The following is a 71,714-nucleotide window of genomic DNA, read 5'->3' as shown; positions in this document are numbered from 1 at the left end:
TATCTCTAGAATGGAAGCTAGGTCGCTAGGTGGAGTGACATCACTGACTCCCTGAGCGGTCTTGCTGCTGTCTTTCACGTGACTTCTGAAAATTTAGGTTTTCATTCTGTATACGCAGAGTCTCCCCGCAAAGGCTCGCATGTTGGAGGCTAGCTCTCCCAGGAAGTATCCAGAGGGGTCTCTTGGGAAGTAACCAAATCATGAAGGTGCTAACCTTATCCATAGGCTGACGATGAGTTATTCTGTGTAGTCCAGGCTATCCCGGAACTCACTCTGTAGACCAGGCTGGCCTCGAACTCACAGAGATTCACCTGCCTCTGCCTCCCCGAGTGCTGGGACTGAAGGTATGCGCCACCATGCCCAGTTCCCAGGGGTACATCACGTCCCCAGGTGCTCCCGCCTCTCTAGGGTTCTGTTCCCTGGCTCCTGTGACAGTCTCTTCCACCATCTTGCTTCTGCCATCCATGGGACCCTGAAAGCAGTGGCACAGCAACATGGGGTGAGCCCTCTGAAAGCGTAGCCCCAAATCAAACTTCCCCTCTCCTCTTTCATTTGTGTCAAAGGTTTTGTTGCAGTGAAAAACTGACCCCTGACACAGAGTGGCCGCAGGAGTTGATGGGGGTGGTGACCTGCTGCCTTTGGTCAAAGTCTCATGGAAAACAGACACTATGTCTTTGCTCCAGGCATTAAAAGAGCTGGGTGTCCATCCTCAGAGCAAGCAAGAAGAATCTAAAAGTGACTATTTATCATCAACATCACCATCATCATCATGACCACCACCACCACCACCATCATCATCACCATCACCATCACCACCATCATCATCACCATCATCCCCATCACCATCACCACCACCACCACCACCACCACCATCATCATCACCATCATCATCATCATCACCACCATCATCCCCATCACCACCATCATCCCCATCACCATCACCACCACCATCACCACCACCACCACCATCATCACCACCACCACCACCACCATCATCACCACCACCACCATCATCATCATCACCATCATCACCACCACCACCATCATCATCACCACCATCATCATCCCCATCACCACCATCATCACTATCATCATCGACTAACCAGACTGAATCTGTGGGGCAAACTCCATCCTGGCGCACTCAGGGCAAGAAACCCGGCCAACCCCATCGGCTCTCTGGAGCCACTTTCTTTCTTTTTCTTCCCTCTTCCCCCTTTTCTTTTTCCTTTTTGACAGGGGGCCTTACTAGCTCTGGCTGTCCTGGAACTCACTCTGTAGACCGGGCTGGGCTCGAACTCAGAGATCCGCCTGCTCCTGCCTCCTGAGTGCTGGAACCAAAGGTGTGCACGACCACACCAGGCTAAAGTCACATTTTTTTTCTTTTTTAAAGATTTATTTATTTTATGTATGTGAGTTACACTGTAGCTGTCTTCAGACACACCAGAAGAGGGCATCAGATCTCATTACAGATGGTTGTGAGCCACCATGTGGTTGCTGGGAATTGAACTCAGGACCTCTGGAAGAGCAGCCAGTGCTCTTAACCACTGAGCCATCTCTCCAGCCAACCTCCATTTTCTTTTAAAAAACAAATTATTGTGGGCTGGAGAGATGGTTCAGTGTTTAAGGATCCAGGCTTAATTTCAAGTACCCACATGTCAGCTCACAATATGTCTGTATGTATAGACATACATGCAGGCAAAACACCAATGCATATAGATAAAAACTGGAACTGGAGTTACAGACTATTGCGAGCCACCATGTAGATGCTGGAAATCAAACCCAGGTTCTCTGCAAGAGCTCTAACCACCGAGCTATCTCTCCAGCCCCTCTAGAGTTACTTGTTGAGAACAAGTGAACTGTAAATCCGGGGGCCAGTGGGTGGCGGTTCTGCAATGGGGTCCAGAGCCTGGCATCTGTTTGGCAAACACTCTAACACCAAGCTGCCTCTCTAGCCTTTTCTTTTCTTTTTTTTTTTTTAATTTGGACAGGGTTTCTCTGTGCAGCCCTGGCTGTCCTGGAACTTGATCTGTAGACCAGACTGTCCTCAAACTCAAAAGATCCACCTGCCTCTGCCTCCCAGGCGCTGGGAGTAAAGACCGATGATGTCACCACACCGTGCTGGCCTCTTTTCTTCTTAGGCCTTTATTTTAATTTTGAGACAAAGTCTTGCTACATTTCCCAGGCTGGCCTCAAAATGATGTATGTAGCCCAGATAAACCTTGATTTCCAGTCTCGTCTCTGAAGCAGCTGGGATTCCAGGTCTGGGCCACCAGGTCAGGTTTTCAACAGCGATTTTGGCGGACAGCTGGAGGCTATCAGGAACCTATCAGGTTCCAGCTGAAGACAGTCACCTCTGCAGGGGAGGTGGTCCTTGGGAAATCCATTCAGAGAAGGAGCAGGAGGCAGAGAAAGATCAGCAGCAGCAACCCCGCAGCTGCCCAGGTCGTCCCCTCAGATGGGTATGTCAACTGAAGATGGCAGAAGACTCTGTCTCTCCATGTCGCCAGCCTACTGACCAGAATGCAGCTGAAACCTTTGGACAGACTCCTGGAAGGGTGCAAGGAGACAGGCCCGCGGGTAGGAGAGACTGACTGGGTTAGACCTGAGCACCCTCAGTCACAGCACACAGGGAGCCAGGCCATCAAGCAGGTAAACACTAGGTTACCCAGAAAAGGCTCACTGACTTCAGCTCTGAGTTCCGACTCATCAGGTGTACCAGAGGTGAGGGGGAAACGCAGTCTGAGGAGGCAAGGCTGTGATGGCAGTCTGACTCGGATATGACAGCTGCCTGGAGGTGCGGGACAGGGGTTTAAAATAATCGTGATGGATAAGGGAAGGGATCTACGAGAGGATGTGGAGTGGGTGGGCGTTGGAAGCAGGGAGGTGCAGTTCACAAAAGGGATCTGAACAAAATCTAAGGAGGCTTTGCGTCATCTCACAAGCTTGGGGTGGCTTTGGTGAGACCGTAATCACAACAGACCCTGTGTGGTGAAGAGCGGAAGCGTCCAAGGTGTGTCAGCAGACGCTGTGGCAGAAGGAGGGGCAGAGGGCAAATGAGGCAGAGAGACAACAGAGGACCCAGGACAAAGGGGTGAGTTCTGAAGAGACAGCAGGGCAGCGTGGGAGTATCAGGAACATCAGGGGACAGAAGATGGATCGAGCTAAGACACGGTCAGTGCCAGGCAGGGCATCACCCATCTGTGATCCCGGCACCTGGGAGGCAGAGGCAGGAGGATCAGGAATTGAGAGCCAACCTGGCTTCCACAAGGTATTTGAAGAGAGCCTGGTTGTAAGAACATAAAAATGAGAATGGGGCTGAGGTGGGGAGGCCTGGGGACTTAGCTCAGTTGGTCAGGGGCTTCTCTAGCATGCAAGAAACCCCGGGTTCCATCTCAGTACCACACAAGTCAGCTGTGGTGGTGCATGGCTGAGCTCCTAGCACTGGAGTGTCGAGGCAGGAGGCACAGGAGTTGAAGGTGGTTGGTGGCTATAAGTTGTTTGAGACAGGCCCTGGCTACACGAGCCCAAGGGGAGGAAGGAAGGAAGGAAGGAAGGATGGAAGGAAGGAAGGAAGGAAGGGAGGAAAGGAGGGAGGGAGGGAGGGAGGGAGGGAGGGAGGGAGGGAGGAAGGATGAGCAAGGGCCCGAGTGATGACAAAAATGATGGTTGAAAATTCTCAAAAATTAATGGCAGACAGCAAAGCAGAAACCTTGCAGAAGATGCCTTTAATTCCAGCCCTTGGTAGGCAGAGGCAGGTGGATCTCTATGAATTCAGGGCCGACCACATCTACATAGCTAGTTCCAGGCCAGCCAGGGTTACATAAAGAGAACCTGTCTCAAACAAACCAAAAGGGAGGAAAAGAGATAGAGGCCAAGTAGGGGCTACGGGGATAAGGGCGTGACATGAGTGACTGTATACAGGTCACTTCTGAGTACTGTTCAGCGTGGTTATGATTCTGAGCAGGGAGGCAAGCAGAGCCCTCCTTGACAACAGAGTGGGATGCTTACCTTGTTGCCTTGGCAACGCTGATGAAACTGATTCCAAGCACTCACCTATGTGGGAGAGACTTGCTTCCAACTGGAACAGCTAACTCAGTAGTTAAGCCAGGTCTAAGCAGGTTCCTCACGCAGTGAGGTAATGAAGGGTGGTTTGTTTTTCCAGTCTCCAGGACTGAGCACAGCTCCTGGAAGGCGGCTGCAGCTCAGAAATGCTAACTGTGGCTTCAGTCACACCAAAGGCCACGGTGAGTTCCTCTCCCCAAGGCCTTGCCTCTGGCGTCTCACCGGTCATGGGATTCAGTGATGAATTTAGGGTGCAGTTTTGCTAATGCAGGTGTATGGATTCTCCACAAAGTATTAGGGGATCCAAGTATTGGTGTAGTGCAAGAAGGATGGACGATGCGTGCAAGCATTGCGAAGTTCATTCTAGGAATGCAAGGCTGGTTTAACCCTTGAAAACCAATCTCATTAATATTCAAGTATCCCAGTGCAAAAGGAGAGACCGTGTGATGATCTCTAGATGCAGTGTGGGGTTGCGGGGGGAGACATTTGAGAAAGTTGGCAAAGGTTTATGATGAAACCCTTGGCAGACTAGAGACATCAGGAGCTTCTTATCTGATGAAAGGTATGTGCAGGCAACACACAGCTGGCATAATTAATGGTGAGTTATTGAAAGCAGTCCTCTGAGATCACGCACAAGCACAGGCTGCCCACTCTCACCACTCTTATCGACCACATACTGGAGGGCTTGGCTGGTGTAGCCAGTGAGAGGGGGCGGGTGGGGTACAGACAGATGGAGAACCAGTGTGACTGTGACTGTGGGAAAGTCAAGTGTGCAGGGCTGTTAGGATTAAGACATGATATTGGGGGCACTTAACAGTAGAGTGCTGGTCTACCTCATCCAAAGTCGGGGTCCAGTCCTTAAGACTGCTAGGAAGAAAAAAAAAAGGAGGGTGGGAGAAAGCATTAAAAAATGAATTTAGGGGGCTGGAGAGTTGGCTCAGTGGTTAAGAGCACTAGCTGCTCTTCCAGAGGTCCTGAGTTCAATTCCCAGCAACCACATGGTGGCTCACAACCTTCTGTAATGGGATCTGATGCCCTCTTCTGGTGTGTCTGAAGACAGCAACAGTGTGCTCATATACATAACATAAATCTTTTTTTTTTTTTTAAAGAAGTGAATTTAGCTGAGCAGTGGTGGTACATGTCTTTGATCCCAGAACTCTCAGGAGGCAGAGGCAGGGGGATCTCTGAATTCAAGGCCAGCCTGGTCTACAGAGCTAGTTCTAGGATAGCCAGGGTCGTGCAGAGAAACCCTGTCTTTAAAAAACAAAACGAACCCCAACTAGCTATCCAAACAAAAGTGAATTTGATGAGGAGGCTGAGGCAAGTGGGTCCCTTCGTTTGTGGTGACCCTGTTCTACGTGGGTTCAGCACAGCCAGGGCTACATCAAAAACCCTGTCTTCAAGTAACAAAGCAAAACAATAACAACAACAAAAAAACAAATTTGAGGGCTGCTGCCCTGCTGCAAAGGTGGCAGGCTGATGTCACTAGAAAGCCCAGTGCAGAACGGCAGCCTTCCGTTATCCATGAGGCTTTGAGTTTTCTCAGTGTGTGGGTTCCCGGACCCCACACCCTACCCCTGCAGAATGTCAGGCAGCCTTGGTGAGATTTCAGGTTCAGTTTCTTTGCTCTGGATAAGAACCCATTCTTATAAGTACCTGAGATTTCTGGGATGTCTCCCCATGCTAATGAGGCATCTCAGTACCTTAGTTTTGTCACCCTGGATATTCCTACCCCCTTCCCCAAAATTATATAATCCTTCATTCACCCCAGGTAAAGTTGATCTGTCTCCCTGAAGCTGGTCCTAGCACTCACAGGCCATCTGAAACCCTGTTTGTCAACCCTGCTCCCTTCCTCCTCCTTGTGGGCCGGTGCCCAAGGACCCCTAGGAGAAAGGAAACCCACAGAGGACTTAAGTGTGATCCCCAGAATAAATATTAATGAAGAGGAAGGGTGGGAGGAGGGAGAGGAGGGGAAGCCACTGTTAGGTCAGTAAGCACAGTAGCACACTTTTGTAACCCCGGCCCTAGAGAGGCATAGACAGACAGACCCTGAGGGTTCCCTGGCCAACTAGTCAAGCCACTTGGCAAGTTCCAGGGCAGGGAGAGAGAGTCAAGAGAAACAATCATTAAAAAGGCGGCTGGTGGACCGGTGAAATCTCAGCGGGTCAAGACATTTGCTGCCTGGACTGACAACCTGAGTTCAGTCTCTGGAGCCCTGGGGTGGAAGGGGAGAACCCACTCCTGTAAGGTGTCCTCTGGCACCACGAAGGCCTTTCTTGACACGTGTGCCCCCTCCAACTAATAAATACAAGTAAAGAAGGTGGGGAGTGCCTAAGGAACAACACCCGAACTGTTAAATTTATAGATAGATAGACGTGAAAATTAGATATAATACGGCTGTACCATAAAGCACTATAATTAAAGACAGAATAAAAGAAGGGGCCATCTGCTCATGGGAGGAAAAGTCAGTGTCCAGCAGCTCCTTCCCAAACTGAGTTACAGGTTAGCAAATCCAATATAATCCCAGCAAGTTTTATTTTTTAAAAAGATTAAAGATTTATTTTTATTTTACACGTGCTTGCTGTATGTGTGGGCGTTATGTATGTCTGTATGTGTGTATGGTTTGCTTTGCTCCGCCTCTCCATTCTTCGCTAACGACACGCATGGATTGGTTCGCCTTGCATTTCGTTGCTGAGTCCCACTTGTGACGACGCCACAGAGAGAAACTTGCCGGAGAACTGCTCATGAGGTTCCTCTGGCTTCTTGCTGTTTCTGAGAGTCTCGAGGTTTCTTCAGGATTGAACTACAGCTGCTGGTTCATGCGTGCGTGGTGTCCTTGTGTCCTAATAACTTTTCTCTTCGACCTCTGGCGGGTCATGGGCAGGAGGAGTGGCCGTGTGCTTATTAAAATAGGTGGTAGGAATTTATGCCTACCTGGTTCAGTATGTGAAATGCTTGTTCTGCAAGGGTGAAAACATGAGTTGTGAACCCTAATGCCCACATAAAAGTTGGCCACACCTAGGGAGACCCTACTGGACATGGTAATAAACTGCACCTCAAGTTCTTGTCTTTGTACCCATAACTCAGTGCATCTCTCAACCCTCATCAGAGAAGCCTCCTGGGGTAGCAGATACTGACTAAAACAGAAGCCAACCAGTCAACATGCAGGAAGCAAGAGACTGGAGTGCTCAGCTCTAAACAGGAAGTCTGAATCACAGCATCTTCTCTAGACTGAGGGGCTGTGGTGGATGAGCGAGTTTGATGATTGTGAAAGCCAGAACATTAAACAATGTTTCCTGGACTTGGCAGTGCAGCTACACACACGAACTCAATGGCTAGGACCAACAGAAATCCCAGCGTGGGTGGAGGAGGGGCTAAAAAATCCTGCGATCATCTGAGGGTCATTGGCACTTGAAGGCTGTAGGGGGACATGGTGGTTTGAATAAGAATGGCTCCCATAGGCCAGTGGCGATGGAGAATCCTAGCACTTGGCTGCAGTCTGGTCTACAGAGTAAGTTCTAGGACACAGCCCGGGCTGCAGAGAGAAACCCTGTCTCAAGAAGCAAACAAAACAAAAAAGAAACAAAGAAATAAAGCAAGCACACAAGCAAGCAAGAAAGAAAGGGAAAGAAAAGAAAGAAAGAATGGCTCCCATAGGCTCAAATATTTGAATGATTGTTTGGTCATTAGGGAGCGGCACTTTAGGAGGTGTGGCTTTGTTGGAGGACGTGTGTCACTGGAGGTGGGTTTTGGAATTTCAGATGCTCAAGCCAGGCCCAGTGTCACTCTCTCTTCCTGCTGCCTGCTGGTCCAGGTGTAGAACTCCCAACTCCTTCTCCAGCACCATGTCTGCCTCCATGCCGCCATGTTTCCCACCACGATGGTAATGGACTGAACCTCTGAAACTTGCTGAAACTAGAAAATTTTTCCCCCCTTTTTTTTTTTTTTCGGAGCTGGGGACCGAACCCAGAGCCTTGCGCTTGCTAGGCAAGTGCTCTACCACTGAGCTAAATCCCCAACCCCTAGAATTTTTTTAAAAAATATTTATTTTATTATATATGAGTACACAGTAGCTGTCTTCAGACACAACAGAAGAGGGCATCAGATCCCATTACAGATGGTTGTGAGCCACCATGTGGTTGCTGGGATTTGAACTCAGGACCTCTGGAAGAGCAGCCGGTGCTCTTAACCGCTGAGCCATCTCTCCAGCCCCGATACTAGAATTTACTGGCTAAGATTGGTCAACAAGGGGTTGGGGATTTGGCTCAGTGGTAGAGTGCTTGCCTAGGAAGGGCAAGGTCCTGGGTTCGGTCCCCAGCCCCGGAAAAAAAAAAAAAGAGAGAAAAAAATTGGTCAACAAACTCCAGGAATCCTCCTATCTCTGCCTGCCTTGGCTGTTGGAATACAAACACCCAGGGCTGTGCCTGGCTTTCTAATTTAATTTTTAACTCTGTGTGTTTGTGTGTGTGTGTGTGTGTGTGTGTGTGTGTGTGTGTGTGTTTTAAGTGGTGCTTGGGGAGACCAAATGAGAGGCTCAGACCCCTGGAGCTGGAGTTTTAGGCAGCTGTGAGACACCTAACATGGGAGCTGGCAACCAAAGTCAGGACCTCTGGAAGAGCAGCATGTACTCTTAACCACTGGGCCATCTCTGCAACGCCTCATCTTTAATTAAATACTCTATTTAATATGCATAGATGAATATATTGTGTTTTGATCCCATCTACGCCAGTTCCTTCCTCTCCAGTTCATCCTCTAACCCCATCTTAGTCAGGGTTTATAGAAACAAAGCAACACAGCCACAACTCTTAAAATGGGAAACATAACTGGGGCTGCGCGTGCGGAGTGCGCTTGAGCAAGCACATGCCTGTCCGGTGCACGCCGCTGCCACGCATACCAACAAGCAAAACTCGCAACCTGGCAACTAAATCAAACTTCTGGGCATTTATAGAGTCCTCTGTCTGGGGACTGAGTCTAATGTGGTCTGGAGACCAGGGGTGTGATTCAGTCCCAGGGAAGAGAACTGCACTAGAGAGGTTTCTCCAGTCATTGGACAAATCTCCAGTGGGGACATGAGTCAGCCTCCTCTTTTTGATGGCAAAATAGGCAGGCTAGGGAGGAATTTTGAAAATATACCTCTAAGGCTGAGAATGGTGGTACATGCCCGTAGTCCCAACACTTGGGAGGTAGAGGTCAGAGGAATTAGAGTTCAAGGTCATCTGAAGTGGAAACTTAAGGGTTCTTTGGTAGTTGTTTGGATGGTGTTTTGCTGGGGCCAACATGGCAAGGAATGTTTTGTTGAAGTGGACATAGGTGTGAAAGGCTAGGGCAGACTCGTGAAGGAACATCTTGCTGAAGCAGACACAGGAGAGAGATGTTCTGCTAAAGCAAGCGCATGAAAGGACCGGTGATGAAGGATTCTTCGCTAACGACAGGCATGTATTGGTCCACCTTACGCTGTGTACTTTAGCTGCAGTTGTCAGGACGCCATAGAGGGAACGGTACCAAAAAGGTCTCTGGTGGTGTGCTGCGGTTTGCTGCCGCTTCTGAGGACTCAGGCTGATTGGGTGCATGGGCTGAGACAAGACACGTGGATGACACTCGATGTTCAGAGGGTATAAATAGGACTCTATGGAATGATGGAGACAGAGCTTGGCTTGTTGGTACAGCTAACTGTGCAACACTTGTGGGTCTCATGTCTTCATTGGTCTTCACTTCCCTAAGAGAGGCACAGCTGAAAACTTCTCCTGATGTCCCTCTGGGTCCCTCCTGTTGACGAGTCAAGCTCCAGCTTGACTGTCCCTGGTTGTGTCACTGCTGTTGCTATCCCAACTCTACCCAACTGGACTGCTGGCTGCTGGCGTATCCATGAGGTGTTTGCAAGTGGATCGAGCTGCTGCCCCTGACCGGTGGACTGAACGGCCGATTTCAGGTGGGCGTTGCTCCAAAGGACCTTTCTAACCCACTTCCCCCATACCCTTCCTTTTCCACTACCTCTGGTGAGTGGTGGGCTACAAGGGAGGCTAAAGCATTTGAGAACCGTCATTAAAAATAGGATTTGAAAAGGTTAACGTTATAGTTATCCTCAGTTATAGAACAAGACGGAGGCCAGCCTGAGCTACATGAGACCCTGTCTCAAAAACAAGCCAAACTCACTAACTACAACCACAAAACCCAGAACAAGCAAGAAACAAAAACAAACAAACAAACAAAAAAAAACCCCCAACCCCAAACTAAAATACCACAACCATGCCTGCAAACAAACAAACAAACAAACAACAAAAAAAACCAACCACTTAGACAGATGACCAGCTGTCCTGAGCACACGGTCACAATCCCTTCCTGTTGTCACCTGGTGGCTCAGTGTGCCTTTTCTTAGGTCCATAGCCCCTGCTATGGTGACGGGCTTGTGACGTTTGCCAGGAACATGGTGGTCCATGATAAAGGGACAGCTGGAGAACTGAGAGCTTCAGTGCTGGGCTGGGCCTGCTTCTCAGGGAAGCGATGGTCAGACAACCTGACACAAGCGGAGGGCTGCAGACTTGTTTGTGATGAAGTGAGATTTCCAGAAAAGTCACTGTGGACCAGGATGAAGCAGCCTTGGCCTGCCACGCCCACTTGCCAGCCACATTACTATGGATGGGCTTGGCTGCTTACAGTTCCCTCCTGTCCTGGCTGGACCCTCCCAGGGGCTGGCTGCTGGGACACGGGCTGGGGGTGGAGGTGGGGTGGAGTTTGAGATCAGTTTGCCCCCGCTGCTCTTGTGGGAAGGCAGGATGGTAGTCAGGGGTCATTACTCCGTCATTACTGACAGCTGCCACTTCCCCGTGGTGACCTTAGCTGGATTCATCTCAGCCCAATAACAGGGTGGTGATTAGCGCCTGCTGTGAGAGGGGACAGGGTGGTCACTCTGAGGCTGGGAGTGTGTTACTTTTCTCCTTGCTGTGACAATACCTGACAAAAGGAACTTAAGGAAAGGTTTCTTTTGATTCAGTCTAGGAGTCCATCATGGTGGGGAGGGTGTGGAGGAAGGGGCATGAGATGGCTGGTCACATTGCCTCTGCAGTCCGGATGCAGTGATGAGTGTCTATGCTGAGAGATATGTCTGTATTTATAGGTGTATGTGGGTATCAACTTTGACCCATCAACATCCAGCTCATGGGTGCAGTACTACTTCAGGCCTGCATGTGGTCCTGCTACTGCTCACCCAGCTTCCTGTGCTAAGTTATCAAGCATGCTGTGGCTTACCATGCTTGAAGTGTGACAGCACAGACGTGTGAGGATTGGGGATGTGTGGGGCTCAGACACTTGTCTAAGAAAGCCACAGAAGCCGGGCAGTGGTGGCACACCTTTAATCCTGGGGCTCAGAAGGCAGAACAGGCGGGTCTGAGTTCAAGGCCAGCCTGGACATAGAGAAAGATGATACTTGTCTGAGCTCTGTGGGGATAGCACAGGACAATCCCACTGACTTTGATCCACAAATGACTGCAAAGGTATTGGGTTGAGATTTCAAACATATCTTAGTGAGGTAAATGTCAAATGACTGACATTTGGGACCAGCCCATTGCTACTGCTCAGCCCGTTCTAGGGCATCCCACCTCACCCTTGGCCACTTCACCTGCAACTGTCTGGGGACGGCCAGCGCTGTGAGTGGTGTGCTTGGCCCTACCACAGAAGGCTTGGAAGGAAGAGAGCAGACCACACAGCACCTGCCACTCTGAGTCTGTGTCAGGGGGTAGGTCAGTATCTTCCAGCCTTGGATCCAGTGTGGAAAGTGAGCATAAGGTGTTGCCTTATGGAACGTGGAGGAAGGCCCAGGACAAAGCCCAAGATAACCACGCTCCCCCTTGTGAGCACCCTGGCTCACAGCCCCCTTCGGAACTGTCAGGCCACTTTCTGGCCATTAATCTGAGTCCTTTAGGAGCAGTTGCATTAGCCCAACCTAAACCCCAGCTGGGCCCTGAAAGGCTAGAAGTGGGCCTGGGAAACAGCAGTGTGGGAGCCAGCTGGACTTGGGGCTCCTGGGTGTCCAGCGCCCCTCGGTTTGGGCACTGCAGCATACCGTCTGTACTCCTGTGGGGCTGTAGGACAGACACATGGATGACCACCATGTAAGAGGGTCCCACTGAGGCATAAGACTAACTCCGACTTGAGAGGCCAGGGGCAGGATGGAGGTGCATCCCTTTGAGGACGGAGAACTCCTCACTCCAGTTCCAATTTGGTTAGGGCTGGGTCAGTTCAGCAGAGGTCCTGCTGAATCCTGACTGTGGGGAGAGCCAGTGTGGGTGTGGTAAGGTGGGTGCCGGGGCACCGCCCACCCCTACCTTGCCAAACACAGACCGCCCTCCATGATGACCACGCAGCTTTCTTAATGGAACACAACCGCTGAACTTGGTACATTTCGAGCACTTTAGCCTTTCAGGACAGCAGACTGCTGATGGAGACCATCTTCGGAGGGCGGGCGCCATGTTAATGAGGCCAAATTTCATATGCTTGCAAACTTTCCCCCCTGCGGCCTGCTGCTCCGCACACCCCACCCCCCAACAGAAGATTGCATCAGAGGGAAAGAGAGATTTCCATAATTTATAGTACGGCATTTCACTGGGGACAAACGCTAATCTGTACTTACCGATACATTTAAGAAAATGCATCCTCCCGCAAGCCTGCGCCATTTATGACTCTTGGCACAAACCGCAATGCTCAGTCTTCAATTAAGGGACACCTTAGGGTTCATTATCACACAATTGCTCCCTGTGAACCATGCCAAATGCTGTTTTGGCACTGAGCTTGGAAGATGAATTAGAAGGAAGTCTTCCCTGTAATGCCCTCTCCAACTTGCATTACCGCCATCAGGGCTGCTGCCCTTGTGGCTGGCCCTCCCCCTCCCCAGTGGCTTTCACTATTCAATTTCTCAATGTCAAACTCGATTCTCTAGAGGTGTAGTTAAAGATGCCACATCTCCTTTTTGTCTTCCGGCTCTCAACAGGCCCCAGTGCGGCCCAGATGGGACACACTCCACCCCATTTTGGGCTAAAGGATCCACAGATGTGTCTCTCACTCTCAAGAGCGTGCGGTGGAGACAAGGCATGCGCAAGCACACCCCCCCCACCATAAAGAGGGTTGAGCAAAGACTAATGGGCCTGTTGTACGTACACGTACACACACACACACACACACACACACACACACACACACACTCTAATGGGTCTAGTGTCTATATATACATACACACACCACAAAGAGGGTTCTGAGCAAGGACTGGTGTTTATACTGGGACAATTCCATAAATTGTTAAGTACAAGGCGAAGGCTGAGCCCTGCAGATGCCCTGGGTAAGAAACTAAATTTTAAACCAGTTGCTTTCAACAGGAGAGAGGAAACGGCTAGTCCCTCTGCCTTTACCCCTCCAGGTCCTATAGCAGGCCTGCAGTAGGCCTGGGGTAGGTGGGGGTATTCTTTGTTTTCTTGAACAAAAGGGATGAATCTCAGAGTCCCATGAGAGCCTGCAGGGATGATCCACCACCTACCAGAGCCACAGGTGAGTGGGCCTGGAGGATGCAGCAGTCAGGGAGCACACACAGGGCAGGGCTGGCGTGTTTTTGGGTGAAGGCCGCCACCTAAGAGTGTGGGGGGATGGAGGGTGGGTGGGAGGGAGAGTCTCAGCTCAGTGGGCTGTTGACCTATTGGCTTCCCTGGACATCACACCTCTCCCAGACCCAAGTAGAACTGCTCTCATTCAGATGCTGTTGCAGGGAAGTCTGTCCAGTGTGGCTGGCCCTGAAGTCAGAGGGTAAAGCTGCCACATAAAGTCGGCTTCACTTCACAGCTTCCCAGAGGCTGTGCATCAGAGTTGGGCTGATGGAGGCCGTCATCAGCTAGGAAGGCCAGAAAAAAAAAAAAAACAGACTAAGAACACTTTGCCCACAAGATGTCTTGTGGAAATTTTATTATATAGAGTGTAAAATGAATTGTCAGTCAAATAAAAAGAACACCTTTAAAAAACAACCACATGCATAACATGTCCAATGCTGTTTAATGGTTAGACATTGCAAGCACTGCGAGGAGAACAGGAACCGCAAACTGGGACGAGCGCGTTTCAAACGAGCGTTCCTCAGGTCAATTCAAAACGCAAGAGAAAATAGCGTCAATTTCGTCTTTTCTTTAAAAATACATGTTATCTGTACAAGTTACACTACAGTAAACATTGGAAATCATCCCTTTTATTAAATCAAAATTATTTAACTCATACTGTGGTTAATACTAGATTTATTTATTTATCTAGTTAATTTGACAAATATTAAGAAAATATTTAAGGAAAAAAGCAAAAAACACCTGGAATTAAAAAATAGTCACTACATTTTTATATGGTTTAATGTCCACAGTGTGTGTTAAAGTTATATTCAATTTCTTTTTAATATTAAAAATAACAGTATTTATATTTCTGAGAATAGAGAAAGGCTTTTTGTTTTTAAAACCAGCTTGGAGGTCTTAGACACACAACCGCCCTGGGCAATGGAGACGGGCAGCTTACAGGAAGGTGGACAGCATCTCCGTATCACCATCCAAACGCTAGAAATGATACAGCCCACGACTGACCCTCCACAACACAAGGACCCGTCTCAGTTCAAAATTCACATCATTAATTACAATACATAATAGTTCAGTTTTTTAAAAAATGCAATAAAACCAGACAGCCAAGATACAAGAAATTAGAGGTGAAACACTTAATGAATTTACATTTATGAATATTTAAATACTGCTTAAAAATTTTTAAAGAATTTGTTACATTACCACCTAAGACTTCCAAGCCATTTTTTCTGTTGTAACAGAAAAAAACAAAAAAACAAAAAACAAAACAAAACAAAAAACCAAACCCCCCCAAACCCAACAAAAAACCAACAAAAAAAAACAAAAAAACAAAAAAACAAAAAAACAAAAAAACAAAAAAAACCACCCAAAACTGTAAATAAAAAGACACAAGACAAACCCATCATTTGATGAAATGTCAGGCTCTGAGGAGAGTTCCGGCACCTGAGCTTGCAGGTTTTGCTCCAAAAGAGCTCCAGAGCTTACACATTTACAAAGAAATCATGACACAAAAATTACCAATGTTTAGTAACTAATTTTCCTAATTTTTAGAAAATTTCTGTTAATCTAAATATAGTGTTTCACAGAACAAAACAAAGGTCTTCATCGAAAGGTTTGCAAATCTAAAAATCTCTGTAACAAACAGGTTTCTCTCACACTGATTTCGGGGAAGAGCCGCGGCAGATGCCCATCTACTGCTCCTGTGGGGGGGAGGGAGAGGGTCAGCCCAAGACCAGCACCTCACACCACCAGATACTGGACTCTAAGCACCTCAGGTTCTAGGGGCAAGATGTAGGGGCAAAGGGGGGTGCAAGGGGAGGGCTTCTTCTGGGTCACCAGGCCTACCACCAGCTTCCTACAAGGCAAAAGGTACCTATGGGAGCCCTGCCCCCAAGGTCCAAGGAGAGCTCCTTCTGGCTGAGGACTACATAGAGCCCTCCACGTTTCTACACACTGAGAGGCCAAGCTGGCCCTCCACTTGCTCGGCCCCGAAGGTGCTGTGCAGGTAAAGGCCCCAGCCTGGCCACTCTCTGCAAGGACTACCACTGGAGTGGTCCTTGTTTACCACAGACCCATGGCAATTAGAGTTAGGGTTGCCAGGCCTAGAGCTAGAAAGAGAGCAGCATCTGATCAAGCTCAAGGTTTGGGACAAGGTGGAGGGACAGAGGAGACCCTATAGGCCACCGTGCTCACCCTGGGACTAGGAAAGCACAAGGCTGGGTGGCATCACGGTGCTGGGGACTGGCTACAGACCTGGCTGTGGGCCTGAGCCTGCCCTAAAGTCTGCCCATAGAAGGCGGCCTGCTGCCTGTAGTACTCGGCCCAGGCCATCGTGTAGTCTGGGGGGGAGCTGGCCTGTGGGGCAGCACTGGTGGTGTGACCTGGAGGACAAACAACAGACAAGAGTTAAGGAAGGGAGGGTGTGGAAGACTTTCTCAGGCCTTACCAGCCCCTGCCAAAGCCCACCTAGAGGGTCCACTTCTATAGGACTACAGAGCCCTGCCTGCCTGTCAGCAACTCTGGGTGCCAAAGAATAAGCACAGGCAGCGAGGGTAGAGACGGTGCAGTGCAGTACTCAGTGGGGAGGGTTGGTGTTAAATAGGCCCCAAGCCCAGTGCTGAGGCCACGCGACACCTACCCATCAAGTCACCAGAGCAGCTCTTGACCCACAGGTGATCCTGCTCCAAAGCCAAGGAGCTTCAACCTGGGCCTTCTGATCAGCAAATGGTGGTTCTAGGTGAGATGTTGCCAGAGAACCCTACACTAGACCTAAACATGCTCAGGCCCTGTGCTAATGACAATTAGCCTGGGGGCATTTTTGTGTTGGCATGAAAATCAGTCTTAAGTCTGACTTGGTTCCTGGTATTATAAAGAGAAATGAACTCTAAGGAAAGACAGGTAACACAACCAGTGAAGTGGTAGCCCCAATCTGCACTGTGATCTCTGGTGTGCCCTGACATGGCCCCCAGAGACTCAGACAACACACCTAGCGGGCACTGCTACATTTGGCTTCCTCTGACAGGACGCAGGGGAGAGACAAGGCGGGCACCTAGGCACAGACCCAGAGAGGGTGTAAAGTAAACCAGGTGACTCTACATGGACAGTGCGATGGCTGCACTCACCCTGTTTTTTGTAATAGTCTTCCCAGGCCTTGCTGTAGTCGGGCTGGCTGTTCTGTGGCTGGCTCTGCTGGCCTGTGCAGAAAACAGACAGCAGTCAGGCCTTGCTCAGGAACTCCCACCCTGGCGACTTCAGCCCAGTGAAGCTGGCTTCAACCAGGGTCTTTAGGAGGCAGGGCTGGAAGCCAAAGCCTTCTCAAACTCTAGACCTAGTTCGTCATGGATAGAGTCCAAATGGTGCTGACACCTCATGAGGCCCCACAAGCTCAACCACTGTCCCTCTGCACAAGAAAGGTTAGGAGTGGGGATTCCCTGTGTAAAACCTGACATGAAGGCATAGGCTTGGGGTTTAAGCCAGGGAGACCTTGTGCACATGTGGCCATGGTGCACATGCCAATGACAGAAGTAACAGGCCCACCTGGGATCTTGCCTGGCCTGGCCTTGCTGTGTGGGAACAGCACAGAGGCCTAGGTGCCTCCTCCTCCACTGTTGGCAGGGGAGACAGAAATGAGGAGACAGGAGACAGCGTCAAGGAAAGGCGCATTGGGCTCGAGCAGATGACAAGGCAGAGAGGTCAGGGACAAGCACGAGCTCACCAGAACTCTTCACCACTCAACAGAGCCAACGTAAGGCAGCTAGAGGAAGATGGACCAAGTCCACAGGCTCAGCAGAGTGCCTGTTGTTTTTGCTATGCTAATTAGCTGGAGGGAAAGCAGACGGGCGCAGAACTGCAGGGAGGAACAGCTTCTGTTTTCTTCCCTGGGACGAACGGTGTGCACAGGACTGTTTGCACAGGCCCTGACCTGGGCACAGGCAGCACTCAGCCACACAGCTAGAAGCAGCTAGTCTGTCTTACTTCTTCCTGTTTACCACCCACACCAAAGCCAACCAATTGGGCTTCAGATTCTGCTGGACCTTGACTCTAAGTGCTCCTTTTGGGGAAGTGGGGAGGAATTTTTCCTCTCAGGGGTGCATCTGGGAACAATCCTGTCACTCTCTTGCCTTGGGGATAGAGATGTCAGAATAGCATCCAAGAGCCTAGCACTTCAAGACCACTACTTCCAGGTCACAAGGAGACAGCAGAATGCTCAGGAACCCAGTGCTCAGCAGAGCAAGCCTGGTCAGTGAGGAGGGTGTGCACCAGCAGCTGCTCACTGGGAAGCACCTATCAGAGTCTGACACTTGAGTCATTGGGTTTGAGGGAGGGAAGGGAACAAAATGGCTGAGGTCACAGAGCTCATCAAACACTTTGGCTGCTGTTTGAGAAAGGCAAACAGAGCAGAGGTGGCAGAGTGGATGGAGAGGGCTGAAGACTGTACAAGCTCCTCCTCCTCTTAGCGGCTGGGCAGACACAATTCTGTTTCTGAGAAGTCTAGGTGACAGAAAATGTCCTTTGCTAGGTCACTGAAGAGAAGTCGTCCTGACACAAGAAGACTAAGTAGGGTGATGTGTGTGTGTGTGTGTGTGTGTGTGTGTGTGTGTGTGTGTGTGTGTCCCTGCCAGGCAGGAAGCTGCCTAGGAGAGCAGAGTACAGAGAAGCTCTTGGTTGGAGCTTAGCCTTAGAAATGGAGACTAGAGAGCCTTGTCAAACCACACCCACTGTCCTTTCCAGCCCAAACCCCTGCTCTGAATAGGTCCTGTGTGAGCCAGGGAAAGCAGCCTTACCTACTATGTGTTCCCACAGCCTGGGTCTACTAGGCCCCATTTCTAGGGAGGAGCATTGCCACACCAGGAGTGGAACTGAGCAACTCTCCCTACCCCCACCCCAGTTGCCTGGCTCTATAAGCATCAGTCTGACCACCCTGGTGTGCATCCTCACCCTCTTGTGGGTCACTTACTTGGGACTTGCTGTGTAGGCTGCTGCCAAGCCTGGTAAGTGCTGCCCCAGCCTTGGGTCAGAAAAGCTGGAGGGCCGCTGTGGATGACAGAGAATGCTTTATGACAGCTCAGGGCATTGAGCCCTCCCCTGCTTTCCAAGCCTCCTCCTCTTTATTGTTGACTCCCTCACCCTCCTACTGGCAGAGGGACAGTTAATTACCTACCTCACAGGGGTGCTGTGGGGGTTCCCGTTAACTTTAGCAGCGATGTTGGGGAAGGCCCTGGGGGGAAAGGTGCTGTAGGGAAGGAAGGAACACTGTTGGTCTGCAGGAAGAGCTGCCAGCTCAACCCACTCCCCTCTACCCAGGCACTGTGCTCCCTCCAGAAGACATTCGATGGGAAACCCTCAGCTCTGGGCTTTACTCTGACTGATCAGCGATGTACAGGGCAGGACAGAGAGGAAAACAGTGTGGCCCCTCCCAGGACTTGGATTAGCACAGCAAAGCAGTTGGACCAAGGAGGTTAAACGGGTGATGAACCTTCCGCCAGGACGGAGGCAGAAGACTCACTTTTGATGTGGTGCAGCTGGTGGCTGGCTGAAGGGGCTCTGTCCGAAGGCTGTAGGGGCTCCGAGGCTGGCACCCTGTGTGGGCACAGAGGAGCTCTCACCCGTGTCACCAAGTCACTTTGCCCTCTGCCCAGGCCCACCCAGGGAAGCCACTATGGGAGGCAAGTCAAGTGAAGGAGACAGCTCTGCGCTCACACTAGCTTCCTTCCCCAGCAGACAATGTCTGCAGTGGTGCTCTGCCCCTCAAATGACCAAGACCACCACACAGCCAGTCCTGGCACCACCACGATTGCCCTTGCATGTCACCCTGGGGGAGGACCAACCTGCTTGACTCTCCCGTCAATTTAGGCTGGCCCAGGGCTCTTTCTGCCATTCTACGTCCCCATTGAGGTGAGCAGTGGCCCATCTGTCCTCCATCAACACTCCCTTTCTTTATCTGCTTTGAGGTGCCTGAAACTAAAGCCAGAGTCAATGAAAGCTGCCTGCAGGGCTGGTGGCCAGGGTGACACTGAGGGAGCCTGGGGCAGCGCTGGGGGAGGCCGCTTTCCTGCAGCTCATCTAGGCTCATCTGCAGGGACATGGCCGGAGCTCTGACTGCTGAAGCCTTGGCAGCCATGCCAGAGGCTTCTCTCATTGCATTTGGGCCTGGCACTCCCTGAGCCTTGGACTTTCCTTTGGAGAGGAGAGGAGAGGCTGCCCCACATGATGCAAGGATGGAAAGGCATGGAAGCACAAGGTTCTGGGGGAAAGCAGGTACCTTGGACATCCAAAAGCAAATCCAGCTAGTATAAGCCAGGTGGGGAAAGGCCCGTGTACGTACGCCAACTTTCTCATCTATGAGATGCCTGGCCACCTCGATCTGCTGAGGAGCACCCCTGATGGTAAATATCCGCAGGTTAGGGTCGGTGTTAGGAGGGGGGTTCCGCTGCAGCTCCACGTGGGCACCTGATTGCTGGTTGATGCTTTTGATGTTCTCGCCCCCTGCAGGCAGGAAAGATGGGTGATTAGACCAGAGGTGACCCTGAGCAGGTGGCCTATGCTTAGGGGTGGCTAAAGGCACATGCTAGCTCTTGCCACAGCTAAACTCTTGCTCTCTTCTGTTTACTGCACAGGGACCCAGACAAAATCCAGTGCTTCTTGTGGGCCACACTAGCCATCTGGAGCCAAGATGACTGCAGCTAGACTGCAGCCTCTGTGGCCACTGGACCCATAGAAGGGTCTGGGCCAACTGCTGCAGGCCACTGGATTCATTCCTGCCTGCCTTGAAGTCTGTCGGTCCCCCAAGGCTGGTCCTCCTCAGTGTAAGAATGGAGAGCTGATGCCCAGCATACACAATGGGGCCTTTAGCCTGGGTAGGGCTGCTTTCCCTCCCTCCCTCCTCCTCCACGGCTCAAACGGGGCGGCTATAGCCCCAACAATGCTTGGAGCCCACTCTGGCCTTTAGTGTCACACCCTGCTCCCTCTCAGGTCCCTCTGTCTTGGTGGGGGGATGGGTCCAGACAGAAGCAGTACAGAGGGGGAGGAGGCGGGGCATATGGCCTAGATGGAGCGGGTGTTGGAAATTTAGTTGTTCTCTCTGAAAACCCTGCAAGTCTCAGTCTCTTAATCAAACGTGTGTAACAAAAACTCCACCAGCTAGTAAACAATGACCCATTCTTCTGAAATTTCACAGAACTTACAGATCTCTTGCATCAACTCTCTGGGAGCAGAGTACTCCCAGAAGACAAGGAAAACCTGGAGCATGTTTTACAAAACTGCAGATAACGTGTTGGAAGTTCTGGTTATAAGGGAAGCAGGGACTTCCATGAGTCCCAAAGCAAAGACCGTGTGTTAATGTTGGGCTGCCCCTTGCCCATTTCCAATCCAATCCAGCTTGAAATGACATGGGTGACGCAGTGCCGCCTATCCCACAGCTCTCCTTCAGAGCTCACCCTTCTCTACTGCCTCAGCGGATGAACACCAATCTAAAAACACTACTGAGCAAGTGAGGCTGCTGACGAGGAGGGCAGCGGGGACAAGCTTTGACTTTATTTCATCTCAAAAGGCTCAAGAAACAGAAATGGAGGTGAGTCCTAAGTGTGTTCTGGATGCTCAGTGTAGTTCCTGGATCCTCTCCTCAGAGGCCACAGCCTCTGTCATCTCTGCCCCAGGAAGAGTGAGCTGTTTCGTTCCCAGTCAAGACTTGGAGAGGCAGTGAGCAACAAAGAAGCAGAGACCATGTCCACAGGCACTTGCACGTGTCTACTCTCAGGAGCCCCCGCTAGCAGCCAAGAGTAAGCACCCCAAGACAGAGGACTGACTGCAGCCCCACCTTAGCCAGGCCAGCAGCCCAAGATGCTCTGCTGGGAGACCTCAGGAGCTCGTTCTTCAGATACAAAGGCACTGCAAAACTGCATACGGCCAGAAGGAGTTAATATAAGTTCATCTTCCTTCAAAATGAGGTCACTAGTTTGGCACATGGTGGCTGTCTTGACTCATTCAGCAGCCTGTTCCATTCTTCCACCTGATGGGGGGCAGAAGTGACCCACCAGCAGCCGGCTGGATGTGAAATCGTAAAGCAATTAATCAAAGCTGCTAAAAGGCCTGGCTGACAAGAGCAGGGCTGGCCAGACTATCTGTCAATGTTGCTGTGTTTATCATGGAAATCCAGCAGGCCCGGGAGGCTGTCCAAGGGCAGGGGTTGGGAGAGCGCTGCCTGGTTGCCTGGGCGCACTCTCTCTTTCAGCCACATGCTTTTCCCAAGAAAAGGAAACAGCTCACTTGAAAGAGCCTCTCCATGATCACCTCAGCTTGTGGTAGGTCCCAGACTGTTACTCAACATTTCACTCTGTTATCTATCTCTGTCCTCTAGGACCTACTTGGGTGGCTCTGTGGAAGACAAATAATGACGTGCATGTGCACGCACACAAACACACTCGAGCACGCACACAAACACTCATGCACGCACACATGGGGTGCCTCTGCTAGGGTTTTCTGAGATACAGGCAAATGAAATTACTAACAAGATGATACTGTAGGTATCAATATCAGGTGAATTTAATCTCTTGGCACAGTCCATGAGCTCGGTGGGGTATGGAAGTGCCTACCATTTTAAGCAGCTACTAGAATCTATGACACCTGTGAAAAGAAAAGCAAACTGCTACATGAGTTACCATGGTGCAATCCTAGAACCCAGAGCAGTGGTTCTCAACCTGTGGGTCAGACCTCCACAGGGTCACATAGCAAATATCCTGTATACCAGCTATAAACGTAAGTCTTAACAGTGGTAAAATTACAATCATGAAGTAGCAAAGAAATAATTTTATGGTTGGGGAATCATCAGAACATGATGGACTGTATGTATTAAAGGATATGCAGTGTTAGGAAGGTTTACAACCACTGACCTAGAGACTGAAGCAAGAGGGTCACAAGGTAGAGGCAGTCTGGGTAACTGGTCTCAAACTGAACCCAAAACCCTTCACTACTCCTACCATCCAGTAATCTGAAAGACATGGATATAAGAGAATAGTATCTTAAAAAAGGACAGATGCTCCCCCAGGTAGGGGTAACTACAAGTTCTGGGGATCAGTGCTGGCAACACCCACTCCAGCTCCCAAGGACACATAGGCAGGGCCTGAGATCTGCTGGCAAAAACAACCCAAGACATATTCCCTGCTCATGACTCTGGGGAAAGGACATCTTCCTATGCTGTCAAATGAACACTGAAGGAAAACACAAAAGCCAATGTCAAACAGAAGTCCTGCTGGCAGCAAAGTTCAGCTCAGTGCTCCCAGGGAGGGTAGCCAAGACAAGGTGGTCCAACGGCCTGCTGGCTGTCAGGAAGGAAGGCACAGTGCAGGCAGGAATGAGGCTTTTTACCAATGTTCCAAACTGCCCCCAAATGTCTAAGAGCAACTAACAAGCCAATCTCTTCCCCTCCACAGGCTGTAAGCATTGCTCCAAGGCTCCCATGCTGCTCAAGAAGACTCGGAGTCCAAGTCCAGTGAGGGAAAGGATGTCTCATGTAGAAAGCACTCTGCAGCAGGCGTGAACATGAGGCATGCTGATGACTTATCCAGGACCAAGTTCATCCCAGTGCACAGCAAGCACCAGGAGCTCACACCTTCTCTCCAACGGTCTGGGTGGTGGGTCTAATTTCCCGTCCACAACTCAAACACTTGCTTTGCCTCCATTCTGACAAGCCAAGACAGGGACCCCAGAGATGCCTTGAATATAGGCCAGAAGGATGGCTTTCCTCCCCTGAGCAGCTGCAGGGGACAGAAAAGCTGCCTCTTACCTTTGCCTATCACGAGGCCGCATTTATCAGCTGGCACTGTGTATGTAATTTCCTGGATGCCACCAGGAGTGCCCACACTCCAATCACCACGGCCTCGGCCTCTTCCTCTTGTTCCCGTGAGGCCTCCAAGGATCTCTCTTTCCTGGTAAAGGAAAAGGTGAGAGTGAGGACTTTTGCCATGAGATCCTGGTGAGAAGGTGAAATGACAGGATATACCCAACTCTACACATCTGACCCCAACGCTTCAGCCACGGGAGCTCAAGTTCAGAATACAATCAACAACACTTTGTTATAAAGAGACACAATGAGCATCCACACGACATCTACATACCTGCCTGTAACAGCAAGCCAAAAGCTCTGGGCTAAAGTCTGGGACCTGCACTCTCATTAAAGGGCCCTCACGATTAGGCTTTACTTGGAGCTGAGGCTAACTCTTGTTGGCCTCTTGGAGCAGAAAATGGATGCTCAAGAGTTACCAGCATCTGAAAGTGTCAGGATGGCAGTGTGACCTTAACTCCCCCACAAGGCTACTCACTACAGAGGACAGTCCAGTAATAGCACTGTAAGCTTCGACATCTTGCTCTGAGGTCAGCAGAAGGGATAACAGGATTAGAAAAAAAAGTTTTGGGGTTGGTGAGATGGCTTGGTGGGTTAAGACTGCTGTCCTGATTTTGATCCCTGAGATTCACTCACCCAGTGGAAGGAGAGATCCAAATCCTGCAAGCTGTCCTTGGACTTCCACACACAGGCCATTGCATGCGAACATGTACATACAATGGTAAGTACAAACACAATAAAAAATACGTATTAAAAAAATCGGTTTTATCACCGAGAAGGCATAGAAAGAGCCTCAAGAGTGAATTCTTAGGAGGGGTGGGCTGCGGCAGAACTGTTCAGAAGCCAGCCTGTCTCTAAGACCGAGGGGCAGAAGGACCTAGAAAGGCTAGACAGGGCGTGTCTAGGACACAGGAGAGTCATCCCAATGGAGGGTCCTTCTATTCCACTCACAGGCAGTGGGCCTCACCCGCTTCGGTGCTTGGCCAGCCTGGAGTCTGGAGCAGCTCTGGCACAGTGAAGAAGGCCCTGCTGACCACGGACAACTGCACATTCACCTAAAAGCTAAGTCAGCACACTGCTAAGCTAACTGGTTGGGAAGTCTGACAGGTGAACAAGGTTCTCGGAGGGTTTCTGGTCAGACACTGGCATGAGCAGCAGAGACTCTGAATATGAGGGACAGATGGTTCTTCAGCTTCCAAACTTACACAGAAAAGGTATTAACGATGTCCAACCCTAAAAATCCACCTGGACTCTTGTTAAAAACCGAGCCCCAACCTGTGTGCTCCCACCTAGGTGGTCAGGGACTGGAAAGGAGGTGCATATTTACAACTGAGACTGTTAGTGGGAGCCGACACTCTGCCTGCTCTGCTGCCGCCAAGATAGGCAGAAACCCTGTTAGCACCTCAGAATTTGTGAGAGGTCATGGGCTAATGGATAAACAGGTAATACAATCTCCAACACGATACCCAGTCCTTTGGCTCAAGTCTCTGGCATGTGCTCACTCCTACACACCTGGAGGACATGCTAATCTGCCACTGTTTACATGTTAACAGATGCTAAGGATGCCACAGACTCGCCTTCTAAAGGCAAGCTTGGACTAGAGGCACCCCTCTCAATCCCAGCACTTAGGAGGCTGAGGCAGGAAGATCACCTAAGTTTAAGGCCAGCCTATACTACAGAGCCAGGCTCTGTACCAAAATGCTCCCAAAACATCAACAACAAGACCCAAGTGTACGAAGACATGGTGTCACTGGAACAGATTAGGTTTTGCTGTGCTTCCCGGACTCCATTCCACTGGTTTTATATCAAATACACCCGACTGTTGGTAGTGGGCGCTCTGCTTGGCATCTGTCCTGTCAGGCACGTGCAACTTTTACACTGTGATACCATTATCTACAAAGCTCATGCTTCAGACCCACAGAGCTGGGAATAGAGAGATGTCCAGTAGTTAAGAGCACTTGCAGAGGACCCATTTCAGCTCTCAGCACGCATATCAGGCATCTCACAACAACCTGTAACTCCAGTTGCAGGGGATTCAATACTCTTATGGCCTCTATGAGTATGACACACGTTGTGCACATACATGCAGACAAACATACACAACAAAGCAAATATAATTATCCAAACAAAAACAAAAAGTTAAATAGAAACTAATTTAAAAATGTGCATTAAGCTTGTAATTTTGTATTGGGCTATGATTATAGTTGGCATGCATATAGCCCAGGGCCCACGGACTGGACACAGCTGTCTCTGTAAAGAAAACCCAGGCTGTGTGACATGGCTCAGTGGGCAAGGGTGCGTGCCACCAAACCTAACAACTGAGTTTGATCCTCAAGAGGCACATGACGGGGCTGGAGAGATGGCTCAGCAGTTAAGAGCACTGACTGCTCTTCCAGAGGTCCTGAGTTCAATTCCCAGCAACCACATGGTGGCTCACAACCATCTGTAATGGGATCCGATGCCCTCTTCTGGTGTGTCTGAAGACAGCGACAGTGTGTTCATATAAAATAAATAAATAAATCTTTAAAAAAAAAAAAAAGGAGGCACATGACGGAGTCTCTAGAGAACTGATTGGCACATGCATGCCGTATGCACCACCACACATACCCACAGACTGCACACACAGGAGATAAGTGTGTAGTGAAAACCCAGATTCTGTGTGATAAGTGCAGGGGTAACAAACCAGCAAGGAAAAGCAGTAGGCAGGAAAAGGCAGATAGAGAAGCCCCTGGGCTCTAATGAGGGGCCTGAGCAGTTAGGGCACCGCTGTTCTGCCGGGCGGCCTGCCTATGGTGCACTGTCTGCTTCTAGGTGGGCTCTTAGACACAGAGTGCCAGACCCACCTGTGCCGTGAGGATGAGCTCATTGATGATGCGTGCTGCATGCTGACACCGATCTGGAGGGCCCATGACCTGTGCTGCTCTTTCTGGACTAATCCCGTCGTCTGTGGAATCAGATGAGACAGGGTAAAGACAAGTCCAAGATCAAAGGAGCAAAGAGAGTTTCAGTCTAAGCTCTCAGTGTGATGAGGACTGTGACTGAGTGTTTTTCACATGCTTCAGGATAATGCCCAACCACTGTCATGTACAGATGACCCAGCACGAGGGCTGACGAGGACAACACTGAGTTCAAGGCCAATGAAGCAACAGCCATCTTTGCCTTCCATGAAAGATGTTTGCCTTTCTTTGTGATAGAAAATTGCCTGATAAAAGAAAAGTCTAAATGGGGTATTTTGTAAAGAAATCTTAGCAAAATTACAAACTGAATGACCAGGGGAGCAAACAGAGATTGCTAAAGAGAAGGAGAAAATGCACACATGGTTAACACAGCCCAGTCTAGGTCTACACCAACCTGGTTTGAACTGGATCCTCACACCAGCATCATTCTGGATCTTCTTAATCATTTCTCCGTTTCTTCCTATGACAATCCCAACAACAAACCTAGGCACAGACACCTGGACAGAGACATGAGCCATCAGAGCTCCTGCACAGTGGCTTTGTACAGACCTAAAACATCTTAACTGTGTGTCGGTGGCACACGAGCACAGGTGCCTACAGAAACAGCGGATCCCAAAGCCGGACTCACAGGTGGCTGTGAGCTGCTGTGTGGGTGCTGGGATCTGAACCCAGTTCTTCTGGCAAGAGCAGCCAGTGCTCCTACTGCTGAGTCCTTGGCCTTTTCTTTTAAAAGGAAAGATTTAAAAATAAGTAACTTCATTTTTATTAGTGTAATTCCATAATTAAAATAGTAAGGCCGGTTTCCCTTTAGAGTAATTCTGTGACTGATAATTATATTACTCTTAACTATAGGAAGAAAGTATAAAATTAAACTAAAAAAGGTTATACTAACAAAGGTTTTCTCCCACAGAGAATAGATTCAAAATGATTTTTATCTCCCAAGTTCTGTGAAATGCGTACAAATATCTTACACTGGCTATCCTGTGGTCTTCTCCAGTCTTTTATTCTCTACCTGTAAACTGTGGTAAAAGGCACATGCCTTGGCATCTGCCACTGTCATGTCTGAGGAGCAGCCAGCAGCACTAACTAGCCTCAGTACCTACGGTCACCACGGAAACCGTACCACTCAGCAGTTACACTGTGCTCCCCGCACAGCACTGCCTCATCAGGGTGACCAATGTGAATCGGGCTCACTGCACCAGGTGCGGTGTTTGTGCGCTGTGGCATAAATGAGAATTGCAGATAGATTTTGATACCATTTCATCTCATCAATAAGACAAGATTCTAGATTTGATACAATCACAATAACTGATCACTAAGAAAACTTGGGTTTGGACCCCAACCTGGACATCAAGTAAACCTTTAAAGCAAACCCAAGAGCAGAGGTGTGACCCGCCCTGTGATGCAGCTGGCTCTCCGTGCTTGGTCCCTCTTCATATCCCTCAACAGTGTGTGTCTTAAAAGCTAAGGAGCGGAGAGAAGTGTGACCAGTGACTTTAGTGCCACTCTTTTTGTTTCTGAGACAGGGTCACACCACTGTGTAGCCCTAAGTGGCTTGGGGCTTGTTATGTCAAGCAGGCTGGCTCGAACTCAGCCTTGTTTGCCCACTGACCTGTGAGTGCAGCTTACCTCTATACTACCTCCTCCCGCTCGGGAGGTGAAGTCACTGCGCACGCCCCGGAAGTCAGCCTGGTCTTTCTCTCGGATGATTTCTAAGACCATTTCTCTTGCTTGCTGTAAAAAGAAAAACAAAAAGCACAAATCGGGGAAATCCTGAAAAAACAGCAGCATGAAATACCAGGATCATGATCAATGGGACCCAAGACCTTGGAGGCATTCAGTTGCTGGCAAGGATGAGGGCTCTTAGAGGCATGGTCTTCATCTGACTGATGCTAAGGTTTAAACTGCTAAGAGCCTACTCACTTTACTTGAAGCTAAGTCCCAGCTAAAGTGTAGTAGAAAATCTTCCCAGCAGCCTCAAGAGTTTCTGGTGGAGGCTCCCTTCAAGTGGGAAGACAGGGAGGACACCACAGACACAGCTCCAGCCCTTAGGAATCTTAGATCTTGGCTGTTTATACTGTTTTGAATAAAATAATGGGCTTCGTGCTTGTTCACCCTGTCCAGGACCTTAGATTTAATGCCTAGCACTTCAATCAAACAAAAGGAAGGAATTGAAGACCTTAAAAAATCAACTATTTCCTTCAAATTTATGAAGAGAGGTCAGTAGAATATGGGCGTTTTCCTGAGAGACACTTTCGAAGAGGCTGGGACATAGGTGTTTGTAGAATGCTCACACCACACACAAAGCCACAGAAAAAAACTTATATACTGGCTCACATCTGAAATTTTGACTGATGAGCAAAAATCAAGATGCAATCTGACTGTGGACATGGAGGCCTGAGAAGCTGTATAGCTTTTTTTGTTTGTTTGTTTTGTTTTTAAGACATACCAGAAGAGGGCATCAGATCTCTTTACAGATGGTTGTGGACCACCATGTGGTTGCTGGGAATTGAACTCAGGACCTCTGGAAGAGCAGTCTGTGCTCTTAACTGCTGAGCCATCTCTCCAGCCCCTGTACACCTTGTTTTTCAGAAAGCCTCTCACTAGCCTAGAGGTTTACGAGAAGGCTAGGCTAGGCTGCCTGACCAGAGGGCTCTGGAGATCTCCCTATGTCTCCTCCCCCAGAGCTGAGGTTAGTAAGTGAGTTGTCCATACCCAGCTTCTGTTTTTCTTTAAACTTGTGTTTTCAGGACTGAACTCAATTCCCCATGCTTGCTTGCTAGGCAGTCAGTTTATCCACTAAGGTACCTTTCCAACCCAGTAATTTTATTTATTTTAAGAATGGCTGGTAGCGGGGTTGGGGATTTAGCTCAGTGGTAGAGCGCTTGCCTAGGAAGTGCAAGGCCCTGGGTTCGGTCCCCAGCTCCGAAAAAAAGAAACAAAACAAAACAAAAACAAAACAAAACAAAACAAAAAGAATGGCTGGTAGCTCTGGGAGCAGGTGGCCTGAAGGGAAAGGGTCTAGAGCGGCCCTGCTCGCTCAGCCCTTAGCAGCACCGCTCTTAGGCATCATCAGTGAGAGCCAGAGGCCAACTTCACTGGGTCAAAGTCCAGGGCTTTTTTTAGTTGTTGCTTTTGTTTTGTTTTTTTTTTTTTTGTTGCTTTTGTTTTTAAGACAAGGTTTCTTTCTCTGTGTAGCACTGGTGGCCCTGGAACTGAGAGATTTGCCTGTCGTTGTCTCCTGAGTGCTGGGATTAAAGGTATGCACCACCATCACCCAAATTCCAATGCTCTTAAAGATGCATGAAGCTACAGATGACGGAACACTGCAATGTCACTGATAACATATACCCACAGACACTTGCATTTTTGGACCAGCACAAGGAACTAGTAGCCACAGGCTGATCTCTGCTCTCTCAATTCAAAAAACTGCACTGATAAGAAACCCATGCCTAGGCTCTGGCCTTTGTTTTTATCTGCAACTCCTCCTAGCTTGGGTTTAAGCTGGCCATAGCCAGCAAGGCTAACAGTATACCTCATTTAGGTTACCCAGGATCCTGTGCAATGTGAAAGCCAGTGCATGTACTGCCCCAAGCAGTGGTCTATTCTACTGTGGCCACATTCAGCCAGTGGCTTTGGCACTCGGCACAGCTAGACACTACATCTCCATTGTATTTCCTCAAAGAAGTACCACCCAGTGTTGACAATCACTTGGGTCAGACCAGCATTTCTCAACATGTGGGTCACAATACCCCTTTCCAAGGAGGAATGACCCTCTCACAGGGGATGCCTAAGACCATTGGAAAACACAGATATTTACAGTATGATTCAGAACAGTAGCAAAATTACGTTTATAAAGTAGTAACAAGGATAATTCTATGGTTGGGGTCACCACAGCAAGAGGAACTGTACTAAAGGGTCGCAGCATTTCGGCAGGTTAGACAGAGCTGACCCATGAGTCCCCTCCTACCTGTACTTTAAATGGATCTCCAGTGATGCGGAGAGGCTTGTCTGCTCCTGTGGGTAGCGGGCCATCCTGGATCATGACCATTTTCACACCTGTCCGCTCCTGTTGGGGAACATGCGACCACACAGCTCTCAATGTCATGGGGGGAAAGAAATGTGCGATGTCTCAACAAGCAGACTGGGCCAGCTTATCCTAAGTGTATGTGTCACCTCCCACAAGGTACATCCTCATCTGGACCTGGGCTGGCTTCTGGGACAGACACACACAGGACAAAAGCCCAATGTGCTCATCCTCTTTATTCTGTATGGAGCATCTAAACACCAGGGCACTGTTCCTACGGAGGGCTACACACTGACATGGGTTCTGACTGTTGTTTGGCAATGACAACCTGTGTCTACCATGTAATCAAGTGTTGCACCACACCCCATATAGGTGAGATGGGTTCTCAAACGACCCAGGGGCTCAGGGCTAATCGACTGAAATGTGGCTTCTGCGACATCAAATCCTAAGCTTTCACAATCAACTCTAGGTTGTAGGAGGGCCTTCTACAATCTGAGGCCTGGGGTATGAGGCACAGGCTGGCCATCACCTGTGGAGCCCCACAGTTCTGACGTCTGCTTAGATTCAGCAGAATGGAGCTCGAGGAGCATTACTAGCCATTCTTGGGTCAGTGTGGCTGCTGTCTGTCTGTCTGTGAACATATATACTGCCTTAGCTGGTGATGGTCAATCTCAAATATTCTGTCTTTTTTGTTTTGTTTTTTTCCAGGCAGGGTTATCTATGTGATCCTGGCTATCCTGGAACTACTAGCTTTGTGGACCAGGGTGGCCCTGAACTCAGACTACAGTGAGGCCATCCCTTTCCTTTTCTATAGACAAGGACTGGACAGAGTCCCTGAAAAGTAATCAGTGCTCGAGGCTTTTTTACCTTGAGGTCTTTCAATGTAGCCCAGGTTAGCTTGGAACTCACATAGAGCCACCTGTTTCTGCCTCCTAAGTGCTGCTGGGATGTTGAGAACAAAGGCATGTGCCAAGCTAAGTTTCTGAAGTTGTTAGCATAGATTTTTAAGATAGCATCTTGATATATACATATATACATATATACGTATGTATGTATATATGTATGTACGTATGTATGTACGTATGTATAGTCTAGGCTAGCCTCTAACATACGATCTTCCCACCTTAGCCTTCTTCTAAGTGCTGTGCCATTATACGTAGCTATTAATGAACCCCCTTCTCGCCTAAGCCAGGTCTCATGTAGCCAAGGATGTCCTCAAACTCATTATGTAGCTAGGCTGATCCTGAACTCCTGATCCTCCTGCCCTTAGCCCAGGGTGAAATTCCAGGTATGTGTCCCTAGTCTGCTTAAACGAGCATATTTAAGAGCACAGAATCAGTATTAACAAGAAGCAGACTTCAAGAGTGCTAGACTCTAGGCTGTCCCATGGTGTCTCTCCTGTCCTAGACACTTAGAATCAAAGGAAGGAATCCTGTCCCACGTGAGGAGAGGTCTGTAAGGGAGCCATGGCTCTAGAGTGTGCAAGGGCAGCCCAGCTCAGCACCACACACCTGCAACTGCTTGATTGTTTCCCCTCCTTTGCCGATGACCAGCCCCACTTTAGATGCAGGGATAAGAAGCTCCTGGATTGTGCTGTTGCCATCTATATCGTTGTGAAAGCCAGGCCCATTCCGACATCGGTCCACAATCTGCCCCAGGAGCCGTTTGGCTTGTCTTTGGGAGGGAGAAAAATCACAAGAGACCCAGCATTAAACGGATATTTAGGACATTTTGGGAGAGGAGATGGTGCCAGGGAAAACACAAAGGAGTCAGGCAGCCCTCCATCCAGCTCCAGCTCCTGCCTCATAACCTGGGAGGTCTGAACCATTCTCCATGCTACGGAACTGCAATTCAAAAGCAACACACAGCAGAGCACAGCACTAGTTCCATGTGGAGTCCCAGAAGCAGGCCACTGTCAGACTCCACCCCTCACGTCTGCCCCGTGCACCTGCATCTTCACCGCGCCCTGCCTCCTACTTGCAATGTCAGCAATTGTTTTGTCCTCTGCCACCTCTGCTCCCCAATCCAGCACAACCCTCACGGGGAGACACTCAGCACACTTGTTAGCGAGGGTGGGGGAGAGAAGGAGCAATGAGAGATGGAGAAAGCAAGGGTTAGTAGCCACACTTCAGCTTCAACTCCAATGTCTCCCTGTTGCCAGCAACACTGCTTTAGGACTTGCAGCTAAGCCCATATCTCCAGTGTGGTTCAGGACAGGAGGGGCAGTGTCCTGCTGCTGCTGCTGCTGCTGCTGCTGCTGCTGCTGCTGCTGCTGCTGCTGCATTCCGGGGAGCACCTGAATGGTGCAGCCCAGTTGGGACTTTGCGCTGCATAGCCCTGCTATCTGTCTTCATTTCTGCAATGTGGCAACAGAACCACCCAGCCTACAATGGCACACGTTGGGCCAGTTTCCTTTTCTGCACCAGAATCTTCCCTGGCTGTTATTTGCAGAATTTATTCTTTAAATCATCACAGCTTTTTTGTTGTTGGTCTTCTTCTGATAGAGACAGTTTCATCAACCAGACAGACCATCAACCAGACAGACTGACTGTGCTGGACTGAGAGAATCCTCCTAAAGCTTAATTCTCAAGCTGGAGCTCCTTGGGTAGACACAAAGTGAGGACATTTAGAGGAGCAGCAGGACGAGCCGTCTTTTGCAGGGTTGAGCCTCTATGTGCAGAATCATCTTACGGCTGGCGCCGCAGCAGCTGTTTAGTATTTTGCCCGTGTACTAGATTAACCTGCGCTGGAAAATGCCTCGACTCCAGCACCACCGTCCAGCTTGCCCTATAATGCACACCTGCCAGTAGTATTTATTCTGGTTCATCGCTTGCAATGTTACAACAGAACAAGAGAATTTAAACTCATCTAGGCTCCCTGAGAAATGGAAACAATAAAACCACCCTACCTATTGAGCTAGACATAATCTCAGCTCCCCGGTCCTCTAGCAAAACACTACTGTACAGACTAAAACGGGACAGCCTGTACAGTCCTCCTCCCCAGGGGGTGCTTGGGTTTATGAGCGTTGTGTTTGGTATAGGGCTCTGAGCAAGCATGTATCAGGACAGGAAACCAAGACAAATTATCTGGGCTCTTGCCAATGGCCTCCGAAGCCAAGGCACCTGCTGGCTGGTTCACAGGGCTCTGTGAGTGGAGCAAAGGCCAAGGTGAGTGGATTCACTTGGTTCATAAATATCAGAAGGGCAAGCAGATCAATCGGCCCAGTTTTCTGAAGCTTACAAAGTGATCAAGTCCTCTGACCCAGGCCTGTTTAGGTATGGGAGGTGTTAACAAGGAGGTTGCTGATTAGCGTGCTTAGCCGGGATGAGTGTCCACTGCTCAGCCCCTGGTTTATGGAGAGGTCATGACAGCTAGGAGGCATTCTAGGCTTGTGTGTTTGAGGTAACAGAAGAGCTCTCCTGGTGTGGTGACCTCCCAGGCCTTTCTCCTACTGGAGGTGTGCTGTGGGTGGATTCAGCACAGATCGACAGTCTGCAGCAACAGTTTTGCCCTTCCATTTCTCCTCACTTGGGGAAGGAGGAAGAAGAAGTGAAAGGAAAAAGTAAATAAAACAAACTTACTCAATACTTTCTGGGGTTCCGGTAAGTACACAGGGCCTCTCTGGAATCCCAGAACTCTCTATAAGAAGAATCAAGAAGATGAGGTGTGTTGGTGGGCATCAGGCAGCCGTGTGCCTTCGCCTCTGTGTGTAGACTGTCTCTCTGGGGCTGGTTCCTACACCACCCCCACAGAAGCACAGTCTCCCAAAAAGACCAGTTTGCTTTGCTGGGGGACAGAACTTTAGTTCTCAACATAAAGACTGAGTCCCACAAGGGAGCCAGGAGGACACAGCAGAGCTCTGTGAGTTGGTCCTAATTACCAAGACCCACTCACTCTGACTGCCCAGAGGCTCCTTAGCATCCCAGTCACTCCATCATGTTTCCTCACTCTGTGCAGGGCAGCTCCATAGTCACCAGCCTGCAGACTGCTGAGGTGTACTGTTAAGGACTTCATAAACACGTCGGGATTACAGCATGTATTGTATCCATAGCCCAAGAAATCGGCAGCAGAGACATGCTACTGGTCCCTGGGCCATTTGACATGAGAGAAAAACTCTTTGTCTCCAACACCCTAAAAACTCCTTTCTTGAACCACTGAAAGAGGAACTAGTGTTTGGCTAGCCTATGTGTGTGAGGCTGTTTTCAGTCCCTGGCACTGTAAAAACAAACAAACAAATCCTCAAGACAAGTATCTAGTAGCCATTACTGCTTCCAAGACACTGAAGTGAGTACCGTGTAAGTGACAGGAATGTCCCCAGACCCTTCTTCCCAAATGGAAAGAGGACACACGCAGATGGCATGATAAAACTACGACCAAAATAAACTCTTCTTCACTCAGTATCTTTCAACGTCAAATGGTCAAAACTCAAAGAATGTCTGAGTCCAGAAAGGTATCTGACTCTGCTCAGCCAGGAGCCCTGCTGTCCTACCCACAAAGTGGAAGGAAGGTCTTGTACAGGGAAGCTGTGTGCAGGCCCCACTACGCCTGGCATCACATTCTGGTGCAGAAAACATAGGTCTCAGCCCAGCCGGCAGGTGTTAGGAAGAGGCCACACTGGCCACAGAGTTGAGTGCTGCCCTAGAAGGCAGGTGTGTGAACCTCGACTCCAGGCTGGCTTTTGCTTTGGTGCTCAGGTGGGGTCCAACTCCAGAAGTGCAAACAGACAGCAACCACACATACTTACCCTAGCTTCTAACCAAAAGCAAAGATACAGATTGTGGAAAATGCTACATAACACTGATTTCTACTAAACCAAGTATGAGAAAAGTAGCCTTACCTGAGGCAATCTGGATTTTGCACCCAGATTCTGCTTGAATTCGTGAAATCTGCTCACCTCCCCTGCCAATAACTGCAATGAAATGAGCAGGGTCAGACCATGCCTCCTCCTTTCCACACTCTAGCTTAACTAACTCAGCAAACATTCACTCTCGCTCACAGCTCACTCTAAGCCGTCCTCTGGGGAGCCCGTGTCAGCCCACAGACACCACAGCAACAGAAGCTGCATGGGACACACAGCAGGTAACTACTTCAGCTGCGTCAAGAATAGCTAGGGTGGCCAGATGCCCTGCCGTTCAGACGCAGCTACTGCAATGCCTGCAGCACTGCCCCAGCATGCTACCACAGGTGACACGCTCATAAGAGAATAGAACAGACAAGAATTAAAAGGTAAACAGAACAGACAAGAGTTAAGCACAAAGCAATTCAGATACTTACTAAATCCAACCATTTTATCAGGCACCTTGAATTCTTCTGTTATTACTGCCCTAAAAACAAAGAAAGTTTTTAGAAAAAGACAAAGAGTTCAAACTGCTGCAGTCACCTTAGATCACCAAGATGAAAGCTTAAACCAATCATGCTCATCTGGCCTTCCCAAGCACCCAGAGAATGTCATCTTGAGAATGTCTCTGGTCAAGCATTCTTTGGGAATCCCAAAGCCTCCCATCCCTGGCCAAAGAAGACAACGTCTTCCCTAGCTGCCTGTTCTACAGATGGCTGTGCTAATGGCAGAGGCTAAGGGATGGGGCAACAAGCCCGGGACAGTTAAAGATCTGCTGGGGTACAGAAAGGGCTTCAAGCCATTTGTTAAGGTATGAGCTCTAGCTAAAAATAGAGTCAACATTTTTGATTTCCTGATCTCTGTTTCCTGGCCTCCCTCCAATATATCTATGTCTTTTAAGGTACTATGTGTCCAAGAAGACCAGCACCCCACAGAGACTAATCAGTGTTGGCCAGGACAGCACAATCGCCCCCCTCGTGCTTTGAGAGACTTTGCTAAATACTACCCTGTCCATCAGGTGCCTTCAAAAGACAAAAAAGACTCCATCAGCTCTCTCAAACAAACTTTGAAATGTAGCATGCAGTGTATTGTGGACAATATCCAATTGCCCAGCACCACGGAAAGCAATTAAATCTAAACATTTACCTTAGGGGGTGCTAAATACAAGTAGTTTTAAAAAAAAAGAAAAGAAAAAGAAAGAATGAACTTTTAAAAAGGCACACATTTTTAAGTCTCTGTCACACGGCTGGATCCTTCCCCACCACGGGAAGGATGGAATACAGTCCATGTCAGGGACTGCAGCACTCACAAGAAATGCAGCGGCATAAATAGCTCTGCCGCCAGGACAGGAGCTGTCCTCAGCCTGCGCACAGGGACCTTTCCCCACTCCTCTCCCCATCTGGAGCAATACAAGCATTCACCCAATTCTAACAGAGCCCATACCTGGCACCTGCCAGCCCTGAAGGCCAGTAACCTCTGGCAGAGGCCAGTCCTGCCAGGATGTGCTTCAGCACAGCCGTCAGGGGCTCAGCATTCTGTGCAGGAGGCCGAGAGCTGGGTGATGTCAGGACTTGTCAGCCCCAGGTAGGGTGACCGACTACATACCATGTAGCATGCTTGCTGACAGTCCTAAGCTCATCCTCAGCAGTGACAACAAAACCAGCCCCGAGACCCCTAAACAACAATAACCACCACCGCAGGGCTGGGCACTCATAAGTGACACTGGCTATCAACCGTAATCTCTAGCTCACCTCCAACCCTCCACTATGTACCTCTGGCTGGCCAGGGGCTTCCTTCCTACGCAGACCAGGCTAGCCTTGGACTCACACAAGTGCAAAGACAAAGTCAAATGACACCACACCCAGCCCAAAAGCTCTATTCTGATGGCAAGGCACAGACTGGTCTAAGGCACTAAGAAGCACCCTGGAAAAGTAACATGCTAATTACAGCCTAACAGGAAATGTTTATCAGCATTTCATACTGACAACCTCACCTAAGTGATTTTAACTCATTAAACAAATGAAACAATGAAACAAGAAAATCAGGCTAAACCTTCCTCTTAACTGTTGGTGATGTTAACAGACCCACAACATTTTGTGTATAACAGGGAGGGCAGAGCTGTGTCACTTGCAGTGCAGATTAAGGACACTAACTGACAGTTAAGAGTCTGCAGAAAGAAGCACCACAGTCCCTTTCCCTCTTCGCATGGGTGATGCTATGACCAGATACTCTTATCTTACAGATGGGCCCTTTTAAAGTCTAGGGTCTTTGTATCTAAATCCTCAACTTAATGGAAGGTTATGGGGGAAAAGAGAGGCTGAGAAGAAACTAGGCTCGTAGCCAAGATTCTCCCAACAAATCCTCAACCCCAGGCACACCCTGCTTTCCCAAGCCCTAGACACTGTTCACCCAAGAACCGCATTCTTCTCCTGTGAAGAGCTGAAGAGCTGAGGCACTGTGAGATTCACAGAACCAGCAGGACAATGCAGTCCCTCCTTTCAAATTTAATCTACAGTAGAAGAGAGCAACTCCTCCATTGTGAAAGTCTCTGGAGGCTCAACAGGGGCTGGTTTAGTGCCTGGGATCAGTCTGTTCCTCTGGCTACACTGTTCTGGAGAGAGCTGGCAGAAACCATGGGTCTTAAGAAAATCTAGCCCTTGGCTTCCCACACTTCCAACCTCTGACTTGCTAACACTCCAGTGCAGATGGTGGATCAATAAACAATTAGAAATGATCAATAAATAATAAAACATAACCCACTGCTTACCTTTGATGTACCAAGGCCCCTAACTGGTTACCTACTGTGGCAAAGAGAAAGAGAAAGAAAAATCAAAGCATTAGCACGGATAAGCTAACTCCATCCTTCCCCGCACTCTTACTGTTCAGGGGGTGGGAGGGAGGCAAAAGAAAGCAAACAGTAATTTAGGCTCAGTGGCTGAAATGAATGCGTTATGTGATATGAAACAGGAGGGGACATCTTGCCCGACAGTCTCTAACCCAGTGTCCAGCTGAACGAAGGATAAGAAATTGATCTGTATGTCCACATGCTGAGAGCCCTACAAGGGAAGCCTGTCTGTCTAAATCTTGCCCTCTCTCTCCTGCTTGGCATCCGAACCCAATGCAGAAACTTGGGTCCTTCCTGCTCTTTTAAAACCAAATGAGCAGATTTAGCTCCGTGGAAGCACTGTTGAGGACTGCTCCAAAGCAGCTGTAGTTGCTAAGAAGATGCACACATGTCCCTGTTCTGCCATCCCTCATCCCACCCAGGGAAGGCCAGGCTCCGCCCTCCTGCGGCAGCTTCTCTAGCCCATTTCAGAGAGTTGAGTGGCATAGCCTTTCACTATTAGGACAGACGCGTAATCACATTTCCAGAGTGGCTCTGTCAGGTTCCCTGGTCTAGTTTCTCTCTCTCAGATATTGATGTGCCCCTCCTTTACCAGCCAGCAGACATGGTTCTGTGCTCTTTCTCTTCTGGAAAATGCAGTCCAAGAAATATAGTCAGCAGACAAAGGGAGACCATGAACCCAAACAGATAGTAAGGAACTGAATGGACCTTTCAAGATGCTAAAAGAGCATTCAAAAGTATGTCTCTGGGGAAAACGGGAAAGTGCCAATCACACCAATGTCTGAAAAAGTGAAGGTTTAAGAGCTGCTGCTTCCTGTCCAGTGGAGGACTATAAAGAGACAAAGGAAAGCAAACCAGACCCTGACACTCTGAAAGGAGAGAATGCAGAGAAACAAAGCAGCAAAAAGTAAACTACCGAGTTCACTGATCCAGGAAAGAAGAAAACCACATTCCATCTGGATCAATAGCAAGATGATGGTCTGCAGCCAAAGCACAGACACTGCTCACCTCAGGGATAGAGAGGTGTTTTTAATTGACTTAGAACAAGTGCTGGATTCCCATTCACATGAAACCTGGACACTCTCCCGATTGGGAAAGAGATCCCTATCATAGGCTTTGCCCAAGGAACTGTTCACTATCAAGGCAGGGGACAAAACAACACGCCAAAGAAAAGAGCAGGGGCAGGGGCTTGTGGGGCTACGCAGTTGTTCTACTCCTGTGATTCCAGCCCGCAAAGGCTGAGCCAGCCTCAGTTACATATACACAGATTCCAAGGGCAGCCTGGGCTATAATGAGCCCTGCCTTAAAAGTTTATGTCAGGGGGTTGGGGATTTAGCTCAGTGGTAGAGCGCTTGCCTAGGAAGCACAAGGCCCTGGGTTCGGTCCTCAGCTCCGAAAAAACAAAAAAACAAAACAAAACAAACAAAAAAAAAAGTTTATGTCGGAATCCCTCTACTAGAAGGTGAAGAGTTTACTGAATACACAAGGTGTTTAACCTGCAAGTGAGTACGGTTCTCAGTGAGGGCTACATGGCAGACTGCAGGGACTCTGTCCCTGGCTCAGAGACACCATAGGTTGGTGATCTTCAGTATGACAGAGAAGCCAAAGGAACATAGCAAAGGGCAACTTGGCAACAAAGAGCCTGTGAGACTCCAGGGCTTCTGTTTAAACAGCATTCAATGACAGTCTGTGCTCACAACTGAAATTCCTTTTTGTTGCCAAGGTACATGTCATGGGCCTTGCACTTGGTCGCATTCTGACTGCCTGCCTGACATGTGGAGACATTTACAAACACCAGAACCAAACCTGCACACACCATTCCCCAGATATACAGCCTTCAAGGGCCATGGCACCAAAGGAGAAGACCAGATTCCACCAAGTAAGTGCTCAGTCTCAGGGAAGCTGAGATACCCAAATACCACCCCCCCCCCCCCGCCACACACACAAGTGTGACACAGAAGTACACCTGTGTGGTTCCATGCATCTATCTTATTGGGTGCCTAAAAACGAAACCAGCAGTACTGTACATGCAACTGACATGTTCTGTTCAGGTCTCCTCTGCCTTCTTGGGGGAGAGGATCACACTAAGGAGGCAAGTAGGACATTGCCAGCTCACTTTCTGAGTTCTCTTAGCTCAATTCCAACATACTGGCAACCCAGGCAATTCTCACTGACCCTGAACACCACACACTGGAAACTGTCTGGGATGCTGAGGGGAAATCAGCTTCTCAGACATGAGGTAGCTGACAATATAACAAGCTCTTTCTGAGGAAAGCAACACCCTGCTAGTTTCAGCAATAATCTTAAAAATAATAAAGTATGGTGCCGAGCATACTCTTGTTTTTTCTTTCTGCAGAGAAATGCTATCAAAGTATCACTAGACAATAAACCTAACTTTATAACAAGCAATATCTTTATAATCATCTGCCCTTCCCCAACACCAAGCTTGGGAAAGATTCAAGAGTGCAGCCCCACCAGGAAGAAAAATGGCAGGACTTATGCTCAGCAAACTAAAACCGATTTCCTCCTCAGTTTTTGCTCTGACTGTGTGCAAGAGCACCTTTATGAGCAGTGGGCTCTCCATGGAGGTTCAGAAGATGACCTGAGGTCACGACTAGAGTGTATAGATGTATACTCCAGGCTAATAGGCCTTCGTGCTCCTGGGGATGCTGGATGGTTCTGGGGACCAGACTTCAGGTTCTCCTGCTCTCACAGCAGGGGCTTTACCCATGGAGCTGGTCCTCCTCTTCAGGTTCTCAGCATTCCTCCCTGTGACCTCCCTTGGCTTCTTCTGGTTATAAGCAGCTCTTTATAGAGACTACTTTATAACCAGTCTCAGCTAAGGTCAGCGATACCCAGTCGGTTAAAGGAACACGGGCTTCCTGAGATCCTCACAGCCAACTCCAGTTCCAGGTCACAGAGCACTCCTTTGCTGAACCCAGCTGAAAGGTCTTAGGCAAGTAATCTGTTCCTAATTTTGCCAATTACTTTGTTTGCTTGTTTGTCTTATATTTTTGAGAGAAGGTCTCTCTATAGCTGGCTGCCCTGGAACTCACTGTGCAAACCAGGCAGATCTTGAACTCACAGAGATCTGTCTGCCTGTCTCCCTAGTGTTGGTATTAAAGGTGTGTGCCGCCATGCCTGGCCTCCAATTACTTATTTTTGAGAACTAAGAGAAGGAAGGTGAAGACAGGAGAATTGAGGGTTCCAGGCCTGCCTGGTGTATTTGGTGACACTCTCAACAAAAACAGAATAGGCACTTGCTTCATAGCTCCTCATTACTAAGCCTGCCTTCTTTCCTGAATCCTAACTCAAGAAGTGTAGGTTGTGCCCAGCCCCCAATCCCTTCTTTGGATCCTGACCGAATCCTGCACATGCTTGTCCTGACCCTCAGTTTCTCTCTCATTCTTCTTCCAAAGATGCCCTCACACACCCATACACTGCTTGCCAACTGCCATGAACATGTGAGTGTTTTCTGAATCCTAACTAAAAAGGCACAGTGCTTTCTTCCACTTCCAAATCTTCCTCCTAGCAGCTGTGAGAGTTACAATCTACATGCCCTGGAGTTTTGCTCAGACTGGACTGGAATATACTGGTCTGCAATCTTCAAACAAAAACACAAGCGAAAATGAGTTAGGATTATGTGAGCTAGCCCATCACTTTGGAGGTAAAGAGAGAATCAGGAGTTTGAAGCTATCATCAAAAGGTGCAAATTCAAGTTTGTTTCAGTGTCACTCCTGCTTGCTCATGAGCAGAAAAGACCACCACCAGTAGCAGCAGGAGCAGCAACATGAGACACTGCTCCTGCCACCCCTGCGTTCCCATTACCAGGGAGATGCCGTCATTAGCAGTCTTCCAGGGCACAGCACAGGACACTGCATACTCATCCACATGGGCTCTACTATTGATCCTGGCACCTTCAGATCATTATTTAGAAGGTACTGAGGATGGAACCTAGACTCTCCTGCACACTAGGCCAGTGTATGACCACTGAGCTGCACCCCCATCCTGTGATAGCAATTGTTACTCCTCATCCATCACATTGGACCATTTGGATGCCTAAGAGTCCTGGGGAAACTAACTCAACTGCAGGGTCGAGGGTGAATAAAAACCTGCACCCCTTTCCCAGTGCACCCTTAAAGCCTGATCCAAGAAACAACAGAGAAACCGAGTGAGCAGCAGGGGCCTGGGACCACCACCACAGCACCTTCTTCCCACTGAAGTCTCTGGTCCCATGATAAACATAGGGGCCCAGCTTTCTTAAGCAGCAACGTGCTGCACAGTGAAGGCTCACACTGTGTGTTTCAATGTGTATACTAACTAGTTGTAACGGACTCAGGATGTAACTTACTCATGAGTGATATTTTTAAAAGTAAAAGTACTTCTTTTCTGTTTTTGGGGCAGTGCTAGGGATTGAGCCAGGGCCTCAGGCTAGCTCTACTGCTGAGCTACAGTCTCAGCCCTTAGAAACGTCCTGACATGACCCTCAGAGACAATCTCACAGAGGCATCGTTAACCACAACCCATCCATCTCCCAATGCTAAGAAGGGGTGAGGTCTGTTTCTAGAAGGAAGCTTCTCGACCTAACACAGACAGGAGAGCACCAGCTGAGCTGGAGGACTAGTTAGGCAGAGCAGAGACAGAGGTTGACAGCCAGGTCAGGAGGATCTGGACCTTTCTGGGGGCTTAAGCGAGAACCCTAATAAACTAGACAGCTCCAGGATGTACAAAGGCCTGACAGGAAAGGCACTGGAGTTAAGAGTAGGGATTTCAGAATTGACAGAATGTCAAAGATGTATTCCCAACGATGGAGAGCACGTGGGTAACAGCATTCAGAAGTGAAAGGTTTGAGAGTTTAGGACCACGGTTCAGTGAGATGGCTCAGTAGGTAAAAGAAGTACTTGCTATAAAGCCCAATGACTTGAATTTGATCTTTGAAACCCACAAATAAATGTTAAGAAGAATCTTCTGACCTTCATGCACAACCAGACACCTACACAACTACAATGAAGTGTGATGTGTGTGACTGCTGAAGCTACATGTGCCTGATTCCCACCTCTGCCTCAAAAAGACTGACTGTGGAGGGACTGAGGCAGGTCTGATGAGCTGAGCCTCCTGTAGGACCAAGCAGGCTGAAGAACCATCTCAGAAGCTGCACTGGCTGCTCTTCCAGAGGACCCAAGTTTAATTCCCAGCACCCACATGGCAGCTCATAGCTATCCGTAACTCTACTTCCAGGGGATCTGATATCCTTACACAGACATAAATACAAAACACCAATGTACACTGGAAAAAAAAAAAAAGCCGCCTTAGAGAGTGCGCACAAGTGCAACTCCCCAGAGTGTACTAACTTGTTTTCAGTATAAAACATTTCTCCTGACTGTCCTGCCCTACAATATGCTTAGTGTTCTCTCTTTCCCTCCCTCCTCCACCTCTTTTACTTGGGACACAGCTCCCCAGATCTAGCATGGAGACTTTACTCCCAGTGGTCAGGAGATGAGATGGGGCTGAGGCCAAGGATGGGTCCAATTTCCAGTGTACTTGCTTAGCTCAACAGAACACCCAAGTTCCATACCTAGAGATCAATGGAGGAGAAAAGTAATTTATAGAACAAAGGTTTATTTGAACAAGCTGTGATGCACAGTGCAGACCACCGAGGGCATAGCTGGTTGTTATGAGACAAGTGTGCAGAGGTAGACAGAAGGATGTAGTAGGGCGCTCCCTGGTACATTCTAAGAAAGCACGCTGTGAAGAGGAAGGGAAAGGGAACTAAGTACACATGTGGTCCGTCCTGTTCACCAGGCAGACACAGAAAGTGTGTTATCACAAAAAGATGTACCAAGGCAGACATGATAGTATATGGCTGTAACCCCGGTACTTAGGAAGTAGAGACAAAAAAATCAGGAATGAGTTTATCCTTAGTTATACAGCAATTTGGAGGCCAGCATATGCTATCCCCTCTCAGAAGAAAAGAAAACCAGGCCTGGTGGTAACAGCAATTTGGAGGCCAGCATATGCTATCCTCTCTCAGAAGAAAAGTAAACCAGGCATGGTGGTAACACTTGCCTTTAGTCCTAGCACTCAGGAAACAAAGGCAGGAGGATTTCTGTGGGATTCTAGGTCTATCTGTTATATAAAATGAGTTCCAAGACAGCCAGGTGTACACAGTGAGACCCCATCTCAAAAACCAAGCCAAACAAATAAAACAAAAGAAGTGAAATGCATGCCTCTTAACAAGGACTTAAGATTTTAATTGAGATTCTGGTCTTCCTTTGTGATTCTGAGTCACCCATATCTGCCTGCTACCTAGTGCTTTTTACTGATAAATTTAAAATGTTTACTCATTTCTCTCATACAAGAGAAAAACATCTTAAAAGTGCCAGAAGATTTCACTAGCGATTATTTAGGTATCCCCTATGCAAAAGTCACCATTGCCCTCTTTCCACACCTTAATTTCAGAGGCTGAACTGCTAGACAGAACTGGTAAGCTGTCATGATTATGGTTTCTGGGAACACTGGACTAGAGGGACGCCATCCATTAAGCAGCTCTGTGCTTAGAGCCAGACAATTCCATCTTATTTTATATCGACATCCCACAGGAACAAAGTGCAAAGCCCTGGGACGGGAAAGAGGTTTCTGAGTCCTCTTCACTTGGGCAGAACTGCCCTTAACACACTTACCCATCCCAGGTCTAAAAAAAAATCACTCACCAAAACAGGAGACCATAAGGTGCACTTAGCAGCAGCAATTTAATGGCTACTCAAGTTTGGATGACCTTGAGGTGGACTTTTGTGTGAGATCACAAAGTTTTTTGTTGTTTTTTTAAAATTTATTTTGTATGTATCTGTACATGCGTACACAAATGCATTGTGGAGTTCTCTATGGATTGACCTCAGGTCAAACAGGTGCTGAACCATCTCCACGGCTTATGAACTGTTTTGTAAACAGATGAGAAATTTTACTCTCCAAAGACTGTCATCGCTTATATTCAGAAATCCAATTATTCTTTAAAATAAATACATAAAATCAGCATCAATAAAATCTCAAGCCAGGTGTGATGGCTCAGGCCTTTAATCCCAGCACTGGGGAGCCTGAGGCAGGTGAATCTCTAAGTTTGAGGCCAGACTACTCTACGTAGTGAGTTCCAGGCTAGCCAGGGTTATATAGAAAAACCTTGTCTCAAAACAAAAAACATGCACTTGGGCTGGGAAGATGGCTCAGTGGTTAAGAGCACTGGCTGCTTTTGTAGAGCTCTGGGGTGCAACTCCTAGCATGTACATGGTGGCTCATAACGATCTAAAACTATAGTCATCTATAATATCCAGTGCCCTCTTCTGGTGTGCATATGTACATGAAGAGAAAACACCCGTGTGTGTGTGTGTGTGTGTGTGTGTGTGTGTATTTTAAAAACAAAACCAAACCAAAATCATGCACTCTTTTGAAAAGGAGATTACACAACAGAATGTTCTAAACCTTGGTGGGCTTAAGTGTGATTCCACTTAACAATACATCACTACCACAGAAGCATCTACACATAACTGGCTATGTACAAAGATCAATAAAAAAGCAAGCAGAGAAGACATTGTCTAACCCGCTGTATGCAAATCAGTATGTTACTGAACTTCTCCAATGCTCAGGGTGTTTTCCTCAGCAGAAAGGACAAAGCAAGTATCAACTCTGCATAAGCACCTGTGTCTGGCTGACACAGGGCTGGAGCTCTGGGGACAGGTACTTTCAGCATCCCCAAATTCCTTTAGAGATGGAGCTGGAAATATAAACCAACAAACTAATGACTAAATTAAAACAGATGCTTCTAGAAAGCGCCTGTCAGACATAAAAGTAGATGGGGACCATTAGGGAAGATGATGGATCAGAGATGGGAAAGGAAATTGAAGGGAATATGGCCAAGGTATGTAACATGCAAACCTAAAAATGCCATCATGGAGTCCAGCAGTGCATACAAATAGCACATGCTGATTTTTAGAAAATTAAAAAAATAAACCCAAGCCAGACACAAATGGGGATAGTTAAGACTAGCAGACTGGAGAGACCACCACTCCTCCCTTTCTTATAGGTCAAGTCAACCACAGCTTCCTCGGTATTTCACAGAAGTAGTAACTTCAATTCCTATGCAAGTGCCAGAGGGACTGAGAACTAAATCAAACACAATTCTCAAATGGGTCAAATTACTGCCAAGTGGACACTGAGGCCAAGTCTTTATCGTGGAGCTCAGCTGAAAAAATTCTTCTATTATCAAGGCAAATAGGAACTCAAATGCCAGCCAATTGCCAAGAGAAATCACCCTAACTGCATCCCCCTTCACCATTCCTTTAAGAATGAGATGTTGGAGAACTGCTCAGAAATGGCTGACACAGATTCAAAATAACCGGCAGGTTCACTGCCATCAAAAAGGAGAGTCGTTTACAGCAACTTACCTCCATCGTCCAAGGGCCGTTTCTGTACTCCGTATCCGTACACGGAGGGGTCCACCAGGGGTGTGGAATTATTCAAGTGAGGAATTGAATCGATTTTAGCAGCAATCTACAGAGAGAATCAAATTTAAATACTTGGTAGGTTGTGTCCCGGGAGAAAAGAAAGCATCTTCTTTTTTTCTTTCTTTCTTTTTTTTTTTTTTCCCCCCCGGAGCTGAGGACCGAACCCAGGGCTTTGTGCTTGCAAGGCAAGCGCTCTACCACTGAGCTAAATCCCCAACCCCCAGACAGCATCTTCTTTAAGGGGCCAGTACCCCACTTCTAACACTTACATCAGCATAAGCCACTTTCTCTGGTAGGGCAAACACTTTACCTGTTGAATCTTCTTTGGTCTTGCCTCTTTTCAAATTCTGCCCAAAGGTCGTCTTTTAACATTTTAATTCAAGGGAGAGGGGGGATACATGGAAGTCAACCTTCTGTGGTTGGTTAGCTACTATGTGAGGCCCACTGTTCAAACTCATACTGCTTTCACCTGCTAGACCACATCATCAACCCCCAAGAGAGTCAGTTTTAGTCATTTTATACATACACATGCCACATCTTTATTTTAGACAAGATCCTACTGTGTATGCTCAAACTCTTGCAGAGTTCAGTCGTGTGGCTTACGATGAATGGCCCGTAACTCCAACTCTAGGAAACTCGAGCCCCTCTTCTAGTTTTGATGGATACACAACATTCATACAGATACATAAATAAAAATAATGAAACCAAGTATTTTAAAACATTAGTTTTAAAATAACCCCCAAAAAGAGATGAAGAGGTCCAAAGGTGAGTGCCCTGAAGATGACAGACTATGTACGTCTGCACTTTTGGCAGGTCACTGCCATTACCTCTGAAGATGCCTTCTGCTTTCGACTTCTGTTTGCATGAAGCAATGTCTGCACCAGCCTCCCAGTGCTGGGACTGAAGGTGTGCACTACTCCGCCAAGCCTCTTTCCTTATCTGCTGGACTTAAAAGTGGCTGGGGCGTCACTTTCCAACATCTGGTAAGTTACGAGTGTTAGGCTAGTTTCCTGTTGATTCATTGAATCAGCAAATATCCATTTAAACTATAATGGGCTTTTCTATTTATTCTAAATTTACGATTGTTTAGGTTGTCTTTAATTTGGGAAATTGCCCCTGAGATGGAATAGCATAGGATCTATGTGGTGGTCTGAACGAGAATGGTGCCCAGAAGCTCATACAGTTAAATCCTTGGTCCCCAGGGAACGGCACTCTTTGAAAGGATTAGGGGGTGTGGCCTTGAGAAGGTATGGCATTGTTGGAGGAAATGTGTCACTGGGAGTGGGCTTTGAGTTTCCTTTTTTGTTTTTGTTTCCTTTGGCTTTTTTTTTTTTTTTTTTTTTTTGAGACAGGGTTTCTATGTAGCCCTGGCTGTCCTGGAACTTGTCTTTATAGACAAGTCTGGCTTTGAACTCAAGAGATCTATAGGCCTCTGGAATTAAAGGATTTGCCCACCACTGCCCAGCTGGCTTTGAGTTTTCGAAAGCCCATGCTAGGTCCAAAATCTATCTATTTGTCTATGCATCAAAATGTTGCTCTCAACTGCTTCTCTAGCACCATGCTGCCATGCTCTCACCGTAATGGGCTAAACTGAAACTGTAAGCAATTAAATGCTTTCTGTTATGAATTGCCTTAGTCACATTGTCTCTTCACAGCAATAGAACAGTGACTGAGACAATATACGTATATAGTTTATGTAGTATAGGATAACAGTTAGACAGACTGCAGCCATGCATGGAGGTTCACGTTTATAATCCCAGCACAGGAGACTGAAGTAGGAGGATCACCATGACTTGTCTCAAAACAAGCAAGCAAACAAAAACAGGTTGGAAAGGTGGACAGCAGTTAAGATCCTATTGATCGGGGTTGGGGATTTAGCTCAGTGGTAGAGCGCTTACCTAGGAAGCACAAGGCCCTGGGTTCAGTCCCCAGCTCCGAAAAAAAGAACAAAAAAAAAAAAAAAAAAAATCCTATTGCTCTTAGAGAGAGGACTGGAGTCTGGCTCCCAGCACGCACGGATGCTGGGAGGCTGACAAACACCCGGGGCTCTAGCATTTCCAGCCTCTGAGGGTACTTGTATGTATGTACACAAATGCAGACACACATGCATACCCATAATTAAAATTAAATCTTTATGTAGTGATACATGCCTTTAATCCCAGTATTCAGGAGGCAGAAGCAGGAGGATCTAGGACACCCAGTATTACAAAGAGAAACCCTGTCTCAAAAATAAATAAATAAGTAGGTAGGGAAATAGAGCTTTACGACAAAACCATGGATCAAAGCAGGATTCCAAATTCAAGGCCAACCTGGACCATACACGCATACATGCACTTAAATCCTGGTTACACAAAAATGATAAGAATTCAACGTTATAACATGCCCTAATGGGCTGGAGAGAGATGGCTCAGCAGTTAAGAGCACTGACTGCTCTTCCAGAGGTCCTGAGTTCAATTCCCAGCAATCACATGGTGGCTCACAACCATCTGTAATGGGATCTGACGCCCTCTTCTGGTGTGTCTGAAGACAGCTACAATGTATTCAAATACATAAAATAAGTAAACCTTAAAAAACTGCCACTTACAGCATACATTTTTATTATAGGGTGTGTTTTATTATGTTTGTGGTGGTTTGAATAGGTATGACCCGACCCCCAAAGACTCACATGTTTGAATGCTTGGCCAGCAGGAATGGCACTATTTTTGAAGGAAGTGTGTCACTGTAGAGGTGGGCTTTGTGATCATATATGCTCAAAGTCACATTTTGACTCATAGCTATGTCCAGAATGACACAGTCCCCTTCTGCTGCCTGCTGATCAAGATGTAGAACTCTCAACTCTTTCTCTAGCACCATGTCTACTTGCACACTGCCACACTTCCCATTATGATGATAATGGACTACACCTCTGAAACTATAGGCCAGACCCCTTTATAAGAGTTGCCGTGGTTGTGCTGTCTCTTCACAGCAGTAAAACCCTAAGACACAATTTGGTCTAAGAGTGGGGTATTGCTGTAAAGGCCTGACCATGCTTTTGTTTAGAGGAATGTAGATTTAGGGACTTTGGTTCAGAAAGCAATGGAATGCTTTAGGTGGGGTTTAATAGGCCATCCTAGCAGGAACACGGAAGACAAGTGATTTGAACTATAGGGGCCTGGCTCAAGAGGTTTCAGGAGTCTGCCTAAGACTAAGGTAAAGAGATTTAATTTAATAGAATTGGCAAAGAATATCTCAAAACACTCTAGTATAGACTCTTGTCATGTAATTCACACTTATGAAGAACATTTTGATGAAATAAAGCAAGTTGAGTGAGGAAAAAAGTACAAAAAAGTATGGTTTAAAGGGGCACCAGGAAGTGGAATAGAGCTAAATCCAGTGTTCAAGGGGAGTGGTGACATCAAGGCACGATCCCACCCAGCTAACTTCCATCGTGTGAAGAGGAATGAAAGAAAAGCTTAGATGCAGGTATGGCCTTACTCGATTTTAATCCTACCACTTAGAAGATGGCATACGGATGTCTGAGTTCAAGGGCCTGGTCTACAGAGCAATTTCTTTAAGAGCCAAGCTTAGATAGTGAAGGCAACCACCAAAACCAGAAAGCTGCTGAAGATGTAACAAGGGGGCCATGTTCCAGCGCCAGCAAGCACAACTTGTCAGCTTCAGCCACTATGGCTCTGGCTTTAGAGTCAAAAATGATGGAAAGGGTTACAGAATCTTCTCCATAACTGAGTAAGTCACCAAGGCCAGGCCTGTGGCAGGGTTCTCTTGCATGGAGGTCCAAAGAGGCCATTATGTGAAGCTGTGAAGGTGAAGCTTGGATTGCCTTGGAGACCCCGAGAGGTTTAAGGTGCCAGAGTCATGGGATACCTGTTAATTAGAGGAACCAACCCAAGAGAAAGAAATGTGTTGCAGTCAACAAAGCTGAAAGGAGCTGGAGAGCTGAAGAACACTTTGATACCAGTCATGAAGACAGAGTTTAGAGTTTGCCCAGTTGGTATTTAGTCATGGTAATGTATACCCTGTGCTGTTATATGTTGGAGTATATGATCTGTTTTGTTTTTTTAAATAGGGGATTACAATTAAGAGATTATATGAATTTTAGATGAGATTATGAACTTAGGACTTTTAAACATTATTGAGACTGTTACTGACTATGGGGACAATATTACAGCATAAAACAAATATCATTCAAATGCGACTGTGGGCCTACAGTGGCAGCCCATGCCTTTAATTCCAGCACTCAAATACTAGGAATAGGCTACATCTAATCACATTTTGATACAAGGGACCCCATGGCAACCCCCAAACAACTCATGCTATTGTGGAGGCTACTGACCACTCTCCACAAACTGATGATACAACCCTACTACTGAAGGAATACAACACCTATACAATTCACTGAATGTAGTAGAGCAGTCACAGTCAAACTGGTACCTACCCAGAGCCTTCACCCCTACAGACCTGCATTCCAAACACTGGAAGGTCCTCTATATACTGCCTAAGGAGAAAGGTGCGAAACGTTCGGCCTGAAATGGTGACCTGCCTGCCAAGATGTACAAAAGCGTAGGAGTAAACAGCTATCTATCTGGCCCACCCCATGAGTTGGGATCTGTAGCCAGCAGGCACTACTTAGTTAACCAAGGCCTGAGATTAGATAAGCAACGGAGGCAGAAGCAGGTAGATCTCTGTTGAGTTTGACATTTACCCTGTCTACAGAGTAAGTTCCAGGATGCCCAGGGCCAGAGAAACCGTCTCAAAAATCAACAACAAAATCAACACCCCCCCAATGCAACCTTTGTTCTAGGAAATGGCTTTGATATATAATAAAACAAGAAACACTGAATATTTTCTTATTTATTTCTTCTAACCATTCTCTAGGGCAGTAATCCTCAAGCTTAATGCCGCAACCCTTTAATACAGTTGTTGTTATGGTGTTATGGTGACCCCAACTATAAAATTATTTCATTGCTACTTCCTAACTGCAATTTTGCTATTGTTATAAATCATGGTATAAGTATCTGTGTTCTTCAATGGTCACAGGTGGCCCCTGTGAAAGGATCTTTTGAGTCACAAGTTGAGAGCCTCTGCTCTACCTGACTGGCGTTATTTCCATACAGGCTCAGAAAAGCTGAGTGATCCGTCTAAAGCCACCCATCTCAGAAGTAGCAGAAACAGTACCTAGCCCCTGCCCCACGACTCTACAGCAAGAATCCTAACCACTAGGCAACCTCTGGGCAGCATTGGGGTATGCCTCTTACCCTAGGACTGTCTATAAGAACAGAACTGCTCTAGGAAAGTGAAGTACAGGCAGCCCTCAAGTCAGATTATGTAAGCAGATACTCAACAAAACCCAGCCCTCTAGTCATTACCTGTGGCCCTGACTTAAAGGGGAGCTTTGGGTGATTTTCTACTATAGAAGACATCATTCTCTTTTGGAGGGTCATTGGCTATATTTTAAGCAGCGATGGACAAGTAATAAAGCAGCATCTTAGGACATTTAGCCTCCACTGCCAAATTAACAGAAACATGGGGAAAAGGAGCACAGTCCTAGGAATCAGCCAAGAATCCTGGCTGTGTGCTTGAAGATGGTTCAGTGGGTACAAGTGCTCAGCTTGGCAAGCCTGGAGAACCTGGCTTCGAATACCCAGCACAGACATGAAAGCTGGGAATAGCCACAAATGCCTGCAACTCTGATGCCCTGGGGAAGGAGGATCACTGGGGTTTACTAGCTGAGGGTTCAGGGAGGGATGAAGTACACAGCAACAGAGCAGAACACCCAATAGCTCCCCCATTCAGCTTCTGAATGCACACACATTCACGGCTGTACATACACAGAATGTAAAGTGAATGACACCACACTCTCAGAGACCAGTGTGCATGACTGTAAGGCAGCAAGGTTCTTTTCCTTGAGGTTTCCTTCAAAAGGTACACGAGGTGGTTCTTGGAGATGCAGGATCCACACTTTCAAGATCACACATGCACCGTTCTTAGTTCCTTCATGTGCTCAGCAAGTCTCCCACTTGGAAGAGTGACGCTCTTCCCTTTTGTTATTTCAAAGGCAGGCCCAGTAGGGAAAGCACTTGCCACAGAAGTCTGAGCACACCAGACCACCTGCAATCCCATCACTTAAGAGTCTCCAGGGGCAAGCTGGCTATACTAACCAGCAAGCTTGGGTTCAGTGAGACTTTGTCTTAGTAAATTAGATGGGAAGCAATTGAGGAAAGACACAGACGTCAACCTCTGACCTCAAAGCATATTTGCACAGCGCACCTATATATGCAAACAGGAGTAGGTTGTTGCCAGGTGATTAATCCCAGCACTCAGGAGGCAGAGGCAGAGAGATCTCGAGTTCAAGCCCAGCCAGGTCTACAGAGCAAGCTCCAGGGCATGGGTGCATACCACACCCATGGGAAAAAACAAACAACAACACCTTTTAAATTGGAACCATATATAGCAGCTAATGCCTACAACACTGCTAGCACTCCAGAAGCTGAGGGAGGATGATTTTCACAAGTTCCAGGCCAGCCTGGGTTTCATGCCATCCTGGAATGCAGCAAGACACTGCCTCAAACAAACAACACATATTTTAGATTGGATATGGTTTCAGTACCTGGAATACTGACACAGGAGGACTTCAAATTGGGAGGCCAGCCTAGGTTACCATGTTCTGTCCTTGAGCCAAACAACTGCCATATTGGGTAGTTCAAATGTGCCTTCCTCTAAAATGATTATCTCAACTGGGTTTTCCTTGACCATTTTCCCCCATCATGGAGAGCCAGAGAAGGTCATGAAACTATCACCTTTCTATCCAACCACTTTTCTACCACCTCCCTATTCTATGTAACCCGAAATAACTGTATAGGCCTTGAGGACAAACTAGAGTATACAGGGAGACAGGAATTTCACCTATGGGGGAAGGAAGACAACCCTCACTGCTGCTGGGTAGTTGTTTTTTAGGTGTGACCTGTTTAGGGGAAGGGACCCCTCACCTATGTATTCTGTGCTAAAGTTCAATAAACTATGGTTCTGCGGTGGAATGATACAATTTGTCTCTGGGACCTAGGAAAAGGGGTGGACATTGCTTCCCTGGAAAGGAATTTCAGCAATGCAGAGTGAAACCCTAATCCCCAAAATAAAACCAAACAGTGTCCTGAGTCTCTATAGATTCTGTATAAGTCATAAAGGAGTTACTGTCTCTCTCTCTTTTTTTTTTTCCGGAGCTGGGGACCGAACCCAGGGCCTTGCGCTTCCTAGGTAAGCGCTCTACCACTGAGCTAAATCCCCAGTCCAGGAGTTACTGTCACTGGGATATGACACTAGCTATTTCCAGTACACACTCAAGGTGGAAATAACAGGCTCAACATTCAACGAGCTCACCTTGCAACCTCAAATGGGAAGCTGGAGTCCACTAGCTCATCCTTACAGTCAAAATAGCTAAAGGCTAGGCAGCTGCCCAATCACTGTAACTTCCTTATGCCCTGCGGTCTTCAGCAGCCTTAGTACCCATGCTTGGGGGAGTATGAGGCTGGTCTGGCACAGTCTCTTCTCCCTATACCCGTAGGAAACTGCGGCCAGGGCCACAGACCCAGTGCCAGGATTGCACAAACCACAGGGCCATGTTCTAGAGCTGCATTCTATGGCCAAGTATACCTCAGAGAAAGTAGCAGATCAGATTTGGAGTCCCTGCACCCAGAGATCCCTGTGATGATAGTGCAACAGTAACAAAAACAAAACAAAACAAAACAAAACAAAACAAAAAAGTAACACCTGGACCCTAAAACAACACTGGACTGGGAGTGTGGGTCTGAAGTGGAACCTGCACACAGCATTCACCAAGTCTAGATGAAGTTCAATCCACAGACCACCCAAAGAATATAATGCTTCTATGCTGAGGAGCCCCAACAGGAACTGGAGGGTTCCCTCCCAACTATCAGTTTTTTCTTTTTCTTTTTTTAAAGAAAACCATTAACCTCAAGAATTTCCATTTCATAGATGAAAAACTGAGGGTTATAATAGTTAAGTAAGCCAGACATGGTGGCACGTGTTTGTAATCCAACAGTGGGAAAGCGGAGACAGGCTTGCCAGGTGAGGCACCATCCACGAGGAAAACAACAACAAAAAGGCTTTGTCCAAGCCTCCCCAGTGCTTAGTGGGAAGAGCCACTTCTATATGATGGATCAGTCCTATCACGTCACTACCACCCACTGGGGACTCTATGGCCATCAAATGGATTGACATGGCTAAGAACCTTGCCTGGCACCCAAGACAATATGGGCTCTGTCAATAGAAGCTGCCCCTGGCTGAATCTCTGCTCTATATACTGGTATTAAGCAGAAGAAGGGATTCTGCCAGTAGAGATGGCAGTTCCACAGCTTTTCCTAATCACTCATTGAATCCACACAGATAAAATGAAACATTCCTATCTGTGTTGGCCAAGTACGTCACAAACTCACAGAGGAACAAAATCAGCAGGGTGGTTCAACTACCATCTTTTAAGTATGGGCACTCTGAAGGAGCAGGCCTGCCCCAGTCACTTCGGTTCCTGAAGTACCTGTTAACTGGATGCTCTATAATTTGCCTTCACAGGAACCCTAAACTTCCTCAAATTGAAACATTTCTAGGGAGAAGTTCAACTCTTAAGGGGTCTCAAGAGTCTGTGTTCTGCCACATTTAAAGCACACCTTCCCTAATCCAGAGACATCCAAAAGCTGGCACTGGATGTCTTCCTCAATAACTCTCCATCCATTGTTTTTTTTTTTTTTTTTTTTTTTTTAAAGCAGGGTCTTTCACTGAACCTGGACTTCATCAATTCAAGTAGGTTGGTTGGGCAGTGAGCTCCTCCCAGCTTCCTCCCCAGCACTGGGATTAGGCAGGAACACTGTACTTGGAGATGTGAACTCAAGTCCTCAAGCTTGTGTGGCAACATTGTGACCAATTGGGTTATCTCCCAACCACCACCCCCACCCGCTTTGAGAAATGTTACTCTATCTCTTTTGGCTTATTCCCAATTATTAGAGAACTCTAGCCCTTGCCCTGCATCTAACTCCACAAGAAAAGGAAAGTAGCCACAAATGTGTCTGACTTATCTTCCCACTGACCCGGCCCCTGGAAAGAGGCCTTGGACACAGCAACTCAACAAATAGTGGCAAGTCCTGTCTGTAGCTTGTGCCTACAGAAGCAGACTGGCTGCTCTTCCCAATCTCTTATAAAATTCCAAATAAAGGTTAGGGATTTAGCTCAGTGGTAGAGCGCTTGCCTAGGAAGCGCAAGGCCCTGGGTTCGGTCCCCAGCTCCTAAAAAAAGAACCAAAAAAAAAAAAAAAATCCAAATAAAGATGGCTGTGGTAGTGTATACCTTAGTTCAAAGATTTGTGAGGTGGATGCAATACTGGTAGTTTGAGGGGTGCCTTTAGTGACTTTTAATTGGCCTGGGCTCTATGAGATCCTCCCCTAAAAAAAACAAAAATTCTTTTTTCAGCTGGAATAATTCACAGGTGAAACAAGAGATAAAATAGGTGCATGGAAAAGCAGGCAGCAGGACATGGTGGTCATGCCTTTAACCCCAGCTCTGAGTTCAAGGCCAGCCTGGTGTACACAGAGTTCAAGACAGAACTACAGAGATCTTATCTCAAAAAAGTAATGTTAGAGACCATGTTAGAAAGCATACAACTAACACGGCCATTTTTTTTCTAGTGGCAGTTGGATGGTGCTCTGTGTGTTCATGGATGTCAAAGCACAGCTGAGATCACCTAGAGCAACACTTTCTAGGTTTATCCATAGAACTGACTTGTTTCTATAAAGAACGTAAACACTGTACCTCAGAGCGTTGCTGGACACGGCTATTAGATGCAGTCCTAACACACCTGTCCACAAGTTATTTTCCTCCAAAGACCGACTAACCGTGTGCAGTTCCAACACAACACTAGTCTAGTCAAGGGCCACCAGCTTCCTGCAGGACTTGGCCTCCTGATGGGCTCCCAATTTGGCAAGGGAACCTCAACGGGCAGTATACAACAGCAGCGAGACAGAAGGGATGAAGGCAGCCACAACGGGCAGGCAACAGCTATGGTTGAGAACTGCAGTGGAAGACAGTGACTGCTGTGCCAGACACAGCACAGGCAGTCAGAGCTTTCCTGAGAAAGCTAGAGACCCGAATCCATCACATGCAAACCACCCCAGCTTCTAAGCACTACACGGGGTGGACAAAAAAAGAATGGAGTCTGCTACAGTCATGGGCTCTAGTGGGAGAGCTGTGGTCAAGGTATTTATACTACATAGGTGGGAATTCAAAAGACAGCAAACTTTGTTAACACAAGTGGTCTATCAAACCATAAGATAATGATAAATTTCAAAACACTATGGTAGCCAAACCTTGTTTTTTGTTTAAATTCCACTGTAAATGAGAAAAAAAAAAGTCTGACTACTATGGAATGCAGTTCATTTACTATCTACTTTTCAATATCAAGTAAGTTCAGAACTTCTAGTACATCAGTTCTCAACCTTCCAGGTATTGTGACCCTCATGTCGTGGTGACCCCTAACCATAAAACTATTTTGTTGCTACTTTATCACTGTAATTGTTATTTTATGAATTATAATATCTGATACACAGGATATGTTATGCAGTCTCCATGGGGTAGTGACCACAGGGTAAACCCACTGTACTAGTAGCACATGGCAGCCACCATCCAAAACCCTCGCAGGTGCACTGCCTGTAAGGACTCAGCACTGCCCCATATGAGCAAAGCCTCAGTGGTTCGTGGATTCCTCCATAGCCAATGGCTTCCCCCAGTGTCAGGAAACTGAAGCAGTATACAGACACGAGAGGTGATTTCAGACAGTTTCACTCCGCTCCACATTCGGCAGCTCAAGTGCGCCATGAGTCAAACCCACACATCAAATGAGCAAAGGCATGAGCTGTCAAGGTGCGTCCAGCGACCAGTGAATGGAACTTTTACTACCAGCTGGCACACTCTGTTCTTCCAAAGGGTATTTGCAGCCTATGCCCATGTCATTTCACTCAAGCCCCACATTAGCCCAGGGAATAAGTCATTTACCCCACATGTACTGCTCAAAAGTAGAAAGAGGCAGTGCCACAAGGAGGCTGAACTGAGGCCACACGCTAATCAGTATTTCTCCCATAAAGGTGCCAGTGATGATCAGATTTCCAGGTCTACAAACTTTCTAAATGGTTATCCTTCTATTGACTTAAATTTACACTTATTTCATGTGATTGGACATCCGCCTTGGTGCCCATGTGAAGAGCATAGGATTTATAGAAGTTGGACCTTTCTTTCTGCCATGTGAGTCCTGAAAATTGAACTCAAGTCCGCAGGTGTGGTGGCAAATCCCTTAATTCATTAAGCTATCTTGCTAGCCCCCTCTCTCTCAACTCTGTAATAGCTTGGTCCCTTTTATCTGGGTCCAAGGTAAGATGCCCAACTCCATGCAGAGTGCATTTATGCTGCATTCTGTATGAGGACATAGTAAGGAGCTGGCTGACGTACAGGGCCTTGACAGGGCCTAAGACAAAACACCTTAGCCAAGTGTGCTACTGCATGCCTAGAATCCCAGTTCTTAGGAAACTAAGGCATGAGGAGCATGAGTTTGAGGTCAGCCGAACTACACAGCAAATTCTGCCTCAACAAAACCACCTCCGAGACAAATAGGAGCTTACAGTCGTAATAAGCATTGACTTTAGCAAAATTACCTATTCTCAGGAAAGCTAGTAGGAAGCTGCTGGCAGTTGTAACACTGTGAAAGAACACAACCCATTAACAAGTTCCTGTCTTTACCAGATGACCAATGGTAACACTTTCTGGGAACACTTTACTTTTTGGACAGGTTCTCATGCAACCCAGACTGGCCTCAAGCTCACTATACAACCTTGAACTTCCCGATCATCCTGCCTCCATCTCTTAAATGCTGGGATTACATACAGAGATGTGCTTGGTTTATGTGGCACTGGGGCCGAACTCAATACTATAAATTATGTACACCAGGCAAGCACTTCCAGGCCAGGGGACATTTTTAATCATCCTTAGAAACTTTTCAACGTATAACAGCCTTGTGTCCACTGGTCCCTCTTATAACCCACTCAGGACACAGATGCAGAGTGCTTCTGGAATAAGATGAGTTGACACCATCCAGTCTTCTCTAGTTAAAGGAGTGCTTGAATTTGCTAAGCAGCCTGAAGAATGAGCCATCTTAGACTTTATCAGTCGTCCCAAATCAGACCCTACTTCCACTGTCCTTCAGAACAGATGTGAATTTCTTACTTCTAACACACAATAATCCACTGGGCCCCCACTCTGGAAACATTTTTAAGTTTTATATGGCTCTTCAGAGATTCCCTTTGTATTTAAAAACTCCTCACTCAAGTACATTAATAGCTAACATAGATAACTGTTGTTATAAGCCTGAAGACATCTATATAAAGATGCTTCAAGAAAGAAAAGCCCAGTTACAATAGAGCTATGCAATCAGGCTTAACAGACTGAATTCCAGGAGGGTCCACTCATACTATTAGAACTTGCTGGGTTGGGGATTTAGCTCAGTGGTAGAGCGCTTGCCTAGGAAGCGCAAGGCCCTGGGTTCGGTCCCCAGCTCCGGAAAAAAAAGAAAAAAAAAAAAGAACAAAAAAGAACTTGCCATGTAAATTGAACAGAAGACAACTCATTACTCTGAAGAACTGAAGGCCTTACTGTTGCTGATAATTATGAGATTAGATTAGGGGGAAAGCCTTATGCTTATTAAGATGAAATACAGTAAGTCAGGCCTACGAGGTCAGACCTGTGATCATAGCCATGTGAGTGGCTGAGGCAGAAGCCTGAGTTGAAGGCCAGCCTGGGCAACTAAATGAGACCTCGAGTTTGTTTTATTGTGTGTTGAAGGGCTTGCTTAGCATGTACAAGGCCTTGGGTTCAATCCCTAGAACAAACAAAAATCTTATTTCCGTTTACTGGTTTACCGGGGGCAGATTTTTAATCTTTAAAAAACAAACAAACAAACAAACAAACTGACGTATGAGTGTTCTGTGTGCATGTCAGAAGACAGCATCAAATCCCTTTATAGACAGTCATGAACCACCATGTGGTTGCTCAGATTTGAACTCAGGACCTCTGGAAAAGCACGCAGTGCTCTTAACCACTTAGCCATCTCTCCGGCCCCCATATGCAGACTTTTTTAAAAAAGATCTGTGTGTAGGTATTTCGCCGGCATGCATGTAGCCTATGTAGAACTTGTGTGCAGAACCTGCAGAGGCCAGAAGAGGGTGTCAGATCCCCTGGAACTGGAACCAAATTGTTAGCCATCATGTGGGGGTGCTGGAAATCCAACCCCGGGTCCTCCGGGAGAGTAGAGCTCTACAGTTCAGATTTCTAATTTTCCAGTCTTAACCGACGAAATCTTCCTAAATAACTCTAAAATTAACAGCAAACTTTTGTTTGACTTTTTTGAGACAAGGTCTTATTGTATAGCTCTGGCAGTCCTAGAACCTGCTCTGCAGACCTCGCTGGCCTGCATCTCACCAAGATTTACCTGCTCTGCCTCTGAGTGCTGGGATTTAAAGGTGTGCACCACTATGCCAAGCTTCTTTTAATCCCCTTAAAGTCATTTCTCAAAGGCAGAACAGACGTCTAGCTGTTGCCACTAAGAAGCAACACACCTATCTCTAATGGGTTCATTACCAGTTCAGGCCGTGGTGCACTTCATAAATAAGAAAGTCAATGAAGGTGTTGGGGATTTGGCTCAGTGGTAGAGTGCTTGCCTAGCAAGCACAAGGCCCTGAGTTCGGTCCCCAGCTCCGAAGAAAAGAAAAAAGAAAAAAGAAAAAAAAGAAAGTCAATGATCAATGAAATATTCCCTCTTCAGCGCTCCAAGTTAAGGCAGATTTAACAGAAGGCACCTCCTACCCTCACCCCTACCACCTCCCCAAGCAAGTTAAAAGTTGCATAGAGTCTTGGCAATCCTTAAAATTTCATTTTACCACTAGGATGACAAGGCAGGTGGATTCCTATGAGTTCAAGGCTAGTCTGATCTACAGAGCTAGTTCCAGGACAGCTAGGGTTATACTAACTCTGCTTGGAAAAAACCAATAAATGATTTTCATAAGCTGGGTGGGTGGTGCAAAGAATGCCTTCAATCCCAATACACAGGAGGTGGATGGAGACAGACATCCGAGATTGAGGCCGGCCTGGTCTACAGAGAGAGTCCCAGAACAGCCAGGGACTATACAGAAAGACCTTCTTGAAAAAACAAAAACAGATTTACTTTGCACTCAACCACAGGACTTGTACAGACAGAGGACCTGAGTTTTCTAAACCCACGACTGCAACTGTTAGTGGTCACAGAAAGCCAACAAGATGGCTTTGACACTCTAACATAGAGGGAAATCCAGTATTTCTTACCAACAGGTGAAAAACCAGGATCCTATCCAGCAGAGAAAACAAGTGCACAAGAGCAGAATGGTGGATGGGGAGCTGAAGGCATGGTCACCCATGACAACTATCGAGTAACTGAAGTATAACACGAATGGATACTCACGATTGCACTGCTTGGAACTAGGCAGTCATAACCCGTCAGAGAGTTTGCGTGAGTCCAACACTTGGGGACTGTTAGGCTCCAAAACAATGTCTATAGAGCCATCAGTGTTAACATGCAAAAAGTACATGGGAGACAGGTAGGGTTCCCTCGAAGGACTACTGTAAAGTGATGAAAAGGCCCCTTGTTCACGTGCCCAGGTGAAAATCTCCCAAGAATGTGTCCTGTGGCAGGCATTCTGATAGGAACCAAACCGTCAGCGAGTTGACAAAGTCAGAGAAGATAAACATCACTGGATAGAGGGAAAGTTTGAGCTTCAGGGTAACTTGTCACTAAGTTTCAGGCAAAATACAAGGACAATTCTGTTCTAGGCACCATGCCAGGAGCCAGAGAGGTCCCATATTCATTCTCCAAGGGAAGCTTAAGTCCTTTAAAAAGCCAGTTTCACTGACAAAATGCACAATATTGCCAGATGGTAGTTTCATGGTCGGAACGAATCCATCCCACACTCTTCCCCGTGGAGTAAGACTAATTATCAGAAGGAACTCTCGAGGACCACCCACTCAAGACCTCCCCTTCTCTCTGCAAAAGAGAAGATCTCAAATATAAAATATTCTCGAATTTCTTCCAATACGCTTGAAATGCAGCTAGTGGAAGGCGCGGTTTCCCAAGGCTGCAGAAGCCACGTCCAGGGCGTGAGATGGATGCCTGGAGTCTACACCCGAGGGCCCACCAGGAGCTGCCGAGATTTGAACCCCGGATAGTAGGCCTGTGGGTGCAGCCGGGAGCGCAGGCGCTCGGAGCGCTCGGCTAAGGCTTCCTCCGGCCCCGGGGCGCCTTAGGGAACCGCCCGGGCCTCCCGCAAGTCGCGGCCCTAGGCGCCCACCCGAGGCGTCGGCGGGGCGGCCTCCCGCCCCCGGCCCGGGCCTCCCGCGCCCGTACCTGCCGGACCCGGTGCAGGGCATCCACGAAGTCCTCAGCCTTCAAGCCCACCGGAGCGCTCTGCCCCTGCACCAGCTCCGCCATGGCCAACCCCACCGCCACCGCCGTCGCTCGGCTTCCCCGGTCCGGCCTCCCACTCCGCTCCGGGACCCGTAGCCGGAAAGGGAAAGTCGCCCCACTTCCGGCGGAAGGGAAGCGAAGGGAAGGCACTGCCCGCTCAGAGAGAGATAGGTCTGGGGAAAGCCGCGTCTGTGAGGCGGGGTCTCAAAGCACATGACTGCTGTCCGGCCGGAAGTGGGGGCGTGGCCGTGCCGCGAGGGGGCCTGCCCCGAGCACAGGCAGCTGTCGGTCAAAAAGGCCAGGTTGCGACCCCGCCCTCTAAAGGCGTGGGCCCTAGGCCTTGCGCGATGGTGGGACAGCCACTGAGGCGCGCAGGTGCGACCACGTAGTCCCTGTTGTTTTTGCCACCTGGCGGAGGAAAAACGTGGACGTGGCTCCTCCAACCCCTCACCCAAGCGGTCGAGGTGCACTAGCAGCCCCCTCCCTCTCGAAATAGTCGCGGTGTGCTGCATTGACTGGGAATGAGCACCTTTACTGTGGTACTAGGACCCTCAGTAGGGCAGTGTTCCACCTTTGCAGGGAGTCCCAGGCCACAGGATGGGCTGTCAGTTTGCCAAGGATGGGTTAGATGACACCGCTCAAGAAGCCTGGTGTCCCCTTTCACATTCTATCCCTAGGATAACAGGAAATACCATAAGACCATCATTGCTTCCGGGCCTGCTGAGGCAAGAGACCTTTCGAAATGTTTGAATGCTTGGGGGGTTGGGGGGGACGGAGGGGGGAGGAACAGTAGTGATTTCTCAAAGCAGGGAGTCTTACTTCGGAATATGCTGGTCTGTTAGGACAAAAAGTCACACCCCACTGTGTCAATACTTTTGGGTGGTGGATTTGCACGGGAAGACCAGGAGTTCAAGGTCATCATGACTTAATTCTAGGCCAGCCAGGGCTAGCTACCTGAGACTCTCTTTACCCTTCTTTCCTTCCACCTTTCGTTTCTGTGTGTGCGTGTAGAATGTGTCAACTCCTTCCACCATGTGGGTCCCAGGAAGCAAGCCAGGATATCAGGTCTGGCTGCTGGCACTTACACAGCCAAGCCACCTCATCAACCCTGGGACTCTCGTTTTTTTTTGACTTGCATTCCTAGAGTTTGACACCTAGTAGGTGCCTAGGAAACGAATTTTGAGTTGACTAATGCTGACTCTGAATGATTCCTAGATTACGACAGAATCAAAGAATCTGACCAATCTGTACAGTTGAAGTTGATCACTTTTGGACAGATCATTTCAAAACCTGTAGAGAAGATTGAGCCAGCACTCTGGATGGTGCAAAGTTTTCACTTTACTGTCTATGCTTGAAAAATCAGACACAGAGTTTCAACCTTAAGGACAGACACGGTCCTACTTGGCGTCCTTCATACCAGGGATGTCCCTGCTTTTACTGTTTATACCTTTGAAGAAATACTGTCCATTCTTCCATGTTCCAGATGGCGCCCGCGCCCCCCATCTCACCCCCGTGAGTAGAAATGGAGTAAGGACATCAACTGCTAGGAGTATTGCCTTGCAAAGGCCACAGACCTAAGGGACCAGTAGGAAAAGATGACTCCATCCTGGTTAGGTCACTGGTGGAATGTTTTACTATCCAGGGCCTCGATGTCTAACATTGATTACAAACTCCCTGTTGAGTTGGTTGGCTCTTGGTCCATGACCCACTGTAATAAGTTCACTTATGAGCTTGACAATGGTTTTCAAGAAATGTCTGAAACCATGCTTACCATCCAGAAACAGGATTGATTCTTTAAGGTGGTCTTTGCCTGTTTCTCCATGAAGAATGCCCTTTCTATGCCAACCAATCCAGGATAGTGAGAAATGAAATCCAGGAGCTTCAATCTGACATGCAGAATTTCAAGGAATATGAGGCCTCCAGTTCCTGAACTTTCGAAAACTCTATATGGAAGTGCACACTCCCTTTCATAACACCTTTCCTGTCATCTTCCTGGTATACTATTCGCTCCCTGCCTCATTCATCTTGTCTCTACATTCCTTCAATGACAGATGCAGAAAATTTCTAATCAAACTATTAATGAGTTCCTGTTACAGGATTACCAGTCGCTGTCCACAGAGGAGTGGGATGGTGAAAGTCAGCTCTACCCCCCCCCGACATTGACAAAGCCCCAAGATAGCAGGAAGTAGCCCAAGAGACACGGCACCCCTATCCTCCTTTCACCATCAGATTCCCCCTCCCTTTTCTTCCTTCTTTTTATGATAAGAAAAAGGGAGGTACGTTGGTATCAAGAATTGCCTTTAGCAGTGACACCCTTTGGTCACTGTTGCCATGGCAATGGTCATACATTCCCAGAAGACCTTTTGGCTCAATTCACACCTCTACCTGGGAATCTTTACATCATATTCCAAATAAAAGGCAGATTCCCCCTGCCCTCTCTTCTCTTCTTTCTCTCCCCACTTCCCCTTGTCTCGTTCCCCCATTAAATCTCACCATGTGGAACCGTGTTGGTTTGGTATGCTCTTTCCGGATGGGCATGGCCAATATTTAATGATGAGATTTTAATAACAACACTTGGTATTTGTTGAATAAATAGTGTATTTTGTTCAAAGGGAACAGGGAAAGCATTTTAGACATTAAGTGCAGAAGTGTTGCTGACACTTCCCAAGTGGCCCACAGGCTAATTTGATTAATAAAGCATTAAGGATTATTCCAACCTTTCAAGATAGCACAGGGTTTCATTTTTCAGTGGCTCAGCGGTTAAGAGCACTGACTGCTCTTCCAGAGGTCCTGAGTTCAATTCCCAGCAACCACATGGTGGCTCACAACCATCTGTAATGGGGTCAGATGCCCTCTTCTGGTGTGTCTGAAGACAGCTACAGTGTACCCACATAAAAATAAATAAATAAATCTTTAAAAAATAAGTTGCTTTGGTCATAAAGTCTCTTCACTTCAACAGAACAGTGCAGGAAGGCATGGAGACAGGAGGATTTGTCTAGTCAAATTGGAGAGCTCTAGTTTCATTTCAAAAAGTCAGATGGTCAGCAAGCAGGGCTATGGTGCCACACACCTTTAATCCCAGCATGCAGGAGGCAGAGGGAGGTGAGTATCTGTGAGTGTGAAGGCAGCCTGGTCTACAGAGCAAGTTCTAAGAAACAGACAGCGATGGAAGGAAGACATCCAACATGAACCTTTGACCTCCACCTGTGTGAAAACATACATCCACGTACTCATACAAACAACATACATGCACATAAGTCAACAAGTCATTTTTCTCTCTGAGATTTAGCAATATCTTAACCGATGAATTGAAATGCTTCCTCCTTCTAGATATGACAGCATATAACTCTAATCCCAGCACTCTGAAGGCAAAGGCAAGCAGACTGCTGTGAGTTCCAGGCTAGCCTTCTCTATACAATGAGTTCTAGGCTGACCAGAGTTACATAGTTAGATCCTATATTAAGAAAAGGGGTGGAGCTGTAGAGGTGGCTGAGCAGTTAAGAGCACTGATGAAGTACAGGTCCTTCTCAAGAACAATAAGCATTCTGAAGTGGAAACTTAACGGCTCTTTGGAAAGTCAGTCCTGAAAGGCTAAGACAGACTCGTGTAGGAAGGTTTAGCTGAAGCAGACACAAGTAAAAGAATGTTCTGCTAAAGCAAGCACATGAAAGAACACATGCTAAAGAGCTCTTTGCTAACAACACACATGCATCGGTCTGTCTTCCACTGCGTAGTTGAGCTGAGTTTGCCAGGACTCTGTGGAGAGAAACCGCACCAAAAACCTTCAGGCGGTGTGCTGCGGTTGGTGGCCGCTTCCTCGAATCGGGAGGATTGGCAGAGCGATGTCAGTCGAGACAGGCGCATGTGCTAATGTAAGACTTGTGGTGAGGGAAGACTGGTGGAGGACATGTTTGGAGGTTGTATAAACAATGGAGACTGAACTTAGCTTGCTTATAGAGTTAGCTGTACAGTATTTGTTGGTCGTGCGTCTTTGCTGATTTTCATTTTGCTGAGAGACACAGCAGAGAACTTTTCCTGGTGTTCCCGTTGGTCACGGTCCCTTCTACTACTAGGTTGTGCCACGCTGCTGATTCATGTTTGCCGTTCCAACTCTACCAAACAGAACTGTTGAGATATCCGTAAAATGTTTGCAAGGATTGAGCTGCCTCTGCTGACCTGTGAACTGACCGGCTCATTTCCAGACAACACAGATGGGCGTTGCTCTAAAGAACCATTTCTAAACAGGTCCATGTCACCCATATCCTTTCTTTTCCACTAACTCTGGTGGGTGGTGGGCTAAAAGGGGAGATTAAAACATTTAAGGATCATCATTAAAAATGGGTTTTAAAAAAATTAAAGTTACACCCTTCTTAGCCACTGTACTGATTGGTTTTGTGTTTCAAGTTGACACAAACTGGAGTTATCACAGAGACAGGAGCCTCCCCTGAGGAAATGCTTCCATGAGACCCACCTGTAAGACATTTTCTCAATTAGTGAACAAGGAGGAAGGGCCCCTTGTGGGTGGTACCATCCCTGGGCAGGTGGTCTTGGGTTCTATAAGAAAGCAAGACAGTGAGTAACATCTCTCCATGGCCTCTGCATCAGCTCCTGCTTCCAGCCCCGTGTGAGTTCTAGTCCTGACTTCCTTTGGGGATGAGCAGCAATGTGAATGTGTAAGCTGAATAAACCCTTTCCTGCCCAACTTACTTCTTGGTCATGATGTTTGTGTAGGAATAGAAACCCTGACTAAGACAGCCACTGAGTCATCTATCTAGACCATTGTTTTGCTCGAGACAAGGAAGGATTCTGGGTAGTTAGGAGTCAAAGAACCAGAGGAAATAGCTGTGTCTCATTGACAAATTAACCCTTTCATAATATCATACTATCCCACTTTGTTTTCAGTAATACCTTAGAGGAAACTATTTAATATGAATGTAGCTAGTCTTACCTTATGGTTATTACTGTTCGCTTCAGTTCAGGGGCTGGTGAGAATCTTCAATGGGTTAAGACTCTTATTGCCAGTCAGTAGTAGCACATTGTGTGTGTGTGTGTGTGTGTGTTCATGTGTGTACTGTCTTCCATGTAGAAGTTACTATCCTGTTGCTGTGAAGAGACATTAGGACCAAAGCAACTCTTATAAAAGAAAACATTTAATTGTGGTGTCTTAGGGTTTTACTGCTATGAACAGACACCATGACCAAGGCAGCTCTTATAAGGACAGCATTTAATTAGGACTGGCTTACTGGTTCAGAGGTTCAGGTCATAATCATCAAGGCAGGAGCATGGCAGCATCCAGGCAGGCATGGTGAAGGCGGAGCTGAGAGTTCTACATCTTCATCTGAAGGCTGCTAGTGGAAGACTGACTTCCAGGCAGCTAGGGTGAGGGTCATAAGCCCAGGCCCACAGTGACACACCTACTCTACAAGATCACACCTACTCCAACAAGGTCACACCTCCAAATAGTGCCACTCCCTGGGCCAAGCATATTCAAACCATGACCGAGGGCCTTGGTTATAGTTTAAGAGAGTTGGTCCATTAATATGGGGAGCACGGTAGCATGAGGCCAAGCATGGGGCTCCAGCAGTAGCTGAGAGTTCCCAATGGCCTGTATTTGATCCTCAGAAACCATGTAGTAGAAAGAGAACTGACTCCTAAAAGTTGTTTCCTACATGTGCGCTGCTGTTGTGTGCCCTCCACCAACTAAGTACCTATGTAAATAAATTCAATGTAGGAGCCAGCCAGATGGCTTAATGGGTAAGGGAAGTTGCCACAAAGGTTTACAACCCAGGTTTAATTCCTGGAAGTGAAAATGTGAGAGAGTGAGAGGTAACACACACACACACACACACACACACACACACACACACACACAGAGAGAGAGAGAGAGAGAGAGAGAGAGAAAGAGAGAGAGACAGAGAGACAGACAGAGAGACAGAGAGAGAGAGAGAGAGAGAGAGAGAGAGAGAGAGAGAGAGAGAGAGAACTGCGGAGATGGCACAGAGGGTAAAATACTCATTGTAGAAGCATTAAGACCAGAGTTCAAAACCCTAGTGCCCACACAAATGCCAGTTAGGCATGGCTGCTCACCTGTAATCCCAACTCATAGGAAACACACAGGGAACAGCTGGATAGTTCAACTTGGTGAATTGATGTGCTACCTTGGCTTTGCTTGACAGAGTCAAATTGCTCTTCAAATTGGACAGTTTCTCTCAAGTGTGGCATGCATTCTACTAGCTATGGGCAAGAGTTCTTACTGCAGGACCAAAGATGATGTCAGGGGGTTGGGGGCGGCGACAGCAGCATGGTGTACTTGTGTGCTGAGCAAGCTTGATGTCCAAGTTCAATCTCTGAAAGCCATGGTGGAAGGAGTGAGCTGACTCCCACAGGTCGTCCTCACGCCTCCAGAGCCAGACAGGGGCAAGTGCACATCCCACACTCAGACATATGTATGGCACACTGTTCCAAACTAAGACTTCTCACTTCTCACCCTTGTGACATTTGGTATTGTACTCTTTTTTCTTCTTTTTAATGTTTTTTTTAATATTTATTTTATTCTGTATGTTTGAGTGATTTTCTTGCATGTATATATGTGCACCATGTGCATGCCTAAGGAGGTCAGAGGTGAGTGCCAAATTCCCTGGATTTGGGACTAAAGATGGTCATGAGCAACCACATGGGTGCTAGGAACTGAACCCATGTCCTCTGCAAAAGTAATACGTGCTCTTAATAACGGAGCCATCTCCTCAGCCTTTCTCCCACTCTGTCTTAAAGTGACAGAGTCTCTCCTCTTGGAGACAGTTGTCTAGTGGATATTCATGTCTCTGATCTCAATTCTGTCCCCTACCAAGACTTTAGGCAAGTATATGTGGTGCTTTTGGGTAGCCCCAGGACACAGTGACCACTATGGTTCACATTGGCCAGCTCATCTGACCAAGCTGCAGAAAAAGGAACATGTGATTGAGGCCCTGTGCATTCAGGTTCAAACTCCCTGGTCACCAGAAGATTCCTATGTCAAAGCAGAGGGGCTTCACTTAGTTTAATAGCGATAGACTTGAAGACATGGGGTCTGAGGGCTGGGGTGCAAATCTATTTCTAGTTGAGGTCCCCATCCCCACAAATAGTAAGTCCCGCAGCCCCAAGACTTTCCGCTGGTCTGAGTCCCATACTCATGGTTCACTAATTCTCTCATATACGGTCTAAAAAAAAAAAAAAAAGGCAGGGCCTGGGCTGATCTTAAACTCTCCATGTGGCCCAGGATGACCTTGAACCTCTGATCCTCCTGCCTCTACCTTCCCAGTGTTAAAATTACAGGTAGTTTATTCAGTTCTGAGCATCTGGGTATTGTGCTTGCGAGGCACGGACTTAACTAAGAACCATGTCCCCAGACTCAATATTTACTATTAGCAGAATTTAAATTTTTTTCAAAATTATTGAACATACACTTACAATTTTGTTTTTATGTTATGGCTAAATATACATAACATATAATTTGCTGTTTTAATTTTTTTTCCTGCCACAGTTCAGGGACGTTAAAAAACATTCACAGTGCCGGATGATGGTGGTGGTGCTACACACCTTTAGTACCTGCCCTTGGGAGGTAGGCCCATAATCTGTGAGTTTGGGGCCAGCCTGGTCTACAGATCAAGTTCTAGGACAGCCAGAGCTACACAGTGAAACCCTGTCACCAAAAACCAAGACCAAAACCAAAAAGAACTCCATTTTCTTTACTGAGGCAGAGTCTCTCACGGAACCCAGAACTTATCAATTCCTGCTAGTTTAGCTACCATCTTCCCCTGGGGATCCCCCAGAACCCCCATATGCTTTATAAATGCAGAATGACAAGCAGGCAGCCAAGCCTACTGGGTCTTTATGTGGATACTGGGCATCAACCTCAAGTCTTCAGACTTTCATAGCAAGGACTTTGCCTAATGAGCTCTCTACATAGCCTCTTTATTTTCCTTCTTTTTTTTAATTTTATTTTTCTTGGATAGCTTATGAATTTACATTTCAAATGTTATCCCCTTTCCCCCCATCTCCCATACTCCCTCCTCCCTCCCCCTGCTTCTGTGAGGATGCTCCCACTCCCACCCACCCATTCCAACCTCAGTGCCCTGGTATTACCCTACATTGGGGAAACGAGCCTTCAGAGGACCAAGGGCTTTTCCTCCTATTGATGCTGGACAATGCCATCCTCTGCTACATATGTGGCTGGAGCCATGGGTTCCTCCGTGTGTACTCATTAGTTGGTGGTTTAGTCCCTGTTTGGTTGGTATTGTTGTTCCTCCTATGGGGTTGCAAACCCCTTCAGCTCCTTCAGTCTTTTCTCTAACTCCTCCATTGGAGTCCCCTTTTTCAGTCTGATGGTTGGATGCAAGCATCCTCATCTGTATCAGTAGGGCTCTGGCTGAGCCTCTCAGGAGACACCCATATTTGGCTCCTGTCAGCAAGTACTTCTTGGCATCAGTGACTGGGTTTGATGGCTGTATATGGGATGGATCCCCAGATGGGGCAGTCTCTGGATGACCTTTTCTTCAGTCCCTGCTCCACTCTTTGACCCTGTATTCCTCTCTATTTTCCTGTTAAGACTGAATAATAATTTGCCTATAGGCACTTAACATCTGTGTTTCCGTCACTGACTGGTAGGCTTGGTAGTTTTTACCTTGGGCTGCTGTGAATCTTACTACAAGGGACACAGCTTACAGACACATGCTGGGGGCTTCGCTGTCTATAAAACTGGATTTTGATTCATATTCTCTCACAGGCAGGCTAATCTCCAGAAAGATAAGTTATGCTTATAATCCTGTCATTGGGGAAGCTGAGGCAGGAGGATCTCTGTTAGTTCGTAGTGTGTTGTTGTAAAAATATGAAAAATAAGAAAAGTAAGCTTGTCTTTTGTCTCGCTGGGTTCAGCACCGCGGTGCCCCAAGATGTCTGCTAGATATCTTGGCGGAAACACATCCCAACTCTACGGTGGCCCAGTGTCTCCTGCCACCACACACTTTCCTACACTTAAACCGTCACATAAAAGAGCACACAACACAGTAACCTTTGACCCAATTGGTAAGATATAATTGCCCATCTAAACATACAAAGCCCAGTGCCATCCATCCCTTAAGAACATTGATAACAACCTGTAAATACACAGAGCGGAATCTTAACATCACCTGCCATGGCCTCTCTCCCTCTCCCTCCTGTCTCTTTCTCCTTTTTGTTCCAGTCTCCTCCTCTTTCTTCAAACTTCTCTCCCACCCGTCCTTCCTTCTCCTCCAATGACAGGCCTCCTTCTATCCTGTACCTGTCCTTCACCTGTATTTTACAATTTAAATGGGGAGAAGGTTCTGGTGAAGTCGCCTGAGTCCTGAGTACAGCTGTCCTTGGGGCAGTGGAATTAGCATCAAAATACAGAGAACTCCAGGGCAAACCATGATAGTGAGTATCAGTTCACTCTGGGCTATAGAGTATGAGGCCCCGTTTCAAGAAATCCCCTAAGCACTAGTTCTTTCTCTCTGTCCCCTCAGCCATCACTCCTAG

At 47.5% G+C, this 71,714-nt stretch overlaps 1 protein-coding gene across 10 annotated transcripts; it reads right to left on the bottom strand.

Moving 5' to 3' along the window:
• Nucleotides 1-13,304: 13,304 nt before the first annotated feature.
• Fubp3 (far upstream element binding protein 3) lies at nucleotides 13,305-62,371 on the bottom strand. 10 transcript variants are annotated; one of them, XM_063284066.1, is made up of 20 exons: nucleotides 62,124-62,306; nucleotides 46,586-46,691; nucleotides 38,073-38,106; nucleotides 35,743-35,792; nucleotides 35,306-35,377; nucleotides 34,050-34,107; nucleotides 31,980-32,142; nucleotides 30,412-30,510; nucleotides 28,071-28,175; nucleotides 26,836-26,938; nucleotides 26,328-26,428; nucleotides 23,428-23,569; nucleotides 19,972-20,132; nucleotides 19,153-19,226; nucleotides 18,808-18,879; nucleotides 18,604-18,680; nucleotides 16,769-16,840; nucleotides 15,900-16,027; nucleotides 15,303-15,346; nucleotides 13,915-13,933 (listed from the first exon to the last, which is right to left on the bottom strand). In XM_063284066.1, exons 1-19 carry the CDS (start codon nucleotides 62,205-62,207, stop codon nucleotides 15,338-15,340), a joined length of 1,710 nt encoding a protein of 569 aa, XP_063140136.1. In that variant the 5' UTR covers nucleotides 62,208-62,306; the 3' UTR covers nucleotides 13,915-13,933; nucleotides 15,303-15,337.
• Nucleotides 62,372-71,714: the final 9,343 nt, after the last annotated feature.

Source organism: Rattus norvegicus, chromosome 3 (genome assembly GCF_036323735.1).
Source record: "Rattus norvegicus strain BN/NHsdMcwi chromosome 3, GRCr8, whole genome shotgun sequence".
In the NCBI taxonomy this organism is placed as follows: Eukaryota; Metazoa; Chordata; class Mammalia; order Rodentia; family Muridae; genus Rattus; species Rattus norvegicus.
Note: the sequence above shows the minus strand (reverse complement) of the source record. Positions and strands in the feature narration are given on the sequence as shown.

Bases quoted from the DNA above. Each gene is read 5' to 3' on its own strand.
- Fubp3 (XM_006233921.5), bottom strand. From the start codon at position 62,207: ATGGCGGAGCTGGTGCAGGGGCAGAGCGCTCCGGTGGGCTTGAAGGCT. The intron at 34,108-35,305 runs GTAAGGCTACTT...TTCTTCTTATAG, and splicing joins CAAAATCCAGATTGCCTCAG to AGAGTTCTGGGATTCCAGAG. The intron at 20,133-23,427 runs GTAAGAGGCAGC...TCCTGCCTGCAG, and splicing joins CGGCCTCGTGATAGGCAAAG to GGGGCGAGAACATCAAAAGC.